Below are 72,089 nucleotides of genomic sequence, written 5' to 3' on the forward strand. Positions count from 1 at the left end.
ATCACTATGTCATTGGATTTAGGTTAAAAGTTGGGTGAAAAAAGACAAAATGCTGATGTTATTTTGATGACTGAGAATTCAATCAGTTTTCCACGTTGATTCAACGTCATCACATTGATTTTGTTGGTTGAAATGACGTGGAAACAACGTTGATTCAACCAGTTTTTGCCCAGTGAGATGTATTAATCATAATAATGAAATAAGATTGAAAACTAACAAATCGATTAAAGCCACTTTGGTTCCTTGAAAAGTATTATCTTTTTACCTTTATTTAACTAGGGAAGTCAGTTAACAACAAATTCTTATTTCCAATGACAGTGGGCTAACTGCCTTATTCAAGAGCAGAATGACAGATTTTTACCTTGTCAACGCGGAGATTCGATCCAACAACCTTTCAGTTACTGGCCCAACGCTCAAACCACTAGGCTACCTGCCGCCCCTAAATCTAAATACCATGTAATCCTAAGACTTATTTAAGATTGAAAAGAAAACAATCTCTCTCTGAAGATGGCATAAGACAAATTTATTATTTTGAATGTGCTTTCTCACCTTCTGAACATTACACTGGTGTTGCACCAAGCACGTTAGTCCTTTCCACACCTGGATTATCACTATCATCCCTAGAGGGCGCCCCATGCTGTGGCTTCAAACATATTGTAATAAGAGACTGACGCACTGCCACAACACATTTATTTGTTATGGAAAACAGAATGGTTCCCACAATGAGACTTATTTTAACCACAGTGACAAAATTATCAATTATCAGGTGAGAGAGAACAGCTCTACACAGAAGCAGCAAAACATTTATTTTATCATGGTAAGGATGCCAGCTGCTATTCACAATCATATGAATACGTTCAGGTGATAGTTTAACACTGGTGCTGGACACATTTTCTGAAATACTTTGCTTATGACATACAGTGGCAAGAAAAGTATGTGAACTCTTTGGAATTACCTGGATTTCTGCATAAATTAGTTATGAAATTTGATCTGATCTTCATCTTAGTCACAACAATAGACAAACACAGTGTGTTTAAACTAATAACACACAAATTGTTGTATTTTTCTTGTCTATATTGAATACATAATTTAAACATTCACAGTGTAGGTTGGAAAAAGTATGTGAACCCCTAGGCTAATGACTTTTCCAAAAGCTAGTTGGAGTCAAAGGTCAGTTAACCTTGAGTCCAATCAGTGAGACGAGATTGGAGATGTTGATTAGAGCTGCTCTGCCCTATAAAAAATGCTCACAAAATGTGAGTTTGCTATTCACAAGAAGCATTGCCTGATGTGAACCACGCCTCGAACAAAAGAGATCTCAGAAGACTTAAGATTAAGAATCGTTGACTTGCACAGCGCAGAATACTCAATGTTAAGAAGAATCATAGAGTGTCAGCTAAAGACTTACAGAAATCTCTGGAACATGCTAACATCTCTGTTGATGAGTCTACGATACGTAAAACACTAAACAAGAATGGTGACCATGGGAGGACACCATGGAAGAAGCCACTGCTGTCCAAAAAAACATTGCTGTACGTCTGAAGTTTGCAAAAGTGCACCTGGATGTTCGCAAAATATTCTGTGGACAGATGAAACTACAGTTGAGTTGTTTGGAAGGAACACACATTACTATGTGAGGAGAAAAAAAAGGCACAGCACACCAACATCAAAACTTCATCCCAACTGTAAAATATGGTGGAGGGAGCATCGTGGTTTGGGGCTGCTTTGATGCCTCAGGGCCTGGACAGCTTGCTATCATCGACAGAAAAATTAATTCCCAAGTTTATCAAGACATTTTGCAGTAGAATGTTAGGCTATCTGTCTGCCAATTGAAGCTCAACAGAAGTTGGGTGATGCATCAGGACAACAACTCAAAACACAGAAGTAAATCAACAACAGAAGAAAATACACCTTCTGGAGTGTCCCAGTCAGTCCTGACCTCATCCCGATTTAAAATGCTGTGGCAAGACCTCGAGAGCGGTTCACACCAGACATCCTAAGAATATTGCTGAACTGAAACAGTTTTGTTAAGATGAATGGTTCAAAATGCCTCTTGACCGTTGTGCAGGTCTGATCCCCAACTACAGAAAACGTTTGGTTGAGATTATTGCTGCCAAAGGAGGGTCAACCAGTTATTAAATCCAAGGGTTCACATACTTTCCCCACCCTACTCTGTGAATGTTTACACGGTGTGTTCAATAAAGACATGAAAACATATAATTGTTTGTGTGTTATTAGTTTAAGCCGACTGTGTTTGTTTATTGTTGTGACTTAGATGGGGCCAGTAATCGAAAGGTTGCTGGATCGAAACCCTGAGCTGACAAGGTAAAAATCTGTCGTTCTGCCCCTGAACAAGGCAGTTAACCCACTGTTCCCGGTAGGCCGTCACTGTAAATAAGAATTTGTTCTTAACTGACTTGCATAGTTAAATAAAGGTTACATTTGTATTTTTTAAAGATCAGATAAAATTTTATGACCAATTTATGCAGAAATCCTGGTAAGGAAAGGATTCACATTTTCTTGCCACTGTAATTGATAACAAACCAATATTTAACTTTGCCATGCGATCATACAGTAACATGCAAACATTTTAACAAATAAATTAGATACAATTTCAGTTTTTTCTAAATAAAGTGTCCATGAAAAGTTAATTAGCATTTTGCAACATGAGATTGGAGATCCAGTTTAATCCAGATTACTAAACCTCATAAACAGCTCCTAGTCCAGTTCAGGTTCCCAAATCAAATTCTCCACATGATATAGACCACTGGGCACAGACGTCAAGTCAACGTCTATTCCATGATGGTTCAACGTAATTTCATTGAAATGATGTGGAACAACGTTGATTCAACCAATGCCCCACCTCTGCCAGTCTACCAGAGGCCTGGGCCTCATGTCCCACCTACTAGCCTTCTCACTATCCCCTAAAGAGATCAAGTGTTTGGGAACTGGATCTCATTGTTTCTCTGTCTTACAGTCCAGCATCCAAGGTAAGGTTTTCCTCAAAGTCGGTCCACCATCCATCTCCCCTGCCTCTGTCTGTGAGAGTATTTGTTTTCTGGTGAGGACTCCTGAGGCCTCCCCAAGCCATGTCTCTGTTGATCAGCTCCTCATCCCTACACAGGCGCTGTGGTTGTGGTCCAGGCTGGTACTGTTGTCTCTCTCCTTGCTCTGGGGGAAGGGGGCTTTGTTGGAGGATCTCCCTGAGGGCAAGGCTCTCTCCTGTCATCCGATCCCAAAATATGTCCCCTAGCGTTGGCCTGTTCAGTAGATGCAGTGTCTGTATCCCTTTGCTGCTTGGTGCTCCAACTATAGAGGCCAAGAGAGAAAGACAATAATACAAGTACACCATTTATCTATGGACTGTATGCGTCAGTTAGAACATGTTCAAGTTGGTGGGGGTGGTACAAAATGTCTCCAGTCTCACAATTATCTGTATAGATGATCCTCTCGTGTTCCCGCTGTTCTCTGACTTGTCTCTGGTGGGCATGTTGACTGAGGACCATCTGTGCCTCCAGGAGACCTCCCTATCCAGCACAACCCAACCCACACAACCAGAAAGACCACACCATTCATGGGTCACCAACAAATGGTCGTTTGAAATATAATATAGTCACATTCCACGGTATACACATAATGCACCAACGATATGTTACAGAAAATTCACCCAAAATATGCTATAGAAAATAATTGGATCTCTAGATCATGCCCTAAGCAATGAAACATGAACATTTACAAAATATGTTCTGTCTGTCAGTTTGCGAGGGAGTGTATGTCCGCATACATGCTTGTGTGTGTTTGCCTGGTCATGGGGATTTTCCTGTTCCCCGTACCCTGAAAGAGCATCCCATTGAGGGCCAGTCATGGCTGTGGCCCACCCCACTTTCCATTCCATCAGCACTGTAGTCAGGCCCACCGGAACAGGAGGGGCCCGGGCTGGCAGTTCCATATCTCTCTCGCTCTCTCTCTCTCTCTCTCTCTCTCTCTCTCTCTCTCTCTCTCTCTCTCTCTCTCTCTCTCTCTCTCTCTCTCTCTCTCTCTCTCTCTCTCTCTCTCTCTCTCTCTCTCTCTCTCTCTCTCTCTCTCTCTCTCTCTCTCTCTCTCTCTCTCTCTCTCTCTCTCTCTCTCTCTCTCTCTCTCTCTCTCTCTCTCTCTCTCTCTCTCTCTCTCTCTCTCTCTCTCTCTCTCTCTCTCTCTCTCTCTCTCTCTCTCTCTCTCTCTCTCTCTCTCTCTCTCTCTCTCTCTCTCTCTCTCTCTCTCTCTCTCTCTCTCTGACCCACTCACAGACCAAGCACAACGCTATCTTGCTGAGGACGCTACGCACCTTCCCACGTACATTTCCTCTTATAACAACTGAGTAACTTAAGCATGTCAATCCATTACAGTATCTATCTGCACCTGCGGCTGGCGGCCGGTGCCACCGTGTGCCCCCTGGCTGGGTGTAGAAAAGTGGAGGACACCCCCATCTCTCCAGTCCCTGCCCTGTGACAATAGGGAACAAATCAAACTGAAGCATTAAGGCCATTTAAACAGATTCAAAATTGACACTATACTGAAATACAATTTATCTCACATAGAGATAGGAAAATAACAAAGTAGGAATTTAGTAACAGTTGAACAAGAATGCTAGTAATAGTTTGTCGTACAATTTTAGTGAAAGCTATACTGTTCTGACCTGTAGTCTCCGTGGTGGCTGAGAATGAATGATGCTTGGATGCCAAATGTTGATTTGACTTTGTGGGAGGCTGCATGATACTTATGATGATACTTACACACACGCACATGCACACATAGACACACAATACAGTTCATCCTTCATGAGGATGACAACAACATTTTGAATAATGTTCTGCTTGTATACCAACCTGTAGATAGTGGTGGGAAGGTTGCAGGGTTTTCCAGTTTCAGTGGGGGCAGCTGGGTAGTCCTCCTATGTCCCAGCGGCTCATGTTGTTGCTCCAGTGGGGTTGGTGTGGCAGGGATGGTCCAATGTGAAGTGGGATGACTGGCCTGCTGGTCCAGGTCTCCCTCTGTCTGACTGTGACACGGGGCCACCTGACTGAGCCTGGACCTGGAGCCTGTAGAGCCCATACTCCACTACTAGACCTCTGCTATGTCCGTCAGGCTGCTATGCTATGCTAGGCTTTTGCTTTTAGCGAAAGTCTATTGGTCAGCCAAGCAGGAATTGGTTAATAAATTACCTTTAGTATTGAAATCAGAGGAACTTGTCTCATCTCACTTGTTTTGGAGTCCTCCGCTCAGGTTCTCTCATTCGCTTGGCTGTATGTGGTGTGGCATGCTCCGCCACGGCTGCTACGGCTCTTGATATACTGTAGTTGACTTTTCTTTCTTGATAAATTAGCATAGCCCTTTAGTATGATACCATGAATTACATCATAACTTTATTTGTTAGTTGAGGTGGCATACCTCTCAGCTATCCATTTGTCATCTATAGCTATCAATCAAAGCGGGCTTCAAATCCTCCCACTGGCAACATGAGCATTTCCCCTCTGAAACCATCTCTCTGTATGTTGCAACTGTACAAGTGCAGTAACCAGTTTTAGTTGTGGTTAACATGGAAGGTGTGTGCAACCTCCCTGTCTTTATACTTTTTCATTATAATGAGCTGTTTCTATGGAAACTCTCCCTACAGGTTACTTTGTAACTCCAAGTTAATGCTTGAAAGACCCTGTTCTTTTTTCGAGCCCCATATCTCCTCCCCTCCCCGTTCCAAACTGCCCAGGCATGGGTAGAGAATCAGAGACAGAGCTGCCTCAACAACATACACTCTACTTTCCCAGGATTCCGTTTTCAACAAGGAAGTCATTCACAGCAGGAAATAAGGGTAAATGTTGGAGCATGACTTTTCCAAAATGAGGAAGTTCAGACTACCTGCATAACATGGAGATGTTTCCTTCTCTCCTGTCTCAGTGTGTGGATATGTAAATATATCAGTGATGAGGGTTTAAAGGCCTCCCTACGTTCCTCCTACTCCTCTTTTCTCGCTCGTTTGGTTTAATGAGGCAGCAGCCACAACAGTCTGTGTCTGTGAATCTGTCGCTTCAGCAAATGCTTCATTAGAGGGCATGTCTCACTGACAGTCCACCAGCCATCACAGCACTGACTGGGGACTGAGCTCTGTGTCTCAGCCTCAGAGGAGAACAGCTCCAACAAACACACTCCACTTCGTCTCCAGGAATAAAGCAATGCAAGTGCCCTGAAATGAATTTAACATTAAGTTGTTCCGTCTTTCATATTGGTTTCATTGTATTTCTATCACACTGAAAGGCTGCTGTTTTTCCTGCTACCTTCACATGAAGCAGTGCTAGGTTGCTGCTTGGCTATATAAGCCTTTATCCCATAATTACCAGAGATATCTATGAAAGTGAGCAGGGGGAGCAGAGAGAGGAAAGATGGAGTGACACAGAGCATGCAGGAGAGTCTGTCATCTCCTCACAATTCATTAAATACATTATTACTAAGAATGGATGAATCCCACTCGCCATATGGCTGGATATGTTTGAAACTAAGAAGAATCAGGGCAGAAGACAAGGTAGTGACATGCCCTTCCTGGTTGTGACAGAGAGCATTACGTGTGGTTCACAGCCTTCTAAAGCTCATAATAAAAAGTACTGGTATAGTTGATCTAAAGAAGGCAGTATATTCTCAGGCCTGTGTGAGCAGATCTACTGAGCAGTTAGTTATACATATAAACATGAACCTGCTGTCTGTGTGCCACGTGCAGAAGGGGTGTAATAGGAGCATCTGAAGGCCCTGCCTGTATGGAGAGAGAGACTTCAGAAGCTCTGCCTGTATGGAGAGAGAGACTTCAGAAGCTCTGCCTGTATGGAGAGAGAGACTTCAGAAGCTCTGCCTGTATGGAGAGAGAGACTTCAGAAGCTCTGCCTGTATGGAGAGAGAGACTTCAGAAGCTCTGCCAGGAGCCCCTGTCCAATGTGAACCTGATCGACTTCTCTGGCTATTGATAACTGAAATATCAATTTATAGCCATCTCAATCATTTTCATGTTTTGAACATAGCATGTGTTTGTGTTTATAAGGCAATCTGATCTGATAGGCACCAATAACAAGAAGCTATTGGTCTTTTTATGTATTTTATTAAAAAAGAAAAAGAGCCTGTACGTTAAGCGGATACAGTGCCTTCAGAAAGTATTCATACCCCTTGACTTGTTTGTTCCACATTTTTTTGTGTTTCAGCCTGAATTCAAAATGGATTAAATATATGTTTTCTCACACATCTACACCCAATACCCCATAATGACAAAGTGAAAACCTATTTTTAGAAATGTTTGAAAATGTATTGAAAATGAAATACAGAAATATCTAATTTACAGAAGTATTTACAGCCCTGAGTCAATACTTTGTAGAAGCACATTTGGAAGCGATTACAGCTGTGAGTCTTTCTGGGTAAGTCTCTAAGAGCTTTCTACACCCATTATTATTTTCAAAATTCTTCAAGTTCTGTCAAATTGGTTATTGATCATTGCATGACAACCATTTTCATGTCTTGTCATAGATTTTCAAGTAGATTTTAGTGAAAACTGTAACTCGACCACTCAGGAACTGTCTTCTTGGTAATCAACTGCAGTGTAGATTTGGCCTTGTGTTTTAGGTCATTGTCCTGCTGAAAGGTGAATTCATCTCCCAGTGTCTGGTGAAAAGCAGACTGATCCAGGTTTTCCTCTAGGATTCTCCTGTGCTTAGCTCAATTCCATTAATTTTTTATCCTGGAAAACTCCCCAGTCCTTAACGATTGCAAGCATACCCATAACATGATGCAGCCACCACTTGAAAATATGGAGCGTGGTACTCAGTTGTGTGTTGCATTGGATTTGCCCCAAACATAACACTTTGTATTCAGGACAAAAAGTGAATTGCGTTGACACATTTTTTTGCAGTATTACTTTAGTGCCTTGTTGCAAACAGGATGCATGTTTTGGAATATTTGTATTATTTTAACTCTGTCAATTAGATTACTATTGTGGAGTAACTATAATGTTGTTGATCCTTCCTCAGTTTTCTCCTATCACGGCCATTAAACTTTGTAACTGTTTTAAAGTCACCATTGGCCTCATGATGAAATCCCTAAGCTGTTTCCTTCCTCTCTGACAACTGAGTTAGGAAGGACATCTGTATCTTTATAGTGGCTGGGTGTATTGATACACCATCCAAAGTGTAATTAATAACTTCATCATTATCAAAGGGATATTCACCCATCTACCTTCTTTGCGAGCCATTGGAAAGCCTCCCTGGTCTTTGTGGTTGAATCTGTGTTTGAAATTCAGTGCTCGACAGAGGGAACTTACAGATAATTGTATGTGTGAGGTACAGAGATTAGGTAGTCTTTAAAAAATCATGTTAAACACTATAATTGCACAAAGAGTGAGACCATGCTTATTTTGTGACTTGTTAACACATTTTTACTCCTGAACTTATTTAGGCTTGCCATAACAAAGAGGTTGAATACTTATTGACTCAAGACATTTCAGCTTTTCATTTTCAATTAACTTGTAAAAATGTTTAAAAAAAAACATGATTCCACTTTGACATTATGGGGTATTGTGTGTAGGCTAGTGACAGAAAATCTAAATGTAACACAAAATGTGAAAAAAAAAACTTTCTAAAGGAACTGTATTTCCCAACCCATTCCTGTACATAATACTATATAAGAAGTCAAATGTAAATACTATACTGATACACCACTGAGTAAATTCAATAAATACATATAAGATTGAGCCAAACTGGCCCATTCAATATTTATATTCACAGAATACAGGCCGTGTAGCAGGTTCAAGGTTGAGCTTACGTGGTCTAGGCTAGTGTTTCCCAACTCCGGTCCTTCAGTGCCCCCAACAGTACACATTTTTGTTGTAGACTCGGACAAAAACAACTGATTCAATTTGGCATGTGCTAGATGATTAGATGTACTTGTCCGGGGCCACAACAAAAATATGTACTGTGGGGGTATTGGAGGACCGAAGTTGAGAAACACTGTTCTAGGGGCATGTGACGGGCAAGACTGGGCGTGGCAAGGAGTTCAAGAAAGTAAATAACACTTTCCAACTTTCTGCTCACCAAACTCAGCAGTAAATGTTATATTTTCACTCCCCAGTAGTTCCTGGGGAAAGTGACAGAACTGTGATAGTTTCTCTCAGTCCTAGTTACACTTCCTGTTCTCCTGATTTTGGACTTCCTGGTCTGTAAGTCAGCACCAGAGTCATCTCGCCACGCTTCCCAGATGGGACATGTAGAAACGTGCGAGAATGGGGGTTGGTGATGGGACGGGGCAGTGGAGGATCATGGGATCATGCCATAGGGATTGAGACGGTGCCATTGGCTCGGCTGCGGCTGCGCGTGTGGATGCTGGACTCGGTCAGCTCCTCGCCATGCTCCTCAGACTTCTTGTCTGCAAAGGCGGCGAGGAAGCGCAGAGTGACGGAGTCCCACTCCTCAGGAAGCAGCAGCAGCAGGAAGCCCAGGCAGATGATGCAGGTGGCAGCCAGACGTACCACACTGAAGATAACCTCATGTTTCAACACATCTACCGCTACGGATGGGAGGGAAAGGGGGGGAGAGAGGGAGGAAAGGAGGGGGAGGTGGGGGGGACAGACGGAGATGTTTTGATTAATTAAGTAGAAGTGAGGTATAAGAAGAGAGAGCGAGAGAAAGATGTTCTGATTAATTACATAAAGTTACAGAAACCACAGGACAAGGGACAAACTGAACTGCAGGGGGAGATAAAAGTAGCTAACAATGCGGCTTACAATCAGCACAAGATTGCAAACGTTTTCTCTCTGCTCTATTGGCCTACAGTCTTAGAAAAAAAGGTGCTATCTAGAACCAAAAAGGGTTCTTCAGCTGTCCCCGTAGGATCAGTTCTAGATAAAACTATTTTGGGTTCCATGTAGAACCCTTTCCACAGAGGGTTCTAAATGGAACCCAAAAGAGTTCTACCTGAAACCAAAAAGGGTTCTACCTGAAACCAAAAAGGGTTCTCCTATGGGGACAGCCACAGAACCCTTTTGGAACCCTTTTTTTCTAAGAGTGTAGACACCTGCACCGCTCCAAGCTGTCGTAACCCACTGACCTTCATACAGGCCTCTGTGGTTGAGAAAAATAACTAGTCTGCAGGCATTTATTGTTGCCTTAGAAACCTAATCCATCTTAGTGAGGGATAGTTGCTGCGTCTGTGTGAAGGCACATTGATGATTGGGTTTCCGAGGTGAGAGAGTCAGACTTGCTGTGTAATCTGTTTGCTGTGGGGGCCTAAAGTGCTGACCTCTGGATACAATACCTCTGCATGCACTAGAATAAAGAGGCCTTAACACATATTTCAGAGATGATACAGACATTCAACATTTGCACATTATAAAGATGAAGAAAAGAGCCAGTCTGTTTATTAACAAAAGTCAATGTCAGTATAAACTTTACTTCACCCACACACGGATACACGCACACGCACACGCACACACACACACACACACACACACACACACACACACACACACACACACACACACACACACACACACACACACACACACACACACACACACACACACATACCTGCATTGCCGGGCACACTGAGCAGTGTTCCTATAGAGATGAGGATGGGGTAGGTAAGCACCACACCAACATTAACCAGGATATTGAACACTGGAAGAGAAATGATAATGTTAACCAAAATATCTTTCCTGTGCGCGTGTGTGTGTCCCATAGTTGTGTCCACTCACCCAGCCAGAGCCCAGCCAGGCCACACAGGTATCCCCAGGGCAGCGAGGACAGAGAGCCCCAGTGTTCCACTTTGGTGAAGTAGAGGATGAGGGGGATGAAGGAGATGAAAATGAGATTGAAGACACCCATGGTGGAGAGGAAGTGAGCCACCTCACCCAGGCTGGCACTGCCCAGGAACATCTTAAACAGCACCTGCAGCAGAGGAAACAATGTCGAGGTATGTTATACTGATGGCACTTTTTGTAAAACGAATTGAGAATACTAATTATTTCAGTAAACAGACACATGCTTAGTAAACAAACCTTGTAGAGAGCCGATGTGGAGGCAGAGCCCACAGCCAAGGCCACACCTATGATGGAGTCCCCATGGAAACCATCTGCATATGCCATCATGACAATGCCTGTGATGGCCATTATGGCTGCCACAATCTGCAGGTAGGGATGAGGGAAGTAAACCAATCAACCTTAATACTTGTGCCTACTGTCCCACTTCCCTGTATGATTCGTTAGATAGCTGTGTGACCAAGCCCAAGGAAGTAATAGTAGTGGTAGAGTACTGACCCGTACACCCATGAAGCGGTCCTTCAGGACAATCCAGGACAGCAGGAAGACGAAGGCCTTGTGGCAGCAGTAGAGGGCTGAGACGTCAGTGGCGGTCAGCTTCCTCAGGGCCAGCAGGTACAGGTAGTTAGTCAGGGTCCACAGGATGGAGAAGGGGGCTGTCCTCTTCAGGAACAGCTTGAGGGTCATCCCATCTTCCCCGAAAAGCTTGCTGCACTCTCTGACGAATAGAATTACAGAAAGGAAATGGGGAATAAAGGAATGGGAGAGGCTATTTACTTCTCAAAATTGTTGTTGTTGGTGAGAGCACTTATCAAAGGATTAGTTCTAGGTCTATTCCCATGAGGAAATGTAAGAGTGGGACTCCAAAAACTTTGAATGGAAGTCAAAACTGTTTGGGAAAATGTGATAATTTTTGTTTGTTTTTCCGGCTGAGGCAACGCTTCATTGATATATGCAGACATCACCATTACTACAATGGCCATTTCTCCTGGTTGCGGTCAATATCCCCATTCACACGCCTGAGTGCCAATGGTAATTAGAGGAGGGATGTGTCATATAAACAACGTCTCACTGAGCACTGGAGGAGATCAAACCCCTGAATACTGAACAAACAGCATCTTACAAATCTGATAACTACTGTAGCTCCCGTAAACACTTCCGGGTGTCACCACTGATTCAATACCCTCCATATAGTCTATGGAGTCTATGGCTTCTCAAAGAGAAATACATGTATTATCCCTTCCCCGCTGTCATAATAAATCACCTGAATTTCTGTATAGGCGTCTGCTTGTCCCGGGTGGTGACCACATGGCCTCCGTAGTAGAGAGGGAAGAGGAGGATGTTCCAGTTGGTGCTGAACCAGGAGATGAAGAAGGGGCAGGAGAAGGACTTGAAGGTGAGCTGGACCAGCTGAGTGGTGCCCACCCAGGAGGAGGAGACACATAGGACCAATAGGAGGCCACCCAGCACCTTCAGCACTGTGTTAGCACACGTCTGGTACGATGTCCCCTCTACACTGGCCTCGCTGCCTGGTGTGTCTGCACGAGACTCAGAACCCTCCTCTCCTGTGGGGGGAAAGCACATGCTGTTGAACTATGTAGGGAATAGGGTTACACCTATGGGCGTAGGTGTGGCTGAAGAGTAAACACTTCAGTACAACGGACAGTGGAACTGGCTTCAGTACAACGGACAGTGGAACCCGCTTCAGTACAACGGACAGTGGAACCCGCTTCAGTACAACGGACAGTGGAACTGGCTTCAGTGCAACGGACAGTGGAACTGGCTTCAGTACAACGGACAGTGGAACTGGCTTCAGTACAACGGACAGTGGAACTGGCTTCAGTACAACGGACAGTGGAACTGGCTTCAGCACCAAAAACAGTTGAATGGCTTTAGAACCATGGGCAGTTTGTGGTTGTTGATGACAGTACACAACTAGTACATGTGTACCACTTGAGTAGCCATTGGCATGAGAGATTAATGACATGCAATTGTGTAATTCAGCTGTGGTTGACCCTCTTTCCATCAACAGACAATCAATTAGAATGTTCAGTTTTCCCAATAAAACACTTAGCACTTCAGAATACAGCTGATGTGGGATAGTTTTCACAAATACATTTACAGTGGATTGTTCCATTGTTCTCAATGGGTTCCATGCTCCATTCTTTGACACTATCCTGGCTGCCTCGCTGAGGTAAGTAAGCAAGAATTGATCATTTATCCTTAGTGAGCAGTAAATCCCCCAGATTGAATAACCTTAGCATGGTGGTTGCTGTTTGCCGATGTCAGAAATAGCACCATAAAGTCATTATATAGCAAAGTGGATACAGTCCTAACATAGTCATGTAGTCATATGCATACAGAAACCTGATGCCCCAAAACAACTATCCACAATATGTATGTCAGCCCAATCACGTGACATCCATCCACCTCTCTAAAGAAACTACAGAATTGATAAAGAGGTCTGACTATTGAGGAATGAGACTTTTCAAAAACACCTTTACAGCACTGAGCAAGATGTTCCACTAGGACTTTCCCTTGTGGACATAGCAGGGCAACTACGGCAGACTGTTGACATCTTTACAACCGCAAGAAAACATTGTTAAAAGGTTAGCAGATCTGCCTTTTTGTTTTTGCTTGCGACTGTAAAGAGAATAGATTAGCAAAGCTCTGAGTGTGCATTTATGTGTCCAGTGGCTTCAGTGCAGACTGAGTGGTTTTTGGACTGGTGCAGTGTGCGCAGGGAGACTGGGAGCAAGGAGAACCCTAAAACTAACTGTGAGCACACACATCACACCCACTACAACAGACAACCAGGAATTGAGAACAGAAATGTAAGGAATTATATTAAATATTATTTCTTGCAGCAGTCATTTTGCAGTCAAAACAGAATAATGTTGGGGGGGGGGGGGGGGGGGGGGGTGCAATGCCTTCATGGATTGTGGGACTGAATGCCTTCTGGGTCATTGCTTACTTGCTGTAGTGTGTGTGTGTGTGTGTGTGTGTGTGTGTGTGTGTGTGTGTGTGTGTCACTGAGATGATGTGAGGGTGTTTCCGGAGAGAGCTAGGATCCGTTATATAACCCTCCAGAGCATGATCAATTTACACCAGGGCAGGAATAAAATATAACATGTGCTGGGTGTTTGCTGCTCACTTCCAGCTTGCTGGTTCAGCACTATGGGCTCAGCCCAGCCATTTCCACCATGGCTATAGACATTACATTACAATAGAGCAGGAAGCAGCAGCCTCTCTCGCTCTCTGAAGAGGAGCATTATCAGTGCTCAAAGCAATATGAGTACAATCAGTGACTCAAAGTTATCCAATAAACCCCCTGACATGCACCACTAGGTATCGACCCCCTGCTCCCAGAGAGAAAACTAACTGTTGGTTCAGAGCAGTCTCCCCCCCCCCAAAAAAAAATCTAATCAAAACTATAAAAGTGCCACTAAGATTTATACCTTGACTCTTCCCCTTAGGTTCGCTAAAACAGAAAGCAGAGTGTAATGGAATATGTATGAGATGGAACTCTTTCAAATGCATTTGATTGAAAGAGAACAAGGGTAACATTAATTGCTGGCTTAAAATGTCATAGATGCTTAAGAGTGTGTGTGCTGGGTTCTGTAAAACTTGAACGCCTTAGAAGTAAGAGAAAAGACTTCAGCAGCACATCCAGAATGATAATATCCTTGATACCCAAGACACTTCATGCTCTCTGACCCAAACTTAGAAAAATGCTGCTATTCAGTACCCACGCTAAGGTGTTGGCAGAAACTTCATGATGACAAACCTAACAGTAACAGCATTGAAAAGCATTCATACACCTACAGTTCCTACATAATATTAGGTGAGCATTGCATCTCTCCGAAAAGTGCCTTTCCATAGGATGGAAAAGATAATGCTGGCCAAACACACATTATGAAGACAGACAGTGCATGAGAATCAGTTCCACACATTATGAAGACAGACAGACTGGAACTGATTCTCATGCACTATGTTGTTTGACTTCTTTCTTCAAAAGGATTTTGATAAGGAAACTGTATCTCTGTCACACTGAGGTTACTGTGACAACTTTCACTGGCATTTGGAACTCTGGCAATTTGGCTTGGGATCCAGGCGTACAGTGCAGAGTTTTATATTGGATGCAAATGTCATCTCCAATACATCCATGGAATGCAACACTTGGCCCTTACATCTTTTATCAATTTGTATGCCTTAAAACTAAAGATTGATGACGCGTTTTATCGCACTTTGTCCCAGATGGGGACAGACAGATAGACCTTAAGTGGAGAAAGGGAGACAATCAAGAATTGCATGGTTTAAAAGCAGAAGTAACATCATCGGATGTAGATGTTGTACGCCAAGCAATTTTTTTTGTCCTCTTCCCATTGACCATTCAAAGACCATGCCCATACTGAGAGGACATAATTCACTGTACAGTACTGTAGTGGGTGCTGGGTGCAGAGAGTGACAAATTGTAGGCTTGTTAGTATCCTGTTTCCCCAGGCAAACGCACCACACTCTGATCCATTGCCAGGATGTGGATATTAAAACAAAACTATCATTCCACATTCCACCTCATTAATGCTGAATTATTCGCTACATTTGAGCTCCTGTAACAGACTGCAATATTTCCTGCTGATGGTGCTATAAAACGGTAGACTACAATACAGTATGGCACAGCAAATAATAGCATAACAAAAAGTAAGGTATCTCACACACTGTAGTTCGGACACCTGAGAGCATCATATGGCTGAGGTCTCGCAAAGGACAGGAATATCTCTACGCACTGCTGCTTAGTAGGCCTTTACCTAGTAGCTACCTATATACAGCTGGTTACCTGTACTGTATTAAGCCCCAAGCTATGATTTGAGTTGACTCATAAGAAAAGGTGTGAAATACAAACTCCCATTAAGAGAACATATACAGGATATGCTGACAACGTGACGCAGTGCCCCTGCATGGACCTCACATTCCAATCCATGACAGAGGAAGGGTGGTGGAGACAGTGATGGATAAACCAGTGCTGAATATAATAGATGACTAGTAGTTCACATTAATGTTCCTACATGGCCTGCAGGGGTATACAGAGGTCAGGCAATGCATCTAGTCCATACCAGGTGAGAATAAAATACATGGTTTAATTGAGGATTAATATTAAGTGTATATTTTGTTAATCTATGCAAAATAGATACAAAGACAATGGATATGGAACTTAAAGCCTTAGAGACGGGACGGTGTATGGCTGTGGAGAGAACTGTACCATTTAAAGGACTTGGTACCCATGTCCCTCTCAAAATGAATCACATGCAAGACAAGTAAGTAAGAAGGAACAGATGTGAGAACAGCCAAACCATCAGCCTGTTTGGGTATGGAAACATCAGCAGTAAGGCACAAAGTACAACTTGAACACAACTAAACATATGCTGTGATACCAGAGTCCCTGTCGATAAGTTCTGTATCCCCTCTCAAAGAGCGGTGAAGTGCAAAGGCATGAATGTTTCTTATAGTTATGTAATACAGTCATTCAAGTGAAAGTATTTAAATAATCATAACAGTTAATTTGTAATATAAGCATTAATCTGATTGTGTATGATTTTGAATAATCACAAGATAATGAAGAACAGTTTAGTCTACTTGATAACTATATTTTCAAGCCCTTGTGACATTTCATAGACTTTTTGAGGAGCCCAGTATACACTATTCTGTAGAGGGCACATAATGTGCTCTTTACATAATCATAGAAAGCCCAGAGCATAAAATTATACTAAGACTGGACACATCCAAATTTGTTTTAGCTACCTTAACTATCTCCCCCTCCCTTTCTCTACCTCATATTCTGCCCTTTGGGGTTGATTTTAATGAACAATGTAATGACCACATTACACTAAGGCCTATACACACATATTAATATGGGAAAACAGCAAACCTGCCATAGCTGTTTAGCCATAGGCATTAACAATGCACAAAGATATGGTAATCTCTCCACACATATCCCTGCTCTTATAGAAGGATTTAATGAGTTTCCAATGCTGCCCATCTTAGACACACAGATACGCACACATACGCAAAACACACAAATGTACACACACGACCCAGACATGGCGCCTAGGGCCAGACTCCATCCCTACTCCCCCGTCCTCTACCCCCAGTCTGGAGTCTTTACCTTCGGAGATGGGGCAGGTGAGGACCTGGGAGCTGTAGGAGCTGAGAGGAGCCACTCTGGCCGAGTGCTTCTTCATCCTCCACTAGAGGCAGAGCCAACAGTCCCTCCCTGGGATGTGTGTGTGTTGTCTGTCTGCCTGCCTGGACTGCTGCTACACTCAGCAGCTCCTCCTGCAATCCCTCTGCATTCCCAGGCTCCTGGCTCCTCCACAGGCGGCTTGCTATAGCTCTCTATCAGTCTCTTCTATCTAAATGTCTATTGATGTTTATATCTCCTTCTTTATTTCTTTCTCCCTCTTTCTCAATCAGTTGAGCTAACTCCCTCACTGTCTCTTACTCAGATGCTGTCTCTCTTTCTCTCTGGACAGTGCTGGAGCTCAGTAGAAGTGCTGTGGAGTGGAGACTACTGTTGCACTGTCATGCACTGTCTCCAAGGGAGACTGAGATTCAAGTGTGTGGCACCGCGCAATCACTCCCTACATCTCTTTCCTTTCGTTCTCCCTCCTCCTCCCTTGCATTCCCCTCCTCTTCGTTTGATCCGCAAATCAGCTGCTTTGTTTGGAAGGTAACCAAGCAGCCCCAGCTAATTATGCTGTGTTAGCTGCTGCCCCCTCGCTCTCTGTCCCTCTCTCTCTCTCTCTCTCCTCTGCTGGCACTTCTCCCCTACTTCACTACTCATTCAGTCTTAGATTATTTATAGGGGTCCTGTCCTGTTGTCTATGCCATTGCAACATAAATGAATTGAACTGAGACAGGGAAGGGACTTACCTAAGTCCCACACCACCCCTAACTCCCCATTACACCTCACGACATGGAGATCTGCTGCAGTAGGAGCTCACAGAGTCTGGATGAGAAAGAAAAGCAAGCCTGGCTGCACATGCTCTCTCCAACACCCACACATCCAGCCCACTTCATGGTGCTCTGTCATGCCAGCAGAAAGGGGTCTGGAGAGAGCATGGACCAGACACATCAAATGTAGAGTTGAAGTCGGAAGTTTACATACACCTTAGCCAAATACATTTAAACTCAGTTTTTCACAATTCCTGACATTTAATCCTAGTAAAAATTCCCTGTCTTATAGGTCAGTTAGGATCACCACCTTATTTTAAGAATGTGAAATGTCAGAATAATACTAGAGAGAATGATTTATTTCAGCTTTTATTTCTTTCATCACATTCGCAGTGGGTCAGAAGTTTACATACACTCAATTAGTATTTAGTAGCATTGCCTTTAAATTGTTTAACTTGGGTCAAACATTTTGGGTAGCATTCCACAAGCTTCCCACAATAAGTTGGGTGAAATTTGGCCCATTCCTCCTGACAGAGCTGGTGTAACTGAGTCAGGTTTGTAGACCTCCTTGCTCGCACACGCCTTTTCAGTTCTGCCCACATATTTTCTATAGGATTAAGGTCAGGGCTTTGTGATGACCACTCCAATAGCTTGACTTTGTTGTCCTTAAGCCATTTTGTCACAGCTTTGGAAGTATGATTGGGGTCATTGTCCATTTGGAAGACCCATTTGAGACCAAGCCTTAACTTCCTGACTGATGTCTTGAGATGTTGCGTCAATATATCCACATCATTTTCCTTCCTCATGAAGCCATCTATCAAAGCACCCCCACAATATGATGCTGCCACCCCCCGTGCTTCACGGTTGTGATGGTGTTCTTCGGCTTGCAAGCCTCTCCCTTTTTCCTCCAAACATAACGATGGTCATTATGGCCAAACAGTTCTATTTTTGTTTTATCAGACCAGTGGACATTTCTCCAAAAGGTACGATCTTTGTCCCCATGTGCAGTTGCAAACCGTAGTCTGGCTTTTTTATGGCGGTTTTGGAGCAGTGCCTTCCCCCTTCCTGAGCGGCCTTTCAGGTTATGTCGATATAGGACTCGTTTTACTGTGGATATAGATACTTTTGTACCTGTTTTCTCTATCATCTTCACAAGGTCCTTTGCTGTTATTCTAGGATTGATTTGCACTTTTCGCACCAAAGTACATTCATCTCTAGGAGACAGAACGCGTCTCCTTCCTGAGCGGTATGGCGGCTGCATGGTCCAATGCTGTTTATACTTGCGTACTATTGTTTGTACAGATGAACGTGCTACCTTCAGGCGTTTGGAAATTGCTCCCAAGGATGATCCAGACTTGTGGAGGTCTACAATTGGTTTTCTGAACGCTCTAGGAACAATTTGAGAACATTACTTTAAATAGAATCATGAGGAAACCTGTAGGAAACTTTATCCTGAAGTACTGAAATTCCCACAGAAGAACGCTGTTTCTTAACATTCTCTGAACTATTTGAGAACATTCCCAATGTCAAACCAGTTAGGTAATGTTCCTAGAACATTACTAAAATTGAAATTGAAAGCAAATGTAACCATCTGTTATGCGTAATACAAAGAAAATAACGTTTTTTTGGTCAAGTTCCTTAAATGTGCTGAAAATGCTCCAAAGCCAAGCAACTATCCTGCACCATTCTCAGAAAGTTGTGGGAAGGTCGTATGTAAAATAACCATAGGACAACCACGCTCTCACCAAGCTCTAAGAAACATATGGTTCTCAGAACATTATGTGCTAGCTGGCCCATGGGAGTGTGGTCAAGAGTTCTCATCACACAGTGCCCTCGCTCCCGGTCATCCTGCTCCTGTCTGCGGTTTTCACAATCAAAGGTTCTAATGGGCCTCGGCATCCTGTCAGCCGATACATCAATAGCATACAACAGCATCAGTGCGGTGAGACACAGAGCAGAGGTTCGACTCCCTGTAATATAATCTTAGTATATCCCCCACATTGCTTACTCTCACACCAGAAAAATTAATCTCAGGCAAGCCGGCCAGGGACCATAGCCGTGGGAAGTAGGGGTGCTGAGGGAGATGCAGCACCCCTTGATAAATATATATATTTTAATATTTTTTTTCTCTCACAAAAGAAGCGCACTGGGCCTTTTTTACTCCTGTATGAGTGGACCTAAATATAACAAATTCTATCAGCACCCCCCGCAAGGGAGTGACAGCAGTATTTCACCAGAGATATGAACAACAGTACAGTGAACCTGTGCTGCAGCACCTTCCTATTGGGTACCCCTGATTACAGTTAACAGGAAACCAGCTGTCACTGCCTTTTTGCAATCATGTGTACTCCAACCTCTCTCTGTCACTATATCGATGTCACTCAGACCCCCCCTTCCCACTCTCCTGTCTCTCCTCTCCAATTCTCAGTCAGAATCCTGGCAAGGCTACAGAGCATGGCAGATCACAGTGCTTCACTGTTCCTCAAATTCTGAGAGTGAGTGAGGCAGGGCAGGGCAGTGGAGACTGTCTGGAGAGCTGGCTCTGGCTGCACCTTGTGCTTGTATGGTTCCCTCCCGAGGCAGGGGCTAGGAGGGGGGAGGGGGGACTAAACTTAAAAATAGCCCTGCCTAACCACAGTGGAGACAGTAGCTAGACAGGGAGGAAGAAGAAAGGCAGCTAGTCAGCACATTTGGCCCAAGGATGCTAATCACTGAGAGCTTAGGGGATTGAAATAGGGCACGGATATTGACATAGAGCACGGATATTGACATAGAGCACGGATATTGACAGAGCATGGATAATGACATAGGGCACAGATATTGACATAGGGCATGGATAATGACATCAAGCATGGATATGGTATGGAGAACAAACTCAGGTACATGTAGATCATGAAAGGCTGAAAAGGTTATTATCCCCCCACTCCTGATTCCTAGTGCTGGGATGGGATGCCCATAAGGACCGGGACAAGCCCTCTCACTCTATGTCCCAATGACACACTTCTCCACCTCATTGCCGACCAACCATATCCCTCTAGCCTCTCATCACAACCCCAGAGACCCCTGACCAGAATTTATCCATAGACAACACAATGCTTGTGTCGCATCTTGGACCAGGGCACAGATTCTAAAATAAACCATGCACTCGTCCATAGCAACGGTGGTGCTCCGGTGTGCTCTGGCCTGAAACACTGACGCAGTCGCCTCATTCAGGCCCTTTGTCATTTAGATTAGCCCGTGTTCCTCTGCCACCGTACAGCCCTTTGCCTTTATGCATCTCTCTGTTAATCAGTACGTCTCAGAGACGAGCAGGAACAGGACAAAAGGACAGAGAGGTGAGAGAGGAAAGACAGGAGAGGGAGGAGAGAGAGGACAGAGACACTGAAATAATGTATTAGAGTAGGCGGTAGTGAAATAGTATTCTGACTAACCCATATGATTATTACAACGGATACATTTTGCATCTATATTTTTCTTAAGCATATTGAATTATTCCAGGGCTATACAAAATGGTGTGAAGTTATGAAGTTAAGATTGATGATTAAAACCATTGCCCATGGTTTTAATCAAAGATGACTCTAGTTTTAAGAGGGAGACATCTAGTGGGCATTAGGTAGAGTGGCAGAGTAGGAGCATCAGTTGAGAACATTACCAACATTTTTGTGTATGACGTTAGCGTCTACTGTGTATAAATATAACTCTGGTCATCTAGAGCACCATATGTCATACATATACCCATGTTATGTGCATTCAGTGATTACTCTAGGGTCACTAAGGCTGTGCAAGTCACTCTGCATGAGAACCATTGACATAGAACCATTTACCTAATTTCTACCAGCATGTTAAATGTGCAACCAGAGGGGGAAAAAAACTCTAGACCAGCTTTACTCCACACACAGAGACACATACAGCCCTTTGCCTTTATGCATCTCTCTGTTAATCAGTACGTCTCAGACACGAGCAGGAACAGGACAAAAGGACAGAGAGGTGAGAGAGGAAAGACAGGAGAGGGAGGAGAGAGAGGACAAAGAGACACTGAAATAATGTATTAGAGTAGGCGGTAGTGAAATAGTATTCTGACTAACCCATATGATTACTACAACGGATACATTTTGCATCTATATTTTTCTTAAGCATATTGAATTATTCCAGGGCTATACAAAATGGTGTGAAGTTGTGAAGTTAAGATTGATGATTAAAACCATTGCCCATGGTTTTAATCAAAGATGACTCTAGTTTTAAGAGGGAGACAAAGCTCTCCCTCGCCCTCCATTTGGAAAATCTGATCATAATTCTATCCTCCTGATTCCTGCTTACAATCAAAAATTAAAGCAGGAAGCACCAGTGACTCGGTCTATAAAAAAGTGGTCAGATGAAGCAGATGCTAAACTACAGGACTGTTTTGCTATCACAGACTGGAACATGTTCTGGGATTCTTCCGATGGCATTGAGGAGTACACCACATAAGTCACTGGCTTCATTAATAAGTGCATCGATGACGTCGTCCCCACAGTGACAGTATGTACAGACCCCAACCAGAAGCCATGGATTACAGGCAACATCCACACTTAGCTAAAGGGTAGAGCTGCCACATTCCCGGAAGCTTATAAGAAATCCCGCTATGCCCTCTGATAAACCATCAAACAGGCAAAGCGTCAATACAGGACTAAGATTGAATCGTACTATACCGGCTCCGACTCTCGTCTTGTGGCAGGGCTTGCGAACTATGACAGACTGCAAAGGGAGGCACAGCTGTGAGCTGCCCAGTGACACGAGCCTACCAGACAAGCTAAATTACTTGTATTCTCGCTTCGAAGCAAGTAACATTGAAACATGCGCATGAGAGCATCAGCTGTTCCGGACGACTGTGTGATCACGCTCTCCGCAGCCGATGTGAGTAAGACCTTTAAACAGGTCAACATTCACAAGGCCGCAGGGCCAGACGGATTATCAGGACGTGTACTGCGAGCATGCGCTGACCAACTGGCAAGTGTATTCACTGACATTTTCAACCTCTCCCTGTCTGAGTCTGTACTACCAACATGTTTCAAGCAGACCACCATAGTCCCTGTGCCCAAGAACACTTAAGGTAACCTGCCTAAATGACTACCGACCCGTAGCACTCAAGTCTGTAGCCATTAAGTACTTGTGATCAAGAGCAAGGAGATGATTGTGGACTACAGGAAAAGAAGGACCGAGCACGCCCCCATTCTCATCGACGGGGCTGCTGTGGAGCAGGTTGAGAGCTTCAAGTTCCTTGGTGTCCACATCACCAACAAACTGTCATGGTCCAAGCACACAAAGACAGTCGTGAAGAGGGCACAACAAAACCTATTCCCCCTCAGGAGAATGAAAAGATTTGGCATGGGTCCTCAGATCCCCAAAAAGTTCTACAGCTGTACCATCGAGAGCATTCTGACTGGTTGCATCACTGCCTGGTATGGCAACTGCTCGGCCCCCGACTGCAAGGCACTACAGAGGGTAGTGCGTACGGCCCAGTACATCACTGGGGCCAAGCTTCCTGCCATCCAAGACCTCTATACCAGGTGGTGTCAGAGGAAGGCCCTAAAAATTGTCAAAAAGACTCCAGCCACCCTAGTCATAGACTGTTGTCTCTGCTACCGCACGGCAAGCGGTATTGGAGAGCAGTCTAGGTCCAAAAGGCTTCTAAACAGCTTCTACCCCCAAGCCATAAGACTTCTGAACAGCTAATCAAATGGCTACCCAGACTATTTGCAATGCCCCCCCATTGTACGCTGCTGCTATTCTCTGTTTATTATCTATGCATAGTCACTTTAACTGTACCTACATGTACATATTACCTCAATGACCTCGACTAACCAGTGCCCGCGCACATTGACTCTGTACTGGTATGTAGCCTCGCTACTGTTATTTTACTGCTGCTCTTTAATTATTTGTTACTTTTATTTCTTACTTATCTATTTTTTACATAACACGTATATTTCTTGAACTGCATTGTTGGTTAAGGGCTTGTAAGTAAGCATTTCACTGTAAGGTCTACACCTGTTGTATTCGGTGGATGTTACAAATAAAATGCGATTTGACTAGATTTTTTATATAATGGATTTCAGCATGGGTGTGATTTAAGGAGCTCTCCATGTTGACTTATACATGCTGGTAGTAATTAGGCTTAGTAGACCTCCAGTCACAGCTCCCCTTTTACCTGTTATCATTTCTTTGGAGGACAGAAGGAGACTTCATACTGAGGTTTAGATAGCCTAATAGACCACAAGAGGGCACTAGGACACCAATGATGTATATAAACCCTGGATCGCTATGTATTGGCCAATGAGTGGCTTTGAAGCCACCGGTCAGCCATATTTTCACTCCTCAGAAGAAGCAGTCCTCCATAGGAATTCATGTAAGGCTACACATACACAATCCATTTCTCAATTGTCTCAAGGCTTAAAATGATTCTTTAACCTGTCTCCTCCCCTTCATTTACATTGGTTGAAGTGGATTTAACAAGGGACATCAATAAGGGATCATAGCTGTCACCTGGATTCACCTGGTCAGTCTACTTCATGGAAAGAGCAGTGTTTATAATGTGTTGTACACTCAGTGTATATAAATCTCTCTCTGCTGGAGGGACTGGCTGTACTGAACAGGTACTATGCTGCTGTTTGGAGTGAGCTAAGGAACAGGCTGACCAGCGGTGATAGGGGGCAACACATGGTGACCACCTCTAACAGTCAATCCATTAGTGGAGTAGAGATCTAGTCTTAACAGATGGTTGCAGGTGCACATTCAAGGTGGTAAATAGCTGTGCATTTCTACCATCAGTTGAATATTCTGTGCCATACTGTGGCTAAAGTCTCAATAACACTGAGAATATGAGATCAAACTCACTTTCAAGAATATGCAGTGTATGCCGAGTTACCTTTAATTACCTACCCTAAGCACCTAGATTCTTGTGTGATGTTAATTTGCCTCTCGTGTTTGTGTGTTTGCTACTTTGGCAAACACACAGGAGTCCTTAACCTATTTTGAATAAATATTTCCCCCATTACTTTGTACAAGTTTTTACCCATTCTCAAGAGAGCTAAGGGCTAACAGTGCTCTCTATGGTGGTTCAAGAGAAAGCCCACATCCAATTAGACACTAGTTAAAAATAGCACGCCGAAAGAGTGAGGCTTCAGTGGGAAAGTGATTGTAGACATAGGCCTACATGAGGAATGTCTGAGGGAAATCTTAAATGATTCAATTAAAACATGAATGTCTGGGGAAACTATTAGAGCCATAGGTATCATAGTGTGCCTTGTCATACTCCAGTTTCTGGAGTTTCCAAGGATAGTTCTTATTCTAATGTCAATGTTAATGTGAGCTGCCTGCCTGGCTCGGTGCTGAGTGGCGTTGCCAGGGCCTGTGATTTCACTTCCTCTCACCTCTGCCAGTCTGCACAGTGGTGTGCCAGCCCAGCCAGTTCCTCTGGACCACTGAACAGGACATCTCAGCACTTCACAGGCACGATACTATACACCACGAATTATAATAAATTAAACTAATGTTTGTTCAAGGGACACTGATCTGCAACTTGGCTGAGCAGGGCCTGTGAGGAGTTCCCAGAATTGATCCGAGGACTGGTGCTGGGGTAAGAGACAGGGAGATATATTTTGTACAATTTCAAAGCAACACTTCAACTTAAGTCAGTTTCGCAATTTCAAAGTTATTTTATCACTTAATGTGAGCAAAATATTTAAATTTTTTGTCACATCACTACCTAACAAGTTATCACAAACACTGTGTGAACTTTAGCCAAGACCCTCTCTGAAAATGTAGTCCATGATCCTCCTTGGAGGCATATTTTAACTCACTGCAGATGGCAAAAATAGCAAAACGCCAACAGAAAATGGCAAAAAATAGAATTACCCAATGGCGTTGGCAAGATCAAACTAATGTTCTATATCTGTGCTATTTTTGCTTCAACCCAACAGCAGTCTTCTTTTAAATGATATGCAACATTTCAAGAGACATTTAATTCTAATTTCAAAATCTAAACAAAAACCAACTAACAAATAAGTGTCAGGCAATCCTCATACATCAACTTCATAGTGTGGAAATATATATAAAACATGGGAAAATCTATTTTTTTGACCGCATTGAGCCTTTAACACTATGAAAGAAAATAATATAAATTCAAACATTCTCTTGCTATGCTGAAAGTGATTTCCCCTTTTGCCTGGAAACCTGATTCATGATGCACTAGAACATTTCTCTATAATCACTTTGTGACATCTGCTGATGTAAAAATGGCTTTATAGATACATTTGATTGAATTTGGTTGATGCACCAAAGCCTGGTGAAGACTTGTTATTCACCCAGAGTGATAAGGTGTGTGACTGACTTCCATTGTTCTTTAGGTCTGAGTAACTTTGCAAGTAATTCATTTAGATGAGCTTTTATATAACAGCTTGGAAATGCTACGAAGCTTGTCTGTGACAAGTCAAATTCAATTCAGTAAGGATATTTCAGTTCAGCTAGGGTATTTCTGAGTATGAATCACAACAGGCTCATGGACACTGAATCAGTGCTATTTTTCTCTGACGTCTTCAACAACAGTATAAGTTCTTCCTTACATTTACCCCCACATACTGTATACTAAAATGAAAGGCACAATTTTAGCCTACAGGATTTCTGACCAGTATAGCATCTTAGCCTTGAACTCATTAGATTTAGTTTTGTATATGCCATACATAATTTTCACTATAAACCAGTCAAATGCTCTGCTATGTTTCTTCTATACAGTACATTTTGATTTGATTTTGATTTGATAGTTATTGCTTAAATAGAGTTCCCCGTGAACAACCCGTATAATCAATCTCATTTCATCTCAACCCATGATTTCACCACAGCAATCATACATTTATTGCAAATCAAAATAAATCCAATTAATGGTAGCCCAGGCAGATCACATTGCAGCTTCTTCTGGCACTGAGGTGGCAAGCAGCCCAATGATTATTATATCCAATGTGTGCTGCAATGCATGTACAATGCACAGTGGTGGGATTTATTATTGATCATTGTGTTTCTGTCATTTCACAGGCAGAAAACATATAAAGTCCTGCAGAATCAGAGTAATAGAAGCATGGGAGAGTTGCATGTGAGGAAGGTATTTGTCTACTGGAAAATATAGATTATTTTGATAACTGCAAAACTATTAACATGACCAGCAACAAACAATTCAATATGCATCTAACATCTAATTGAGTGTATGTTGTCTCCTCCTCATTAGGATATTTCAATGATCATAAAAACACTACAGTTCAAATGATTTACAGTCATGGTAACAGGAACAATGGTTTGCATATATGTCATTTGCATAGATGTCATGTCACATTATGGTATTGCATCTGTCTGTCTGACTGCCTGCCTGTCTATCTGTGCCTGTCTGTCTGTGCCTGTCTGTCTGTGCCTGTCTGGATGTCTACTGCTGTTCATTGTTTGTGTCTCAGACCAAAAGTCAATAAGGATGTGAGGAGGAACATATTACTTAGTCTCCATAGCGGCAGCTGTGTCAGGCACATGTCACTTTAGAATGTGGTTCCATTACGGCTCATTCCACAAACAAATTGAATTGTAGGCTATACAGCACCAATTCCCCTAGCTCTCAGGAAGAGAATAGAAGAATGAAAAAAAATGCCCTCTTCTGACATTACACAATAATCAGTGATTGACAGAATTGGTTGAAAAAACCCAGTAGATATCAGTCGAATAAACAATAGAAAATCACATGCCCCAACGATCACTATATTTTGTGAGTGAATATAATGTTTTAGCCTATTCCTGCAACACAGTATAAATGGTTAACATTAATTTCATATGGGAAAGCAAAGCTCCACCCCCCCCCCCCTCTGTAATATGCTGGTCACATACAATATAGGCTACTACCCGTGCCATTGTCTCTACCTGGATGAAGAGGAGCAATAGTGTGAAATTGACAAAGGCCTTCAGTTTTACGCTTACGTTTAGTTGACTTCTACTTTATTAGTTGACTTATACTGTTTTCTATTTTCATGACTTACTTCTGTGACTGGAGTAGCCCGGATAATAGCCGTAATAACCAGTGATCCGCAAAATTCTATCCTCAATGTCTTGCACACCGTTGGCGGTCACTTTAGAGGTGGCGTCCGTGTCCCCATAGAGAAGGTGGGTTTCACCCGCTTTGCCTGATAGGTGCGCGTTCAAAGGTTCCAGCCGAAAGCAGGGCTGGTCTCCTCCACCTTCAGCACCCTCGGTACTGATCATCGTAAATCCAAACGCGCAGTTAGAAGGGAATGTTTCGTGTGTTCCTGCGCTCACCATGCGAAATATAGTATCAAAGGCATCAACTAACAGCTATGGAAGGGCATTCACATTGCACCACACTGTGCGCAAGGCGCGGTGGTTATTGAATTTGGGGAGCGTGACAGCCATCGTATACCAGGGGGCGTGTCACTATCGCATCTAAATTCAGTTGTAGTAGTCTCGGGCCCAATTCCTAATGGACCTAAACCTTAAACTTGGGGCCTATGCACTTGTGGAGATCTGAGAGGGTATGACAGGTGCAATCAGGGGTGTCATGCACCTATTATTTCAGAGGGGGCACGAAGTACATGAGGATGGAGGGGAAACAGCTTTTTCCTGCAATCAAGAGCCATTTAATTATAATGCCTAATTCTATGTAAAAAATAATAATATTTTTTTCTTCATCTTAGCACTGTTCAATTGTCATTTTAATTAATGATGCACAATTATTCTTTAAAGGGCAGTGCAGTCAAAAACATGATTTTCTTTTATATATACTTCCACACTATGAGGTTGGAATAATATTGTGAAATTGTGAAAATGATAATAATGCACCATTACTTCTCAGTATTTGGTATTCAGACTTACCTTATTCAGTTGCTTAATGCACTCTGCAGGTGTGGCTACCTTTCCCGCTCTGAATACATTTCATTCAACTGCTGAAAACCCTCCCACTTGCTGGCCAACAGATTTTCTCGTGGAGTTTTCAATTCATTTATTTTTCAGTACATTTATCTTTATTAAGCCATCCCTTTAAATGTACTTAATTGGAATTATTTGATATTGAGATGGAAATGGCTGCATTGGACCTTTAAGAACTTTTACTTTTAGACGTTTAGTACAACTGCCACACTGGTATATATCATAACCCAATTTTTGTATTTTCTAAAGCCTAGCAACCTTGCCAGCATGCCAGCTAGGATAGTTAGACAAACTTGATAGCCTGAAATGGCTTGGTAGCTAGTTATGAGGTTGGGAGATTGGGAACCTATCTAGCTGGCTAGCTAAAGCCAACTTAATAAAATGTCTAGGTGGCTAGTATTATAGAGAAACAACAAAACATTTTTATTTAATTTATTCATCAAGAAGGAATCAATAGGCTACATAGATTGTTCAAATTAATTTAAAAACAAGGCCTGCCCATCATCAGCAGCTAAAATAAAATAAAACGCTGTGTGTGTCACTCGACACTCTCTCCTACACTCACGATACTGTTTTCACACACCAGAGTATCTAATGTCCTGCCTAGCATATCTTTGCTCCATGGTGCACCTTGGAAGGAACCACTAGTAGGGAGAATAGAGCAGGGGGGTACTCTTTGCCTGGTCCAGTCATTGTGCCCCTTCCGCAAAATACCTCTGGCAGATTTTTTATAAATAATTATAATAAAACGTGGGCTTAGAAAATAAGTTAAGTAATAAATTTAACATCTGAAAATGTCATTTAAAAAAAGTATATATTTAATATACAGTATAAATATATATTTTTTAATTACCCCCCAAAATATGAGGGGGCACGTACCCCCTATGGTATGAAACCTCTGGGTCCAATCGATATGGTAATAGCGCCACTTTGCCCTTTGATAGGCTTTGTGTAAGTTTCACCATATTGGTTATACCAATCAAATCCTTTCAGATCTCCGCAAGTGCATAGGGCCGGACTCAGAACGGGGTCAATACGGACCACAGGTCTTTTTTGTTTTTAATTGGGGGGCTAGGTCGGGCTTCGACCCCTGGTATCATATTAACACAAATAATACATGGGAACGTGTCGAATTGCAGGAAATGTATAGAATTGCAGGAAATTAGTTTTAAAACAGAAACATTTTATCTCAACTAAAAAGAGGGGTGTGTAAAGTTTGGGATCGCATGGATTGAGAGCTGGGCGTTTATTACTGCTTCTCAAATAATACTTAAGTACCCCTGGCATAGGGTATAGTGGTTGATTTGGGATTGGCCCTCAGTATCTCTTTTACAATCGAAAGACAGTAGCCGGAAGTTTATTATTGTCACACCCCTGACCATAGAGAGCTGTTTATTCTCTATGTTGGTTGGGGCGTGATAATGACTAGGGTGGGTCATCTAGGTGATTAATGGTTTATGTTGGCCTGGTATGCTTCCCAATCAGAGACAGCTGTTTATCGTTGTCTCTGATTGGGGATCATATTTAGGCAGCCATTTCCCCTTTGTGTTTTGTGGGATCTTGTCTACAGATAGTTGCCTGTGTGCACACTAGTAGCTTCACGTTTCGTTCAGTATTTTGTTGTATTTGTTCGGTGTTCATTTAAATAAAATAAAATGTACGCCTACCACGCTGCACCTTGATCCAATCCTTATGACGAACGTGACAATTATAGCCTAGTTTGATCAAGGACCTCAGCCACCCGAGCCACGGCCTGTTCACCCCGCTATCATCCTGAAGGCGAGGTCAGTACAGGTATATTAAAGCTAGGACCGAGAGACTGAAAAAGAGCTTCTATCTCAAGGCCATCAGACTGTTAAATAGCCATCACTAGCCGGCATCCACCCAGTACCCTGCCCTGAACTTTAGTCACTTTCACTAGCCGGCTACCACCCGGTTTCTCATCCCTGCACCTAAGAAGCTGCTGCCCTATATACATAGACATTGAACACTTGTCACTTTAATAATGGAACACTGGTCACTTTAATAATGTTTACATATTTTTTTACCTATTTTATATACTGTATTCTGGTCAAGTACTAAAAAATTCAACTATTGCTGTACATATACTATTCTATCCCACGTATTCTTCAGATTTACTACATATTCTATCCACATACTGTCCATAATGTCTATACGTCAACAGTGAAGAGGCGAATCCGGGATGCTGGCCTTCTATGCAGAGTTGCAAAGAAAAAGCCATATCTCAGACTGGCCAATAAAAAGAAAAGATTAAGATGGGCAAAAGAACACGGACACTGGACAGAGGAACTCTGCCTTGAAGGCCAGCATCCCGGAGTCGCCTCTTCACTGTTGACGTTGAGACTGGTGTTTTGCGGGTACTATTTAATGAAGCTGCCAGTTGAGAACTTGTGAGGCGTCTGTTTCTCAAACTAGACAATCTTATGTACTTGTCCTTTTGCTCAGTTGTGCACCGGGGCCTCCCACTCCTCTTTCTATTCTGGTTATAGCCAGTTTACGCTGTTCTGTGAAGGGAAAAGTACACAGCGTTTTACCAGATCTTCAGTTTCTTTGCAATTTCTGGCATGGAATAGCCTTCATTTCTCAGAAGATGAATAGACTGACAAGTTTCAGAAGAACGAGCTTTGTTTCTGGCCATTCTGAGCCTTTAATCGAACCCACAGATGCTGATGCTCCAGATACTCAACTAGTCTAAAGAAGGCCAGTTTTATTGATTCTTTAATCAGAACAGTTTTCAGCTGTGCTAACATAATTGTAAAAGGTTTTCTAATGATAAATTAGCCTTTTAAAATGATAAACTTGGATTAGCTAACACAACGTGCCATTGGAACACAGGAGTGATGGTTGCTGATAATGGGCCTCTGTCGCCTATGCACAGTTGAAGTCGTAAGTTTACATACACCTTAGCCAAATACATTTAAACTCCGTTTTTCACAATTCCTGACATTTAATCCTAGTAAAAATTCCCTGTCTTATAGGTCAGTTAGGATCACCACTTTATTTTAAGAATGTAAAATGTCAGAATAATAGTAGAGAGAACGATTTATTTCAGCTTTTATTTCCTTCACCACATTCCCAGTGGGTCAGAAGTTTACATACACTCAATTAGTATTTGGTTCCATTGCCTTTGCATTGTTTAACTTGGGTCAAACATTTCAGGTAGCCTTCCACAACCTTCCCACAATAAGTTGGGTGAATTTTGGCCCATTCTTCCTGACAGAGCTGGTGTAACTGAGTCAGGTTTGTAGGCCTCCTTGCTCGCACATGCTTTTTCAGTTCTGCCCACCAATTTTCTATAGGATGGAGGTCAGGGCTTTGTGATGGCCACTCCAATACCTTGACTTTGTTGTCCTCAAGCCATTTTGCCACAACTTTGGAAGTATGCTTGGGTGTCATTGTCCATTTTGAAGACCCATTTGCGACCAAGCTTTAACTTCCTGACTGATGTCTTGAGATGTTGCTTCAATATGTCCACATCATTTTCCTTCCTCTATTTTGTGAAGTGCACCAGTCACTCCTGCAGCAAAGCACCCCCACAACATGATGCTGCCACCCCCATGCTTCACGGTTGGGATGGTGTTCTTCGGCTTGCAAGCCTCCCCCTTTTTCCTCCAAACAAAACAATGGTCATTATGGCCAAACAGTTCTATTTTTGTTTCATCAGACCAGAGGACATTTCTCCAAAAAGTACGATCTTTGTCCCCATGTGCAGTTGCAAACCGTAGTCTGGCTTTTTTATGGCGGTTTTGGAGCAGTGGCTTCTTCCTTGCTGAGCGGCCTTTCAGGCTTCAGGTTATGATACTTTTGTGCCTGTTTCCTCCAGCATCTTCACAAGGTCCTTTGCTGTTGTTCTGGGATTCTGGGATTTGCACTTTTCGCACCAAAGTACGTTCATCTCTAGTAGACAAAACGTGTCTCCTTCCTGAGCGGTATGACGGCTGCATGGTCCCATGGTGTTTATACTTGCATACTATTGTTTGTACAGATGAACGTGGTACCTTCAGGTATTTGGAAATTGCTCCCAAGGATGATCCAGACTTGTGGAGGTCTACAATTGTTTTTCTGAGGTCTTGGCGGATTTCTTTTGATTTTCCCATCATGCCAAGCAAAGAGGCACTGAGTTTGAAGGTAGGCCTTGAAATACATCCACAGGCACCTCCTCCAATTGACCCAAATTATGTCAATTAGCCTATCAGAAGCTTCTAAAGCCATGACATAATTTTCTGGAATCTTCCAAGCTGTTTAAAGGCACAGTAACTTAGTGTATGTAAACTTCTGACCCACTGGAATTGTTATACAGTGAATTAAGTGAAATAATCTGTCTGTAAACAATTGTTTGAAAAATTACTTGTGTCATGCACAAAGTAGATGTCCTAACTGACTTGCCAAAACTATAGTTTGTTAACAAGACATTTGTGGAGTGGTTGAAAAACTAGTTTTAATGGCTCCAACCTAAGTGTATGTATACTTCCGACTTCAACTGTGATATATATATATGTATATATTTATTTATATGTATACTCCGGACTCCGACATTGCTTGTCGTAATATTTCTATATTTTTTTATTCCATTATTTTACTTTTAGATTTGAGTATTGTTGTGTATTGTTAGATGTTACTGCACTATTGGAGATAGGAACACAAGCATTTTCGCTACACCCACAATAACATCCGCTAAATATGTGTATATGACCAATAACGTTTGAGTTGATTTGATGTGATAATGGTCATCACTAGTTACCACAGTCACAGTCATAATTATGTCTAAACCCCGCCTATTTCTACAATTTCTCTTCTTGAAATCTGATTTTAAACCTAACCCTAACCTCGTCAGCTTTTCTAAAATATACGATTGCCACACCAATACATTAAGTCACTCGGCAACATACCGTGTTTGATAAAGATGAGTCTTTATGGGAAGAAGGAATTAAGATTTATGTTAAATCTCTGTAGGTTCATTTAAAATACATTCTCATAATGTAGGCCTAATACCTTGACTACAACCTTCATCCTGTCACAAATCAACAATAATGCCCCTTTCCCTCCAAGGCACTGCATTTGCAGAATCCATTCAGTGCTCCCTGTAGGCTCACTAGTTTTCCACGTTATGCTGTACTTCAATACTTAAGTACCCTTGGGTGATGTTTCTATTTATTGTTTTCAATGAAATATGCATGAAGCTTGGAGAGAGTGAGTGAGAGTGTAACAGGTCTGTGTCCATACATATTGGTTCACAGCTTTGGGAAATGTTTTTACTGCAGGCAGTTTACAGCAGAGTAGAAACGGAGATAGTTGTCATACTCTCCAGTATGGGTACTATAAGCAGTCCAAAAAGTTTGTATCCAAATTGGAGGACAGAACTTTAAATCTCAAGTAAATCCCATAACAATCTATTTTCCCCTGCTGGCAGAGGGAGAGCCAGAGGTTCCAGGGCTGGCGAGGGAAGGAAGGGAAGCTACTCTTGACTGGATCCCCACAGTTTGTGCATATTGCCCAAAGGGCTGACTATTGGGCTCCAAATCCAATAACACAAGCTGCAGTATTTCAATGTGTTTCCGATACACCTCTGTCCAAGTCCTGAGCACTTTGTGTGAAATTGATTTCTAGAGTATGGAGAATTTGCACCCGTTGGCATTGTTGTGCAGACACCCGCTGAGTTGTGGCGATGCCCCTGGATGCCAGCAGTGTTTCCTCTCCCTCTCTTACTTAGTAAACCAATCTCCACCTCATGTTCTATTGTCTCTGGTTGTTTTTTCTCCAGAACAGTTATCTCTCCCCTACCCAGCAGGGATATGATAGCTTTATAGTTGCAGCGACATAGAAATGCCAGAGCCCAGAAGTGTTTTCCCCCAAAGGCTTTGTGAGATTTGTTTCTGTGATTTTATTATTGGCCACATGAGTCTGGTCTCCACAAACTACAGTGCCAAAAATTTTAGTGTCTCTAAGTTGTAGGCATGTGGTGAGTGTGGGCCTTATGTGAGGAGCACGCAGAATGTAGAAACCTGGAATGTCAAAATCCTGAAGAGATCATATTTTTGTGATCTGAACACTTTTGGTTTACATCTATGACTCCATTTTATGTAGTGTCCTTCTGGTTGTCCTTAGCCTGTTTATTTATTTCTACCCATCAATATTTAATGTCCCCCCGTCTGTTGCTTTTGAAGCTCAGGGCATAGTGGTTTCCCACTGGGCACACACTGGTTGAATCAACGTTGTTTCCATGTCTTTTCAATGAAATGATGTTGAGCCAACGCGGAATAGACGTTGAATTGACATCTGTGCCCGGTATGTTTCTACAGATTATTTGCCATTTTACCCAGCACTTTAGTGATGTATGTCTCTGGCACATGAGTAGCCTGGGAGGCCTTTCTCATTGATATTCCCTGAGTCACCTGCTGTATAGTACAGAGGAGGATTCAATTTAGAGGGATGGCTGATTGTTTTCTAATAGCTTTTTGGAAAGGAAGCTAGCAAGTATGATATACATTTTAGTCTCCAATGAAGCCTTCCAAGCACGCGTCGTCAGCAATGAGCAATCAGTCGACTTAGTACGCATGATCGCCGACAGCCTGTGTCTGTCTGGCGGATCGGATGTTTATCTATTCATTTATTAGAATCCAGAAGTCACATTACAGTAAACTGGTTTGGAATCATCAAAGAGAAAATACATTTAACCTCTAAATATTTTCTTGCCTCAGTCATCCATAATATCGACATAGAGAATATTATGCTGTCATTTATTTCCTCTGTGATGTGACATCCCCACAGTAATAAGGAGAACATGAGTACGTAGGGATGAAGATTCATTCTGCTCCAATGACACTTCTACATCCTCCTGCTCAGTATACAAACCATTCTCAGCCTCACGTCTGGTCTCTGTAAAGATGACTGTGATTAACAATTTGGTTCACCGGCACAGCTAACCCACTTGGGGTCTGGTCTTATTAGTTTGTCCTCTTCTTTTTTCCTCTCCTCTCCTCCCCTTCTCTTCTCCTCCAGTCTCCGTCAGATATAAGAAGCTGAATTCTGTGAGTATTTTAGCCCTACGATCAATGGAAGTCATTAGCATTCTGACCCTATATCCTCCACTCTTTTCTAATGAGGTGTCATGTGGCCACATTAGTCTGGAGGAGATTACATGCCAGCAGTGTTTGTTGATGCTTATTATCAGTAATGTGTTTTTCAGGCAGTTGGACAGCAAATGCCTATATATAGACCAATTAGGCTGTTAAGCTTCTGATTTTAGTTTCGGTACTAGGCTGGATTTGATGGGGCAGTCAGACCTGTTGTATAATTGCATTTTACTTATTTAACAGACACTCTTATGCAGAGCGACTTACAGGAGCAATTAGGGTTAAGTGCCTTGCTCAGGGCCACATCGTCAGATTTTTCACCTAGCTGGCTCAGGGATTTGAACCCTCGACGTTTTGGTTACTGGCCCAATGCTCTTAATCGCTAGGCTATTGCTAATAGGTACAGCTATTAAGAATGAAACATAATCCTTCCCCTAAAAAGAATAAAGGTAACTTTTATGAGACATCATGTACCCTGTGACTTGGTTGGCACTGCACCAGCACCCACTGCAAAGACACCACAAGTCACCTTACAGATCAGTGACGGTGCTCCCAGCCTCTTTCCCTTATAAATATTCAATGTGCACTAAAGATAACATTGATGTGCCGTGGTGGTGGAGAAAGAGGTCTGTTGTAGAAGAGGGTTTCTCATTAGAATATAGCAAGGCCGGCGGTGGCTGCCTACCGTGTTGGCCTGCTAAAAGGTCAGGTTTAAAAGGCTGCTAAATATTTGATGTCTTTGATCAGCATGCCACTGTAGCAATGTATAGCTTTAATTAGACTGAGTGGAGGAGGGGCAGGAATCATATAGCATAGAGTCAGTACATACTGGGCTGGATGGTAGGCAGCTATAGAAGACTTATTGACCCAATTAGTTATGTGTGATAAAAAATCTAATACAGAAGCAATGGTGCATGCAGTCTGAGGCTTAAAATGTTTTGCTCACTGAATTGTTCCCCAGTATACAGAGTAATCTTTGAGGCCCTAATATTTTTCCACTTAGGGCCATTCTTACACACGTCATAAAACAATGATGCATTGTATGGCATATAACATGGCCTCTACATCCATGGACAATGGCCTTTAAACCTGATTCTACTGCTTGTATCAGTTTTTATTTGTTTATTTAACCTTTATTTAACAAGGCAAGTCAGTTAAGAATAAATTCTTATTTACAATGACGGCCTACCAGGGAACAGTAGGTTAACTGCCTTGTTCAGGGGCAGAACGACAGATTTTTACATTGTCAGCTCAGGGATTCGATCCAGCCACCTTTCGGTTACTGGCCCAACACTCCAACCACTAGGCTACCTGCCACCCCCAGTTACCTGATGTGGAATAGAGTTCCATGTAGTCATGGCTCAAGATGTCCTTTGATGAAGACCTTTCTTTGTTGTTTTGATCTGCAAACACAAACATACAGTGCAGTCAGCTGTTTAGGTAACGTGGTCTTGTTGTGGACTGGTCGGCCCATGACATTTCTTCTTCCTTTCCATTGACTTTTAAAGGTTCGTTTTGCCTCTAGAAAAGACCATTGCCGACTAAGTCTTCTACTCACTCTGCTGTAAGTAGTCCTAAGCCAGTCTCTATATGAATAAAACATAGTAACCAGACCGCATTTTAAAATAGAGGATGTGCAGCGCTGAGCTTCTCTAACATGCTAAGTTCCGCCCTGTTTGGTTTCATACGTTTGATCACACTTTTAGTGAAAGACAGTTAGATCACTACAGAGACAAGTACTCCAGTAAGTCTGTGGTGTTGATGATGTTGTTGTCTCTCATTCCACCACGTTGCCACCACATGTTAATATGGAACCCACGTGGCATCAGCCTTGGTGCCACGCTCAACTACCATCTAAACTGGTCTTCTGCCTCGTTCATAGAAAGAGCCAATTGCTCACTTTCCCATGAAATTCCTATGGTGGTCAAGGTCTCCAGAGTGGCTAAATGTGGTCATCCATGTTAACATGATTGCAGCAGAGTAGCCTGACAAGCAACACTGCATAACCATGTCAATAACAGTGAGGAAAATAAGGAATGTTTTATTTACAGTGTATGATGGGATGGGAATGCACTTTCCTCCAGGTGTTACAGATGGATAATGACATTTTAATTACAGCAATTAGTGTCTTAATTAATTCATTTACATACAGTTAATGCATTATAGTATAGAGCAATCATGATCTAGTTTCCTTATCTGGATGTTATGTGCCATTCTCAGATACATGCAGTTCAGCCTGGATGCTACTGCGGTGCCTGGCTGTCTCCTCATGCTCATCTTATCTCTCCAAACCAGTTTTAGGGGATACAGACCAGGGTAACTTGCCATCTCACACAAATAAACAAGTGAATAATTTGCTATTTCAGGAAATCAGACAGGTTGTCCATTTGCTGTGCTGAAAACAACATCGAAATGGGATGATGAGTGTGTTCGAAGGGTAGAGACAAATGTAAAGAATGGTGGTTACAGAGGTTACTAACTCCTCAAAGATGGAGGGGCATGCCCCATCTGAGAATAGGTTGAAGGCTGGTTCTCCACTATCTAATGCACTCTGCTTCTTCGAGAATAGTTACATTGTCTGAGATGGCAACAGAACTAAAAGTTCAGATAACGGCTTTTATGGGTATGGGGAATTGTCCCATTCTATTTTGTTGACTCCCCCATGGCCTGTCATGATAACATGTTCTTTCTTCCGTGTTCCCCAGCTTTTAATAAATCACCATGATGTCTATGGCAATGCACTGATATTGCTTGGTAACAATAAAGACAATGAAGATAATGCTACGCTATGCTCAATACCTACCTGCCTAATGTGCCCAATGTTATGGATGGTTTGGATCAGGAAATTGATTTGGTTGCAGATCACGCTGCTCAGTGGTTAAGCAGTATGTCTAATGCATTGATTTTATTAGTGGATGCTCTTTGATGCTCTGTATTAGTCTGGATATAGGGTACACTCAGCCTGGTACACTGCAGTGACTGACTCGGCTGGATTGGACATTGAAAGGCAATTCCTCACCTCGCAGTTTAACTCAATCGTACCTGGAGGACCAGAGAGATTTACTAACTCTCTATAGAGACCTAACAAAGTCAGAGCCTCCTGCAGCCCCTCTAGCTACTCCTGCTTCTCCTGCCCCAGTCACTGTGATGGATAGGGTCGCCTGTAGAGGATATATTGTTGAGGAGGATGGACTGAACAATAAGGAGGACTGATAACTGTGTATTAATGTTGATAGGCTTGTGGGCAAGGCAATACAGGACTGCAGAGCCGGATCCAAGCATAAGCGACATAAGCAGTCGCTTAGGGCACCCTGTCGCTAGGGAACTCAGTCGGGGTGTCAACTTACTGTTGATAGTTTGAATAGTAGAATACACAAGGTGCAAGTTGGAACTTGAGTTGTGCATCAGCAGTTTTTCTCTTGTTTTGTCAGTCACTGTCAGTCACTCAATTAGCCATGTCCGCTAACAATTATTAGATTGGTAAGTTAGTCTAGCCAGTTATCTAAACTTGTAGGACCCCCATTGATTTTGTTAGTCACTATCACTCAGATATGATTAATTTGGAATAAGTCATAGTAAAATGTGTAGAATTACAGGAAATTCGCTTTAAATCTGCAACAATGTATCTCCACCCATAGCAAAATGGGTAGAATTGCATGAAATGTGTTGTAAAATTGCAAAAATGGCCACATGGCAAAATGTGTAGAACTATAGAAAATTTGCTTTAAAACTGCAAAAAACGTCTCTCTGCCCAATAGCAAAATGTGTAGAACAGCAGGAAACTTGCTTTAAAAACGGCAACATTTTCTCTATTACCCATGGCAAAATGCGTAGAACTGCAGGAAATGTACTTTAAAACGTACATTTTACTCTCCACCGTCAAGAGGGAGGCCACTTTCCCCCCCCCCCACTTGGTGGGGGGCTTTATTCTAAAGACAAATTCTCAAGTCTGCAGTCTTCTGCAGAAAGTAGACATTAAGACACAGTTCCATTTTGTCACTTGCCTCTGTATGCTACAATTTCCATTAAAAAACCTGCATAGATAGTGATCAAGTTGGTAAGAGACTGTTGGCTGCAGTTCCCCCTCCGAAGATACGACAAAAATTTAAATAAATACAGTTTACAGCTAACTGTAAAGCTGCCTCAATACTCATTTTAAAAGCAACATATCGTAAAAAGGTCAATAACCAGTGCCACTCAGTTACTACTTTATGTCTGCTGCTGCTGATTCTGATCCCATTCTTCTAATACAATCTAAAACAGTCACATTTGGCACAACAAAAAAATATCCAAAGTAGCTGTGAGAGATAAGCCTGCATTGATTTACATAACTCTCCCACCTTAAATGAAGACAAGGATAAGGTGGGGAAATAAGAGGAGTGATACAATAAAAGGAGAAAATTCTTTGAACTGTCCTCTTTGAAGAAAGCAGGAGTAGAGGGCAAAGGTAGGCAAAGGGCCAAAAAGAAAAACACAGAATGATCGAGCAATTCTTCACTGACCACATCCACCATTAATCTTCACTGTAAAAACTGAGACCTACATGTACAAGATGAAATTCATAGAACCACCTTTTCTCATTCACCTCTCTCAGCTCCCAGATAACAATGTAATTCAAGAGATGCTGTAAATAGAGGTGGATGGATAGGCTACATGTTAAAGCTATAGAATTCTTTCAGGCATCTTCTCTCAACACACATTTTATGAGCAGGTCCCATGGGAGTTCTGCCACTTAATCAAACCCACCTTACTACTGCAGCGCTGAGAAAACTCAATCTACTATGCAGTGTCCACAGACAACCCACCAGTTCTATTATCTGTGTACAGTCATTTTGGAGGTTTCTGGTTAGACTGCAGTTTTCTCCCAGAAAAACACCAGCATTATGATATAGGCCTACACTACTGTGGAGTCAGTATAGTGGCAGGTGTCTCTACTCTACTCCCTCGCAAGATTTCTGAGCCCAACATTGACCCCGCAGCCTACAGCCACTCTCCCCACGGGTCATTAAAGAGGATCTATGGAAGGGAAATCAACAGAGTTCATTCCTCAAACCAAAATCTACTGAACCCTGATGGTAGGAAAGGCAACACTCACTCTGGCGATTCAAGGTCGAAGTCACCAGAGAGTGAGAGATCAGGGGAGGGATTTGGGAAGCCTCAAAGGAGCCCTCTGTAAAAGCCTCTGTCATTTGTTCGTAATGAGAATAATGATTTGGGAGATTGGCAATCTTAGAGCTAGGATTTCTCCCCTAGCTGGTGCCCAGAGCTGTATGGAGATGGTTGGCCGAGCACGTTGCCCTCCCAGGTCAGGACTAATGTCGCTTTAAATCAGCCTCTCACAGTCCTCCTCTACTGGCTCGACATTCTCATTAAACTCTGGGTATTTATGGTTGGCCCATTTCCTCACTGCATGTAGAATGCCTGACCAAGTGAATAAGTGTTGTCATGAGTATCTCCTACTTGATCACTCATTAAATGGTGTCTACATAACATGCCAATAGCAGCCATTTGTTATCATGCAATTAGAGGGAGAACAGTTAACGTCACATGGTAGATAAAACACATAGAGGGAAGGTTTCTACATTGGCTTTGATGACTCTCCTCTGGCCTGCTGTTCAAAGTGACCATAATGAAGCCACGGTCATGTGTCACTGAGAAAGTAATGTCTGTGTTGTGTAATAAAAAGGTCATAGTGTGGTATGGCCTCATGTCTTTATAATGGAACAGAGCACTGAGCCCTCGACTCCTCAAAGACTGTCCAGGTCCATGAGTCCTCATCTTTAAGATTGCCATAATGGCCCCTGTTAAACTACACCCCTGTTGGGATTCCCTAACACCTGTGGAGATTTCCATGGGTTATAATTCCCCAAGCTTATATCTTACTTGTGTAATCATTAACAGCCCATGATCAGAGACCAAAGCTTTCTTGTGCTTGGTATTTATCCACTAACACGGAGGGTAACTGCTAAACACTCCATTGAAGAAACCTGTCAGCCATCTCCCTACCCTTGGTTGCAGCACCACGCTGACCCTCCACCTCAGTCTGACAGTTCCCCTGTTTCACATATTGATCCGACTTACCACAAAAGACACAACTTATGCTTGTATATAACCCACAATGCCCCTCTATCCTCCAAAGAGGGCAAGCCTAATTAAACCAATTTGTCCAGGCTGACGCTTAAGGCAAAAGGCTGAGCTCTCTCTCCCATGATCACTGTCTACCCAGGGACAACTTAACAGGGAATCAATACCTTCTGATAAATGCCTCCCGACCCCAAGGGTGTTACCTAGGGTGGAAATGACCCAGAGAATTTCCTCTGTGGCCAACAACTGACCAGTCCTGCCTGGTATTGGCAGCTAGATAGGTTTATTGATGGATCATTCATAATATCTCTTCTGGGCCGCAGTATGAGTTAGTGGACATTGATCGAGCTGTAACTCAACACAGTATGCACTGCTTTCCAGACCTTAACACATGACACAACTTGTCCATGGCATCAGCCTCTTTGTGTGATTAATTTATTTGCTAAGGAATCTGTATTATGGTGTATTAGGATGGATTACCTCTGTGGACTTAAAGTAAATAAAAGCTGAAAGGCTCTGCTGCTGTTGAGGTCTGGATGGAGTTGGGCTGTTCTCTGTCTACTCCAGTACAGTCAGAGATAGACAAGGTACTCCCCAGGGAGCCTCAGACTGACTCTGGGCTATTTATGGGAGGAACATGAGTTTCATGACCTGGAGGTGGCTTCTTCTATAACAGAACCACTCGCAACAATGCTGCTGCCTCCGACAACAAGATCTGACTATTTTTGTTGGTCTGAGTGAGCTGAACTGTTACTGTGCCCTCATCAGCCTCCTGTATCTAACAGAAATGCATTCTGTCTCAGGCTATAGTATATTTCACATTTTAAGTCTTAATTGTAGTATAGTATATATATAGAGAGAGTATACAGTAGTATATATTTTGCATTCTTTTCATTGCCTATTGAAATCGATTTTAGGGATATGACTAGACTGCCACCCTGTGGACAACCAGTATACAACACAATGTGGACAATTACAACAGTTTGTTCTCACAGAGGAAATAATTAAATTAAGATGATTTCCTCCACAAGCAAATGATGTACAAATAGATATTAACTTTGGGATTGTTTGATAAACACTGAACGTTTACATTGTATGTTGTGCACTTGTCCCAGAAATGAGCAGTTCATCAGGATGCATACTCTGTTGGGAATGGTGCTTAGTGGTTCATAAGGATCATCAAAGGATATTGATGCTTCTTGCTAGTGTGTTGTTCCTCTTAATCGCATTCATTTGCACCAATAATATAATGCACTAACATCACTTAACTGAAACAGTACCTTACACAAGAAAACATTACATTTTTTTACAGAGAAATCCCACCAAAGTGGCATCACTATTGCACAAATTGTGAAAAGGATCTTATATTCTGACATATATAATAGGGTGCCTGATATGGTTTGCTGACTGCAGAGGGACAAAAAATGTTTTCCCTTGTGAGACCTTTTGAATTGAGTTTTCTTTATTCCATATAACAGGTTATGCTGTCTCCAGATCATACAAAATGAATGGATAAACCACAGTTTCCACCACGCCCCTAACTTGGGCTGACAGAACATGACATGCTTGAAGATGTATCTTGATGTGTTCTCTATTGGGAGGTGTGTTTCTTGTGAATGTCCTCCTGGAAAGAAACAGTTCACAGAATCCAGTGGAATGATAATTCCATATGGTCTCCAGAACACTGAATCACTCTCAGGATGTAGGGAGTTAGATTAGTCTGATTATCTTCCCGGAACAAATGTAACCTCACTGCATTTAACAAGGATAATTCCATTCATCATCTCAGTATTTGTGCAGTACAAACTGCCGTTAGATTAGGTCTTTGCATTTATCCATATGATCTACAGTATTTTATTATTTACAGGTGCAGATATTTCTTTACTTCATCAAATATTTCAACTAACAAGTTAGACCTATTTAATAAACGCATGAACAAGACAGTAGAGGACAGAGATATGTGTTTATTGAGGTAATACACAGTAAATGCACTAGGGGACACAATTGTGTCTACGGAGATGGGCATGTCAAACTCAGCAATACACGGGCCTTGTCGCTTATTTTCTTAAGCTGGTGTTAGTGAGACAGCAATTTCTTACAAGGCCTTGTGTTAATACCTTAGTCTGCAATCATCATACTACCACTCTTTTAAGAACTGTGTAGACAGTTAAACAATTATAGTAAATTGCAATGTAGACAGAGCTGCAAAACACAAATAGATTGATGGACTTGAGGAGTTAAGGGATGAGCTGCAATATTCGTAGAGAGTGTTCCAGTAGGATTAAGTTCTGAGGTTAGCTTTAAGTCTGTGTATGCTCTCAATAATCCCCAAAAGCCTCTTCTTTCCCACAAAGACCTTTCCTCAAGAGCCATGGAAGCATTAACCAAACACTCTTGGGGTGTGTGTAAGGCACCCAAGTCAATGGGCAAGCCCAGCTGCCTCACCAGGCCAGATTGCAGAACGGTTATCCCCCTATTTCCACAGGGTTGCCATGGAGTTGGGAAGTGCAAACAACTCTGGTCCTGTTGAATTCAGGCAGTGTTCAGACTATATTCAGGTTGGACAGGCATCCCAGGCCTGGAGTCGTTCTGGCCCTGCCGCTACAAATGGGCACAGGAGGCAGAAAGGGTAAATCCCTTGGAAAACGTGTGAAATCAATAATGGTGTTCCTTTGCAACCACATAATAATCATGTTGAAACCAGTTCCAAGCAAGGATAGTAAATCACAGCTTTATTATACAGCTGATTACATCAAGTGATACAATTTCATACTGTGCATTGAAACATGTTATGGTTTCCACCTTGAACAATTGAAACAAGATGAACAATTGAAAAGGAAGCATGTCTAGACAGGAAATACTCTGTATAAGGCTTCGCACTCTACATTGCCTAGTTAGTTCCTATGTCTAAGCAGGTGGTTGTGTGTTGGGTATGTATGACGTCAAGGCGGAGCACAGTGGCTGGGGCTCAGAAGGACTCCCACCAGCCTTCTGAGGTTACACAAGTTTAAAGCTTCCAGTCCGCTTCCACCCAATGATTTATACAGTGCATTTCGGAAAGTATTCAGAACCCTTGACTTTTTCCACATTTTGTTACGTTACAGCCTTATTCTAAAATTAACACAAAAAATGTCCCTCAATCTACACACAATACCTCATAATAACAAAACAAAGATCCTCTCAAGCTCTGTCAGGTTGGATGGGGAGCGTCGCTGCACAGCTATTTTCAGGTCTCTCGAGATGTTTGATCGGGTTCAAGTCCGGGCTCTGGCTGGGCCAGCCACTCCTGCGTTGTCTTGACTGTGTGCTTAGGATTGTTGTACTGTTCGAAAGGGGAACCTTGGTCCCGGTCTGAGGTCCTGAGCGCTCTGGAGGAGGTTTTCATCAAGGATCTCTCTGTACTTTGCTCCGTTCATCTATCCCTCAATCCTGATTAGTCTCCCAGTCCCTGCTGCTGAAAAATATCCCCACACCCTGATGCTGCCACCACCATGCTTCACTGTAGTGATGGCGCCAGGTTTCCTCCAGACGTGACTCTTGGCATTCAGGCCAAAGAGTTCAATCTTGGTTTCATGAGACCAGAGAATCTTGTTTCTCATGGTCTGACAGTCCTTTAAGTGCCTTTTGGCAAACTCCAAGCGGGCTGTCATGTGCCTTTTACTGAGGAGTGGCTTCTGTCTGGCCACTCTACCATAAAGGCCTGATTGGTGGAGTTCTGCAGAGACGGTTGTCCTTCTGTAAGGTTCTCCCATCTCCACAGAGGAACTCTGGAGCTCTGTCAGAGTGAACATCGGGTTTCTTGGTAACCTCCCTGACCAAGGCCCTTCTTCCCCGATTGCTCAGTTTGGCTGGGCGGCCAGCTCTAGCAAGAGTCTTGGTGGTTCCAAACTTCTTCAATTTAAGAATGATGGAGGCCACTGTGTTCTTGGGGACCTTCAATGCTGCATAAATATTTTGGCACCCTTCCCCAGATCTGTGCCTCGACACAATCCTATCTCGGAGCTCTACGAACAATTCCTTCGACCTTATGGCTTGGTTTTTGCTCTGACATGCACTGTCAATTGTGGGACCTTTTTACATAGACAGGTGTGTGCTTTTCCAAATCATGTTCAATCTGTAACGGCTGTCTAATTCCTCCTCCTCGGATGAGGAGAAGGAGTAAGGGTCGGACCAAAACGCAGAGTTGTTAGTGCTCATATTGATTTAATCAAAACGAAACTGAACACTTACAAATACAAAAAAACAACAAACGTGACAAAACCGAAAACAGTCCCGTGTGGCACGAATACTGACACGAGATACAAACACCCACAAACACACACGTGAACCCCGGCTGCCTTAGTATGATTCTCAATCAGGGACAACGATTGACAGCTGCCTCTGATTGAGAATCATACCAGGCCGAACACAAAATCCCAACATAGAAAATCACACATAGACAAACCCACCCAACTCACGCCCTGACCAACTAAATAAATACAAGACAAAAGAAAACAGGTCAGGAACGTGACACAATCAATTGAATTTACCACAGGTGGACTCCAATCAAATTGTAGAAACAAAGGATGATCAATGGAAACAGGATACACCGGAGCTCAATTTTGAGTCTCATAGCAAAGGTTCTGAATACTTATGTAAATAAGTTATTTCTGTATTTTTTATTTTTATGAATATGCACAAATGTGTACAGTGCATTTGGAATGTATTCAGACCCCTTGACTTTTTCCACATTTTGTTATATTACAGCCTTATTCTAAAATCGATTAAATAAAACATTTTGTCTCATCAATCTACACACAATACCCTATAAGGACCCTGTTTTCTTTTTTTTGTTGCAAATGTGACCCGATTCAGGAAACTAGGCGTATGTCGCAAGTCACGACTTCACAAGAGAGCCTTTTGAATGTAAAAATAATATATTTTTTATCAAAATGTGTTTTTGGCAGAAATGCCTTCTCGATCATGTGAACTTTCATGTGTCTTAATATCAAACGTGTATGTCATCTGTAAATACCAATACAATTATTAAATTACGAGCCTAGTTGGTTTAGCCACAGAAAAAGTCGGCAACCTTCCCGCTAGCCATGATTGGCTGAGATATTGAGTGGGCTGGACATGCCGAGAGATGAGTTTGGATTGGTCTGTGGTGTTGCATCTTTTGTCTTTAAAATGAGCTGCTCGTAATGCGTTAATAATCCTTTCTACTGCAGTTTTTTTAGAAAGATATTATGTTAGCCATGGAGAACTGCAAATATGTTGTTACTGCTCTCAATAACATTGCTGCCCTGAATTTATCAGGCGTTATCGACAAAGGTCAGTGGGAAAAAGTTATGATTGACTACTTTCTGGACGACTATCGTGCCATGCAAAATGCTTACTCTCTCATTTCATAACACGTTTTGAAATCAGTGGAACACAACGGGCCAAACAAGCTGTGTAAACTAAACAGAAACAACACAGGATGTCTTATAAAAGGGGTTGCAGTCTGCCATTAAGCTTTCATTAATGTATACAGGTACAAATCTAGCTACAGATTCAGATATTATACGTTTCTAATTCTGTCCGAAAATTGTTTTCATTGCAAGCTAAAGCTTGCGGTTAGCCATCCAGCCATTGAACAATGAACCTAACGTTATTTGGTTAACTTTAGCTTGCCATGACAATCGGTTTGTATTGCTAGTAACGTTATTCTATGGATTGGGATTATAGTTACTTTTTTAGCTAGCTAGCTAGCTAACGTTAACGTGACATGTCTAAACAAAAGATCCAAAGTTAAAGCGTGTTGTTAGCTAGCTAATGTTAGCTGAGGTTAGGTAGGTGGCTGGCTTGCTTGCTAGCTGTAACGGCAGTCTAGCTCTTCCTCCTCCTCAGACGAGGAGAGGCGAGAAGGATCGGAGGACCAATGTGCAGCGTGGTAAGTTTCCATGATTTAATAAGCACGAAAACTATACACAATACAAAATAACAAAAATAACTAACCGTAACAGTCCCGTGTGGCACAAACACTAACACAGAAAACAACCACCCACAAATCCCCAACACAAAACAAGCCACCTATATATGATTCTCAATCAGGGACAACGATTGACAGCTGCCTCTGATTGAGAACCATATTAGGCTGAACACAGAAACAGACAAACTAGACACACAACATAGAATGCCCACCCAGCTCACGTCCTGACCAACACTAAAACAAGCACAACACATAAGAACTCTGGTCAGGACGTTACAGTACCCCCCTCCTGAGGTGCGGACTCCGAACACACCCCTAAAACTCAAGAGGAGGGTCTGGGTGGGCATCTGTCCGCGGTGGCGGCTCCGGCGCAGGACGAGGACACCACTCCACCATTGTCTTTGTCCCCCTCCTTAGCGTCCTTTGAGTGGCGACCCTCGCCCCCGACCCTGGTCTAGGAACCTTCACAAAGGTCCCCCCTAGATAGAGGAGACAGCTCAGGACAGAGAGGTAGCTCAGGACAGAGAGGTAGCTCAGGACAGAGAGGTAGCTCAGGACAGAGAGGTAGCTCAGGACAGAGAGGTAGCTCAGGACTGAAGGGCAACTCCGGACTGAGTGGCAGCTCCGGACTGAGTGGCAGCTCCGGACTGAGTGGCAGCTCCGGACTGAGTGGCAGCTCATGACTGAGTGGCAGCTCATGACTGAAGGGCAGCTCATGACTGAAGGGCAGCTCATGACTGAAGGGCAGCTTATGACTGGAGGGCAGCTCATGACTGGCTGGCGGCTCTGGCGGCTCCTGACTGGCTGGCGGCTCTGGCGGCTCCTGACTGGCTGGCGGCTCTGGCGGCTCCTGACTGGCTGGCGGCTCTGGCGGCTCCTGACTGGCTGGCGGCTCTGGCGGCTCCTGACTGGCTGGCGGCTCTGGCGGCTCCTGACTGACTGACGGCTCTGGCGGCTCCGGGCAGACGGACGGCTCTGGCGGCTCCGGGCAGACGGACGGCTCAGACGGCGCTGGGCAGACGGACGGCTCAGACGGCGCTGGGCAGACGGATGGCTCAGACGGCGCTGGGCAGACGGATGGCTCAGACGGAGCTGGGCAGACGGATGGCTCAGGCGGCGTTGGGCAGACGGCCGACTCTGACCTGCTGAGGCGCACAGTAGGCCTGGTGCGTGGTGCCGGAACTGGTGGTACCGGACTGGAGACATGCACCTCAAGGCTAGTGCGGGGAGCAGGAACAGGGCACACTGGACTCTCGAGGTGCACTATAGGCCTGGTGCGTGGTACCGGAACTGGAGGTACTGGGCTGGAGACACGCACCACAGGGAGAGTGCGTGGAGGAGGAACAGGGCTCTGGAAACGCACTGGAAACCTGGTGCGTGGTGTAGGCACTGGTGGTACTGGGCTGGGGCGGGAAGGTGGCGCCGGATATACCGGACCGTGCAGGCGTACTGGCTCCCTTGAGCACCGAGCCTGCCCAACCTTACCTGGTTGAATGCTCCCCGTAGCCCGACCAGTGCGGGGAGGTGGAATAACCCGCACTGGGCTGTGTTGGAGAACCGGGGACACCATGCGTAAGGCTGGTGCCATGTACACCGGCCCGAGGAGACGTACTGGAGGCCAGATATGTTGAGCCGGCTTCATGGCACTTGGCTCAATGCTCAATCTAGCCCGGCCAGTGCGGGGAGGTGGAATAACCCGCACCGGGCTATGCACACGTACAGGAGACACCGTGCGCTCTTCCGCATAACACGGTGTCTGCCCGTACTCCCGCTCTCCACGGTAAGCATGGGAAGTGGGCGCAGGTTTCCTACCTGCCTTCGCCACACTACCCTTTAGCCCCCCCCCCCCAATAATTTTTGGGGATTTCTTCTCGGGTTTCCGTGCTAGCCGCGTACCTTCATAACGCCGGTTCCTCTCTCCAGTTGCCTCTGCTCTCCTAGCTGCCTCCAGCTGTTCCCATGGGAGGCGATCCTTTCCAACCTTAGCCCAGTGTCCTTTACCGTTCATAATTTCCTCCCATGTCCAGGAGTCCTGTGTAGTGGGCCGCTGCTGCTGCCCGTAGCCACGCTGCTTGGTCCGAGTTAGGTGGGTGGTTCTGTAACGGCAGTCTAGCTCTTCCTCCTCCTCAGACGAGGAGAGGCGAGAAGGATCGGAGGACCAATGTGCAGCGTGGTAAGTTTCCATGATTTAATAAGCACGAAAACTATACACAATACAAAATAACAAAAAGAACTAACCGTAACAGTCCCGTGTGGCACAAACACTGACACAGAAAACAACCACCCACAAATCCCCAACACAAAACAAGCCACCTATATATGATTCTCAATCAGGGACAACGATTGACAGCTGCCTCTGATTGAGAACCATATTAGGCTGAACACAGAAACAGACAAACTAGACACACGACATAGAATGCCCACCCAGCTCACGTCCTGACCAACACTAAAACAAGCACAACACATAAGAACTCTGGTCAGGACGTTACACTAGCTAACATTAACTTATATGTGTGTAACGTTAGTGATGTTTTCTCAGAATGCCATTTCGCATTGCTAGTTATAGCCTAATGTCGGCTGACAATCGGTTTGTATTGCTAGTTAAAGCTTGCTGTTGGCTAGCCAGCTGACATTAGATGGCTGGCTAGCTACAGTAGCTAGTATTACCTTTATGTGTGTAGTGATGTTATCAGAATGCCATTTCGCATCTATTGTAAAATAATGCTAAAATATTTGTATCTGGAATTTGTCTTTCAGCATTAAATCAATAGAACACGCCTGACTAATCCACCAGTCATACAGTCATCAAAAGAGAGCTGGCCCAAGCAAAAAAAAGGCAGCAGCGCAGCCATCAACTACATGCACCGTTTCTTCACCAACTATGGATTTGGGAAAACACTGTGGACCTGAATTGAGATAACTGCAGTGGCCAAAACAAGAACAAGTTTGTGCTCTGGTATTTTGCCTGATGGCCCATGCACAAGCTCCACCACAATCTGGACCTTCACTTCCTGATCACAGGCCACACTAAGTTTACCCCTGACTTGTGCTTCGGACTCATCAAGCAGCGCTTCAGAAAGACCAGAGTGAACACTTTGTCTGAGATTGCTGGGGTTGTGAAGGAAAGCACTGTGACAGGGGTCAACATCCCACAGCTGGTTGGACTGGAGGATGGTACGGTGCTGGTGGAAAGCCATGGAAAGCCATGGCTGGCAACATCACCTGACTCCCTACTTCAGGCCGCTGCCACAGATCAAGCAGTGCCAGCACTTCAGGTAAAAAAAGGTATTTGTATGAGGTTACTCTTATCTAAACTTGGGAGGTGAATTGATGTTGTGCAGGGTTGTAATGTCTTCAGATTTTTTTGTCATTCCCTGTTTTACAGCTTCGATGCTCTGGAGCCTGGTGTTGTTGCCAAGGAGCGTTTGGACTGTCGGGACCAGGTTTCAGCTGCTGCGCAACGCTGACATCCTTCCTCTCATAGATGGTCTGCCTGTACAAGCACCACCTGGACTTTACACAGCTAGACAATATATTTTTGACAAGATCAAGGAGTTTTGCGACGAAGAGGCTATGGACATCACATGCTCTGCACCAAAGTCAAGGGCAGGACAGAAACAGGTTCTCCGCATGTAGATTCCCTTGTTCATGCATGGTTTGGACGGACCAGTCATCAGCACTATCTGCAGTGCCTCTATTCACATGACTCTCTCCTAACACACACGCCATATGTTGCAGGTTTTTTTTTCTTCCTGTTGCTCAGCCACTTTACCCCTGATTGAATGCATATAACTACCTCGTCTATCACTATCGTTATTGATGTTGTTCTTGTACATACTGTATATTTTATTTATATTGACACTATCTATTTCTGATTTTACTACTATGCAAGTAACCATTTGGGTGTACCATTTACACCTTCTGTAGAGACCATCCACTCAGCAAGACTTAGCAAAATATTGATATATATAATGAATATTGATGTGTGGTCATAACATGATTTTGTGACATAACACAACAATATCATGTGTTCGTATCACGTGTCCACCACTTAAATATATGGCGCATGCATCTGTTTATATACTGTACATGTGCACCTCACTCAGGTTTCAACTCAGTTTGCATGGCCTTAACTTATGTATGGTATACTATGTGATAAGTGCATGTGTAACAGTATATAAAGTATGCTAATGTACTGGTGTGAAGGCATTTGGGCAGTGGTGTAAAGTACTTAAGTAAAAATACCCTAAAGTAGTTTTTTGTGGTATCTGTACATTACTATTTATATTTTGGCAACTTTTACTTTACTACATTTTGTAAAGAAAAGAATGTACTTTTTACCCTATACATTTTCCTTTACATCCAAAAGTACTTGTTACATTTTGACAGGAAAATTGTCCAATTCACACACTTATCCAGAGAACATCCCTGGTCATCCCTACTGCCTCTGATCTGGCAGACTCACTAAACACACATGCTTCGTTTGTAAATTATGTCTGAGTGTTGGAGTGTGCCCCTGGCTATCCTTCAATAAAAAAATAATACAATTGTGCTGTCTGGTTTGCTTAATATATAGAGGTTGAAATGGTTTATATTTTTACTTTTGATACTTAAATACATTGTGCCCCTGGCTATCTGTCAATACTATATATATATATTTTTTTTAATACAATTGTGCCGTCTGGTTCAATATAAGGAATTTGAAATTACTTATACTTTTATTCAAGTATGACAATTTAGTGCTTTTTTCCACCACTGGATGTGGCTGGGGGTTCTAGCATTTCTTTCACATGACCCATACATTTAGACAAGTGTATCAGGGTAAGCGTCATTTAATATTTATATCTGGACACTTTCTGTTTACCTGGAATTTTTCCTTATTGTAGGCTACTACCACTTTTAGTCTTTAGCACATGACCTCATGTGAATCCTTAAAGAGATGGGTGGGGCTGGGGAGGGTGTGAACAATGCTGAATGGGTGTAGGGCCAGGCTCTGATCAGGCCCTACACCCAAACAAGGGCACTGCGTTCATCCACCTCTGGCCTGCTCGCCTCCCTACCTCTGAGGAAGTACAGTTCCCGCTCAGCCCAGTCAAAACTGTTCGCTGCCCTGGCACCCCAATGGTGGAACAAACTCCCTCACGACGCCAGGTCAGCGGAGTCAATCACCACCTTCCGGAGACACCTGAAACCCCACCTCTTTAAGGAATACCTAGGATAGGATAAAGTAAGCCTTCTAACCCCCCCCCCCCCTTAAAAGAGTTAGATGCACTATTGTAAAGTGGTTGTTCCACTGGATATCATAAGGTGAATGCACCAATTTGTAAGTCGCTCTGGATAAGAGCGTCTGCTAAATGACTTAAATGTAAATGTAAATGAATGGATGTATACAAAGGAGTAGGTACCAAAACATTCAAAGGCCCTTTTCTCAAAAGTGAGTTTACAAATACTGTATATCAACTTTCAAAGTAGAATTACTTTCCCATTGTTCCTCAAAAATGCTGTGTATGATATAACATTTTGTAGCTCTGAGTCTCTACTTTTATCCAATGTAAAAAACAGAGATTCAAATTTTGCTACATAAGACCAAATTCAGGTGGTAAGTCACACATGTATTAAAATGTTTTTTAAAAACTGCAGAGAAGAAACTCCCCAAATGCAGAGAGAAAACTCCCCAAATACAGGTGTGTTAAACTAGATGATAGGAACACTGTGGACAATTTTCAGCAAGTTGCAACCATGAAATACAGATATAAACAGTTTTCCATAAACAAGGTCTAAATCATGTTTGATGCACACTGTAAGTAATATTTTTTGCAGTACTGTTTAAACTTGTAGCGTAAAACCCAAGAAGACTAGAGACTGTAATCGCTGCCAAAGGTGCTTCAACAAAGTACTGAGTAAAGGGTCTGAATACTTATGTAAATGTTATATTCAGTTTTCTGCTGTTCAGAAATGAGCAAAAAATAAATAAATACACTTTTTGCTTTGTTATTATGGGGTATTGTGTGTAGATTGATGAGGGGGGGGAACGATTTAATACATTTTAGAATAAGGCTGTAATGTAACAAAATGTGCAAAAAGTAATGGTGTCTGAATATTTTCCGAATACACTGTTTATACAGTTGAAGTCGGAAGTTTACATACACCTTAGCCAAATACATTTAAACACAGTTTTTTCACAATTCCTGACATTTAATTCTAGTAAAAAATTCCATGTCTTAGGTCAGTTAGGATCACCACTTTATTTTAAGAATGTGAAATGTCAGAATAATAGTAGAGAGAATGATTTATTTCAGCTTTTAATTTCATTCATCATATTCCCAGTGGGTCAGAAGTTTACATACACTCAATTACTATTTGGTAGCATTGCGTTTAAATTGTTTAACTTGGGTCAAACGTTGTGTGCAGCCTTCCACAAGCTTTTGGTCCATTCCTCCCGACAGAGCTGGTGTAACTGAGTCAGGTGTGTAGGCCTCCTTGCTCGCACACGCTTTTTCAGTTCTGCCCACATATTTTCTATAGGATTGAGGTCAGGGCTTTGTGATGGCCACTCCAATACCTTGACTTTGTTGTCCTTAAGCCATTTTGCCACAACTTTGGAAGTATGCTTGGGGTCATTGTACATTTGGAAGACCGATTTGTGACCAAGCTTTAACTTCCTGACTGATGTCTTGAGATGTTGCTTCAATATATCCACATATTTTCCCTCCCTAATTGATGCTATCTATTTTGTGAAGTGCACCAGTCCCTCCTGCAGCAAAGCACCCCCACAACATGATGCTGCCACCCCTGTGCTTCACGGTTGGGATGGTGTTCTTCGGCTTGCAAGCCTCCCCCTTTTTCCTCCAAACATAATGATGGTCATTATGGCCAAACAGTTCTATTTTTATTTCATCAGACCAGAGGACATTTCTCCAAAAAGTACGATCTTTGTCCCCATGTGCAGTTGGCTTTTTTATGCCGGTTTTGGAGCAGTGGCTTCTTCCTTGCTGAGCGGCCTTCAGGTTATGTCGATATAGGACTCGTTTTTCTGTGGATATAAATACTTTTGTACCCGTTTCCTCCAGCATCTTCATAAGGTCTTTTGCTGTTGTTCTGGGATTGATTTGTACTTTTCGCACCAAAGTACGTTCATCTCTAGGAGACAGAACGTGTCTCCTTCCTGAGCGGTATGATGGCTGCGTGGTCCCATGGTGTTTATACTTGCGTGCTATTGTTTGTACAGATGAACGTGGTACCTTCAGGCGTTTGGAAATTGCTCCCAAGGATGATCCAGACTTGTGGAGGTCTCCAATTTTTTATCTGAGGTCTTGGCTGATTTCTTTTGATTTTCCCATGATGTCAAGCAAAGAGGCACTGAGTTTGAAGGTAGGCCTTGAAATACATCCACAAGTACACCTCCAAATGACTCAAATTATGTCAATTAGCCTATCAGAAGCTTCTAAAGCCATGACATAATTTTCTAGAAATTTCCAAGCTGTTAAAGGCACAGTCAATTTCTGACCCACTGGAATTGTGATACAGTGAATTATAAGTGAAATAATCTGTCTGTAAACAATTGTTGTAAAATGACTTGTGTCATGCACAAAGTAGATGTCCTAACCGACTTGCCAAAACTATAGTTTGTTTGCAAGAAATTTGTGGAGTGGTTGAAAAACGAGTTTTAATGGCTCCAACCTAAGTGTATGTAAACTTCTGACTTCAACTGTACACTAGATGACTGATAGGGTGCGCTACAGCGGAAGCTGGTGGGAGGAGCTATAGAAGGACAGGCTCATTGTAATGACTGGAATGGAATCATTGGAACTCGTATCAAACACATGGAAACCATTTGTTTGACTTCTTTCCATTGATTATATTTCCAGCCATTTCAATGAACCCATCCTCCTATACTGTAGCTCCTCCCACCAGCCTCAACTGGAGCGCTGTGTTGAAGCCTCCGCCCCTCCCTTTTGGCAATCCAGACGAATCCTAGAATATGTTCCGGGATTCATCCAATGCCATTGAGGAGTATACCGCCTCAGTCAACGGCTTCATCAATAAGTGCATCGACGACGTCATCCTGTTCCACTGTTCCGACCAACAAAATAAAGTTCTGAACCGGTTTAAACCCCAAAAAGTAATGTTAGTTTATGTTCCTTTTTAAACTTCTAAAATATATATATTTTTACATTTAGCTCGACATTAAATTACTTGAAAAATCAGTGCGGCTAGAGCAGCTTGCTATGGAGTGAGCAAACTATAGTTGTTTACATACATTTCGTGTCCGACACTTGTCTGTCTAATGTAACAGACATTTTGAAGGGTGGGAAGAGAGAGAGTGAGAGAGAGTGGAGGAGGAGGAGGCTTGGCTTGAAGTGCTGGGCATCTTGTTATGAAATGCATTATCTGAATTAGGCCCACATAAATATACCTATGGAGGAGCAGCCTCTTTGATGGAACTTTGAATATCTTTCAACTTCTGAGAGTTGGCTTAACGTTGGTCCAGAGCAAGCTAGCTAGCAAACAAGCTTGTGTGTGCAGAGTGGCACCAGAATTGAAATAAAAACACTTACCTTTTTGTAGTAACTATAGTATCCTTAACTAACATTGAAAAAGCTAATCCATTCTTCTCTAATAAAAAATCTCTCTTCCTAATTTCTGAACCTTAGAAACAGAGCTGCCATGTCTATCGGCACCATCTTGTGTATGCTTAGATTTTTTAATCACGCTTGAAACATCAGTAGGCTACAGGAGCACACACTGTCAAAGATGGGTGACAGAGGGAGGGCTTTGCATAGACGCCTTGTTACTTTTTTTGTGGGGACTGAAAAAAAATGCTTGGAAAGAATAATAACGTTATTAACCGGTTCCCATGATTTTAAAATATTGGTTCTGTTCAGGAACGGTACAGATCACTTTCGTTCACAGTTCAGTTTCTGTTCCTCTAAATATGTTTGCTATATTACGTTTTTTGGTTCTGTTCCCTGAACCAGTTCCAGCCCCTCAAACTTTTAAATTATATTAAATGCAGTGCTGTGAAAAAGTTTTTTCCCCCTCCCTAATTTTTTATTTTTTTTTGCACATGTCACACTTAAATGTTTCAGATAATCAAACAAATTTAAATATTACACAAAGATAATCCAAGTAAACACAAAATGCAGTTTTTAAGTTATTATTTGATTTATTACGGGAAAAAAGCTACCCGAACCTTCGTGGCCCTATGTGAAAAAGTAATTGCCCCCTAAACCTAATAACTGGTTGTGCCACCCTCAGCAGCAACAACTGCAATTAAGCATTTGCGATAACTCAAGCATGAACCGGGGGCAAATACTTTTTCACAGCACTGTATATATATAGAGAGAGAATTAACAGGGGTGCCTTGTTAAATGTTAATTTGTGGAAATTCTTTCCTTCTTAATGCGTTTGAGCCAATCAGTTGTGTTGTGACAAGGTAGGGGTGGTATAGAGAAGATAGCCCTATTTGGTTAAAGACCAAGTTCATATTATGGCAAGAACAGCTCAAATAAGCAAAAAGAAATGACAGTCCATCATTACTTTAAGACTTGACGGTCAGTCAATTCGGAAAATTTAAATTACTTTGAAAGTTTCAAGTGCAGTCGCAAAAACCATCATGCACTTATGACACTGTAGCTAAAGATGGCCAGTTTGACCTAAATGTCCGTAGATTTTCCTCATACTTCTTTGGAAGTTATTTAAATTGTGCAATTCGATCTTTCCCATTTGGTCTCAAGATGCAACAAGAAATTAATACCATGACTAACTCAATCCATGCCTGATGATTACAATCATACTGTTAACCTTATGTTTATTATTGGCTTCTCCACAAAAGCATCTGAGTATCCTCCAGTATTCCATGACCTGCTGGTATATGATCAATGTCAGTGCAGACGCACATGTTGAACTCTCTGTGCTGTCAGAACAGGCCAAGCTAGACCTTGCCAAATGTTATCGCATTGGCATCTTATGAAAAACAAACTTCATTATGTGAAAGAATTACCCAATGATGACTGACTGGGAACTCAACTGTGAGTCTGATACAATTCTAATATTGCCCAATCGTTTTCTGGAAATTGCTAGTAGTTTGCAGAACACAACCCCTTTGTCAGCTTTCTCAAAGCTCACATCTGTCATAGATAGAGTCACTTCAACGGCCATTACTTGGCCTTACTGGAGAGACTAATCTGTACTGAATGATCAATATCAGTTCTAATGGTATGAACATACAAACAGTACAAGTTGGGAAAAAAATATGAATGGACTGTTAGTTTATGAATTGTTAAAATTTGGGGATAGATTGTACTAAGCATAACTACAGGTTTAATTTACCTCTGTTTAGCTCCCATTAGGAGATTTCAGTAATATATAGAAATGGGTCGTGGTCTGGAGATGGCCAACTCCGATATCATCTACACGTACTGTAGTATGACATTCAACATGTCAAAAAGTGTAAATGGCCATTTCAATGCTGGCACTGAGAAGTGCTGACCCTGCACTCTCTACTCTAAACGCTTGCTCACAGCTTGTTAGATGGATTCTAAAAAACAATTCTATGACTGGATACAATGGCTTGGAAGTATCTTAGGATGGTGGAAACTGCAAACAGCATGGTGGAAACAGTAGCAACTTGATGCACTACTAGCCTTGAACTGGCTTCAACAGTGGGAACAAATGATTGTACTTTGGGTCTTACTCCCATTGAACTCCATAAAAAAATTTTGGGCTTTGCCCGAAACAGGTTTGCATACTGCAGTAGTCTGCCAAATTAAACACAACGTTTGTTGTACAGGCCAGCCGCGGTTTATGTGCTTGAAAGTTATGCTTGACTTTAATGTTTTTGAAATATGATGAAGAAGTGGATAATATTAGGAACTCCTCTTGTCTCTCTATTTAAAACATACAACTTAACATTAAGATTACAATCAGTAGAGTCTGTTGAAACATATTTTGGTGTTCACTTAAGGGATGGTGAACTTAAGAAATGTATTTTTAAATGGTTTACATTGTATGGATGGAAATTCTCGGGTACTCAATGTGACTGTCTGTCATCACAGGGCCTTTTAGAGTGTGGCTTTCAGCATTAGACCTCTTCTAACCTGATCAGTTATCTGAATAGAAAGTGTTAGGGGTCATATAGGAGCTGAGGTGGACACTAGTTGTCAATGACCCCTCTAATCTTCACCTCAGGCCTGTCCACCTGCAGCAACTGCTGTTCTCCTTACTCTTTTGGATATGTATCAGTCATGCAACAAACAATATGATTTTAACAAATCTCAATCCAATAGGTAATAGTGACTGTGACCAAGATTCTTAGACACCTTTCTTTTTAGATTTGTCAGAGTTAAAACAAACCTCTGTGAATCTACAGAATCGGTCCAATAGTATTGTATTGTAGAGCCAGCTAAACAAGTATTTATTAACTGGCCACAGGCAGAGCCATTAGACTATAACATTGGAAGCCAAAACAAATAAAAACAGATTCAGATTGTCTCTGAGGCTCATAGCGTGCACTAACAGCGTCCAGGAACCCAGTCAGACTCCAATGACCATGAGAACCCCTGGTCCAGGTCAGCAGACATGATAGCAGGTGCTAATCTCAGAGGGTTTTTGCTTTAATGTTGTTGTTTCCTGTTATCGGCCATGAAAGGTATTTTGATTCATGTTAAGAATGAAAGTTGTGTGAGATGCACAACTTAGCACTGTTAATGCATTTCACAGTATATGAAGTATAGTTTATCAAAGCTTTGATCTATACCGTAGGATATGACAACAAGTTTTGATTGAGACAGATTAATGAACATTTTACAAGTAATTTTCATCCAATAAAGTTTCCCTTTACTGACATGCTCTCCTTATAGGATCCAGCAGAGTTTGTAGATGCCAGGAGTCTCTTTAAATGTATTTGCATTAATGGAGATAGCTTGTTGCTGTGAGTGACGGCTAGTGCCAAGAACTGCCAGGAAAATCCGGGAATTGCATAACATCATATCTCTACAGTCTGTCCATGGGAATGTCCATCTTTATTTGAGCTTTTTCACTATTTTCTCTTTCCTTAGGGGACTTCCCTTTGGCTTGCATTCATATTATTTCTGATACCATCTACTTTGGGCAGGACAATGAATGTAGTATGCCAATTACTATCTCTCTGCATCTGTGTAATTATGTAGTGCTCTCATCTCTTCCTCTTCTCCACTTTCCCCAGCTTTCGTCTAATTTTCACTAAGACAGATTCAAATGGACTCTGAGTTACATTGCACAAACTTTTTTTCAGCATTGCTCAAATTAGCATATTATTAGACCAAAAGGCCCTATTCAATCAAACTCCTATTCAGATTAATTCAAATTCAATTAATAAAACAATTACCAAGTGGGTAAACTAAAAGAAAATCACTATTGTATACTAGATCTATATTTATTTGTATCTGTTTAATGTATTAGTCCACTTCATTAAATTATTAATCTCCATGACTAAAGTATATGAAATAGTGGATATAGTAGAGTACTGTATATAGACAGACAGTATAGTGTATTTTATAATGTAGTTCCCATGGCATAGTTTGTGATATGTCCCAGCTGTTGAACATCTGCAGATGTGTGTTTCCTGCCCTGAGTAAAAAGCCTGTCAATCCCATGATCATGTGCTTAGGAGGATCCTGTTGCTACGATGTTATGTACCCTTAGCAAGATCCTGTTGCTTCCATGTTATGTACCCTTAGCAGGATCCTGTTGCTTCCCAGAGCTCTGTAATCTGTAATCGGACTCCACTATGCAGATCCTTGAGGGGAGGGCCACCAGGCACACTGCCTAATAGTTCCCGAGACATCATCTACCCCCCCAATCATCTTCTGTCACTGTGGACTGAGAGGGAGCACGACAACACAAACAGCAGTGTGCAGGCTCCTCCAGTTAAGGAGGCATTTCCTCTTGTGCCTTCTCCCACATTGATAAGAGGCACCAGTGGGATGGGGAGGCTGGGGACGCACCAGCGTAATTGGTGATTCCCTGAGAATGTGTCACGTGAGTGTGCAAATGCACTTGCCAGAATTCATTTGTCACGTCTTATCTATTAGATTGCGGTGTTCAGAAGGGAGGCGAGGAGCGGGACAGGGGGTCCGCTGGGACAGCCTTCCCCCTCAGCCGTTACAGTGTCATAAACCCATTGGGTTATCTCTGGGTTGGAAGTGGACATAGTCACGACAGAGAGGGCCAAGAGCATCAGACTCACTGTGGGAATACAGTACTGTACACCCCCTCTGCCATTCAGACACACTGGAGGAGGAGGAAGAGGAGGAGGGATGGTTGTTTTTCTTACTGTACTGTACGCTGAAAGGGACAGATGTGGGACCACTTAAATCCCTCGTCCTGCCGCCCCTCCACATAAAGGAGGAACTTCTTAGTTGGGGTCCTTGGAGTTGAATTCCAAATCATGGCCCAATAAGTCCTCCCCATGACCATCCCACATGTATGTGTCAGTGTGTTATGACCATGCTGTCACTGTTTCCCATAAATCCCCCATTCATCCCCTCAATGACTAATCCTTCCATCTAGAGCTGTCCTGACTCTACAGGTACCAGTAGACTAGGGCTCCTTTACAGCCAGGTGTAGAGGAGTGAGCCTGGGACCGGGAAGACCCAGAGTGTTGGCCAGCTGAACATTAGATTAGAGTGGCATTTGTCTTGTTCTAAAACATGTCCCGATGATGGATGAGTTCTGTGTAATGTCCCTCTTTTGTTCCCTGGAGATATAGCATCACATGTAAGGAACTAAGGACATGAGAGAAGTGCCTTTCCTATGATCCCACCTGATGTCTCTGTATGGACATAAAAACAGATAACACCACGTTTCCCCAGCAAGAATGGCACTAATAGTAAAATCTGTCCTGCTACCCTGTTTAAATGTAAATATTTTTTTACAGTACTACTACACAGACAATAGATACAGTATATACTGTACAGTAGTAGATTCTCCCAGAGCTGTGCTGTGCCACCATTTGTGCTGAGCCCACAGGCTGGAGAGTGGAGCTAGCCCAGAGGAAGTCCCTCTATGACCCATCTGTAAAGGTGATTAAGGCCCCATTAACATGGTCCTCATGTACACTGCAGCCTGGCCCTGACATTCTCCAGCTGCTGCATGTTCCTGGTGTGGAGGCTACTACACTACACGGAATTATACTTAACTACTGTACCCAGCAATCAGTGGTGGGGGAGATGGAGATTGTTACCATGGGAAGCTTTGGTAAAGATGTACAGTGTACACTGCCTATAAGTATCTGACGTGGTTTGACGTAAGCAAAGCTAATTGAGATTATGAGATGTGGTAATAGTCATTAGGTGTAGGTTTCAGATTACTTAAATGCACTTTCTAGCAGCAAGCAGCAGGGTCAATTAACCTTCATCATTTTGGAACACTGGATGTATTGTTATTTTTCTGCTATTACAGTGAATTAAATTATTATCCTTGTTTTGCAGCTTGTTCTTTCACGGTTGGTTTAATTGCTAATTACCTTGCTTAAACGTGATGATGTTTGTACACAAAGTTATCTTGTTCTCTATTAGCTCCCCAGACCTGTTCCTAAGCACTGCTATGTGATTTTCGCAACCTGCTCCTAAATGTTTCATATGATCCAGTGTAATCTAGGCCTCTTTGCTGCTAAAGGGCCATAATCCATACATGCAGGTCAGGAGCTTTGATGAAGTGGACGTAGTGAAGGTTCTGTCAGGCCCCTATTTAATCACAGCTCTGCAACGGATTGTGCCATTTAGACTGGGCCAGTTACGTTGACATGAAAGCACTTGAGCACTTCCTGCAGGCTGGCCTAACTGGGCTTGTGCCTTCAAACTCTCGTCTCATCGGCACCACTATAAAATCAAATTGGAGGAGGAGGGGGGCGGGGGGGAGCATCTAACAAGACTGTCAAAACACCACCAGCCTCTCCTTAATCCCAACCATTCAACTCTGCCTAAACACAGAGCGACTCAGTGTCAACACAGTCTTATTAACACACTGCAAGGCTTTGGATGGGAATCCTCAGTAACTCATCAACCATGACGTGGGGTTTATGCCCACTCCACCCGTCCTGTTTGGAGCTACTGCTCTATGGGGAAGGTGTAGCACTCCGGCAATTCCACGGTAAAGTAATTAGGCTTTGACATCACTTTTAAATGTATGCCAAACAAACAACATTGATTTCAAAGTTTAACGAACCATACAAATCTATGCACAAGGACTACATTTTAAAAATGTCACAGAACTGTGCAGATGCAAACTTTGGTAATGGAATTACGGTAAAACGTCCTTCAGGTTTTTATGCGTCCACATTTCCAAAAACTCTGTTGAATATCTGCTCCAAATTAAGATTCAAAGATGTCTGCAGAAAGACTGGGGTGTCAGCTATGACATGGCACCTATTTTGGTTATTAAACTACAGTAAGTGAAATGGATTTACACCCCGTTACGGTAACATAATTATATCTTTGGTCCTTGATCTGTACTACACAGAAATGCATAATTATGGATATGAATCTCATTCTCCTCATGTTTCACAAGTTTGGACATCACAGCACAGAACAGCAGAGCACAGTAGAGTACAATGCAGTACAATACAGCACAGCAGAGCAGAGTAGGGTAGAGTTTAGTACAGTAGAGTGGAGTACAGTAGAGTACAGTACAGTGCAGTGCAGTGCAGTACAGCACAATATACAGTACTGTACTGTCCTTTCTGAGGATCGCCACCTTGTAGTGGTGGAGAAGCTTACACAGTTCTAATGATCCCGAAAGCGATGCCGTCTGGAGCTGAGCTAGCTCCTGGTAGGGTCATCCACGGTGTTAAGGTCAATGGGGAGGTTCCAGACAAAGTGGAATCCAACCAAGACCTCAACAGTAGAGCAGGCGGAAGATGACGTCAAGCCACAATGGATGTGAAGGCAGAGGAAGGCTGCATGCCACTGGACCCGACCCCTATTGGTCAAGGACTGTGTGGTGGCTGCCCATGCATCAGTCTCTCCACGTTAAACTATGTCACGCACAGGCGTCCTTTAAAAAGGAATCCGCCCTATACATCCCAGACTAAAGTCCTATGGTGTTCAGCAGTGGGCGTAGGGGACAGGATTGTGAGATCTGGCTGTCGCTGGGCTCTTGGACTGAGGCAGATAGAGCTTTCAGCAGCTACACCCATGACTGAGCAGCCCCCTTTATAATCCACTCTGCTTTCCCCAGTAGAGGAAGGGGCAAGAAAATGGTCCCTAAAAATAGCTTGCCTCGAAAACTCCTGACTGGTTCACCAGAGGGGTCACCTACATGCGGTCAAAAACAAAGAAAAATTACATTTGGAACCTTGAATGTTCGCACCCTAATGGATAGCGCAACCAGTGATCAACCCGAGAGGAGAACTGCGATCAAAAAGTGAAAGTGATCATAGTCAGAGAACTGAGGAGATGCCAGATTGACATAGCTGCCCTCTCTGAAACCCGTCTGACAGATGAAGGGCAACTGAAAGAGGAGAAGGGTGGGTACACCTTGTTCTGTAATGGGAAAGCAGCTGATGAGCCCAGGATCCATGGCGTTGGATTCACAATCAAGAGCCAGCTCATCAGCCACCTCTCTGAACTTCCCATTGAGATCATGACCATCTGTCTGGTGCTTGCTAACACCAGATGGCAAGAGTTGTGAGTGCCGATGCCCCAATTCTGGACTCACAGGAGGAAGTAAAGGAGACCTTCTATGCCAGCTTAGACGCAACACTGGCAAGCATCCCAAAGGAAGATAAGATCATTATTCTTGGGAACTTCAATGCCAGGGTTGAGGACCACAACCTTTGGAGAGGCCCAATAGGAAAGGAAGGCATTGGCAACATAAACTCCAATGGAGTTTTTCTCCTCATCAAATGTGCTGAGTACAACTTTACCATCACTAACACTCTTTTCCGTCAGACAAAAACAAACTCAAAGCTCTTGAAGGCACCCCCACTCCAAACGGTGGCATCTAATTGTTTATGTCACTGTTCGAGCTAGGGATTTTCCATGCACCGGCAGAACAGAGATGCTACGTCTGGTAAGACGAGGGGTGGGGGTGTGTGTCTTTTTGTCAATAACAGCTGGTGCGCGATGTCTAATATTAAAGATGTAACGATCGTCTGTGGTGGTAGAAGGATCGGACCAAAGCGCAGCGTGGTAAGTGTTCATGATGATTTTTAATTAAAACTCAGAACACTAAACAAAACAATAAACGATGAACAAACGAAACAGTACCGTGTGGCGACAAACACTGACACGGAAACAAACACCCACAAACCAAAAGTGAAACCCAGGCTACCTAAGTGATACCTGATGATTCTCAATCAGGGACAACGATTGACAGCTGCCTCTGATTGAGAATCATACCAGGCCGAACACAAACCCCAACATAGAAAACACACATAGACTGCCCACCCCAACTCACGCCCTGACCATACTAAATAAAGACAAAACAAAGGAAATAAAGGTCAGAACGTGACAAAAGATGTCTCGAGGTATTGCTCGCCTGAGGTAGAGTACCTTATGATAAGCTGTAGACCACACTATCTACCAAGAGAGTTCTCATTTATATTATTCGTAGCCGTCTATTTACCACCACAGACCGATGCTGGCACTAAGACCACAATCAAACAACTCTACAAGGCCATAAAGCAAACAAGAAAATGCTCATCCAGAAGTGGCGCTCCTAGTGGACTTTAATGCAGGCAAACTTAAATCAGTTTTACCAAATTTTTACCAGCATGTCACATGTGCAACCAGAGGGGAAAAAACTCAAGACCACCTTTACTCCACACACAGAAATGCATACAAAGCTCTCTCAAGACATCCATTTGGCAAATCTGACCATAATTCTATCCTCCTGATTCCTGCTTACAAGCCAAAACTAAAGCAGGAAATACCAGTGACTCACTCAATATGGAAGTGGTCAGATGACGTGGATGCTACGCTACAGGACTGTTCTGCTAGCACAGACTGGAATATGTTCCGGGAGTAAACCACCTCAGTCATCAGCTTCATCAATAAGTGCATCGATGTCCCCCCCCACAGTACGTACATATCCCAACCAGAAGTCATGAATAACAGGCAAAATCCACATCAAGCTAAAGGCTAGAGCTGCCGCTTTCAAGGAGCGGGACACTAATCCAGACGCTTATAAGAAACCCGCTATGCCCTCAGACGAACCATCAAAGAAGCAAAGCGTCAATACAGAATTAAGATTGAATCCTACTACATCGGCTCTGACGCTCTTCAGATGTGGCAGGGCTTGACAACTATTACGGACTACAAAGGAAAACCCAGACGTGAGCTGCCCAGTGACGCAAGCCTACCAGACGAGCTAAATGCCTTTTATGCTCACTACGAGGCAAGCAACACTGAAGCATGCACTAGAGCACTAGCTGTTCTGGATGACTATGTGATAACGCTCTCAGAAGCCAATGTGAGCAAGACCTTTAACTTCTTATGGCTGCAGGGGCAGTATTGAGTAGCTTGGAGGAAAGGTGCACAGAGGTGCCCAGAGTAAACGGCCTGCTCCTCAGTCATAGTTGCTAATATTTGCATAGTATTATTAGTATTGGATAGAAAACACTCTGAAGTTTCTAAAACTGTTTGAATGATGTCTGTGAGTATAACAAAACTCATATGGCAGGCAAAAACCTGAGAAGTTCCACTTCCTGTTTGGATTTTTTCTGGAGGTGGCAGATTTTCAACCAAGCTCTCATTGAAAATACAGCGAGATATGGATGAGTTTTCACTTCCCACGGCTTCCACTAGATGTCAACAGTCAATAGAACTTTGTCTGATGACTCTAATGTGAAGGGTGGCCGAAGGAGACGGGAATTAGTCACCACTGCCACGAGCTGACCATGCTTTCACCATGCGCGTTCACATGAGGAGGACCTCCGTTCCACCGCTCATCTGAAGTCAATCTAATTCTCCGGTTGGAACGTTATTCAAGATGTATGTTAACATGTTAACAATGTTGTTAACAACATTCTAAAGATTGATTCAGTACATCGTTTGACATGTTTCTACTGACTGTTACGGAACTTTTGGACATTTCGTCACGTTATAGCTTGGTGACTTTGGAATTGTTTACCAAACGCGCTAACAAAAGTAGCTAATTGGACATAAATAACGGACATTATCGAACAAATCAAGCATTTATTGTGGACCTGGGATTCCTAGGACTGCATTGTGATGAAGTTCATCAAAGGTAAGGAAACATTTATCATGTATTTTCTGGTTTCTGTTGACTCCAAAATGGCGGCTAATTTTATTATATTTCTGAGCGCCGTCTCAGATTATTGCATGGGTTGCTTTTTCCGTAAAGATTTTTTGAAATCTGACACAGCGGTTGCATTAAGGAGAGGTATATCTATAATTCCATGTGTATAACTTGTATTATCATCTACATTTATAATGAGTATTTCTGTTGAAACGATGTGGCTATGCAAAATAACTTTTTGGAACTAGTGAATGTAACGCGCCAATGTAAACTCAGATTCTTTGATATAAATTATCAAACAAAACATGCATGTATTGTGTAACATGAAGTCCTATGAGTGTCATCTGATGAATATAATCAAAGGTTAGTGATTAATTTTATCTCTATTTCTGATTTTTGTGACTGCTATATTTAGCTGGAAAAATGGCTGTGCTTATTGTGGTTTGGTGGTGACCTAACATAATCGTTTGTAGTGCTTTCGCTGAACAGCATATTTGAAATCGGACACTTTGGTGGGATTAAAAACAAGATTACCTTTAAAATGATATAAGACACATGTATGTTTGAGGAATTCTAATTATGCGCCCTGCACTTTCACTGGCTGTTGTCATATCGATCCCGGTAGCGGGATGCAGCCATAAGAAGTTAAACAGGTCAACATTCACAAAGCCGCGGGGCCAGATGGATTACCAGGACGTGTACTCAAGGCATGCGCGGACCAACTGGCAAGTGTCTTCACTGACATTTTTAACCTCTGACTACCGCCCCGTAGCGCTCACGTCGGTAGCCATGAAGTGCTTTGAAAGGCTGGTCATGGTTCACATCAACAGCATCTTCCCGGATACCCTAGACTAGTGGTTCCCAAAATGTTTATAGTCCCGTACCCCTTCAAACATTCAACCTCCGGCTGCGTACCCCCTATGGCACTAGGGTCAGCGCACTCTCAAATGTTGTTTTTTGCCATCATTGTAAGCCTGCCACATACACTATACGATATGTTTAATAAATGTAAGAATGAGTTTGTAACTTCCCACAAGCCGGGTTGTGACAATGAGCTCTTATAGGACCAGGGCACAAATAATAAAATAATAATAATAAATAATTTTGCTCTGTATTTAGCCATCTTACATATAAAATGTACATTATTTGTTCATCCAAAATTGTGAATAACTCACCACAGGTTAATGGGAAGGGTGTGCTTGAAAGGATGCACATAAATCTGCAATGTTGGGTTGTATTGGAAAGAGTCTGCAATGAACACAATGGGAGATAGAGAGCTGGTTTCAAGTGTAGGGCCCAGCAGGTATTTATTGTAAAGGACCACAGGAGGAGGCAGGTAACTGGGTCCAGGGGCAGGCAGAAGGTCATACACAGGGGGTCCAAAAGGCAACAGTACAGGCAGGGATAAGGCTAGTAACGTAGTCCGGGAGATCAGGCAATAGGTAGAGAACAGGAAATCCGATAGGCTAAAGTACAGGCAGGGAATAAGCAAAAGGCGTCATTAGTGAGGCAGGCCAATCCTACACAGGAGGATTAAATTACGGGAAAAACAGAGCTCCGAATATAAGTGTGTCACAAAACAAACAATAACTCACAAAGAACTGAACTAAATAGTGTGTAATGATGACATGCAGGTGTGTGAACAGGTGATCAGAATTCAGGTGATTGGGATCTGGAGAGTGAGCTGCATTCATGGGATCTATGTGTTTGAGAGTGTTAGCTGGAAAGTGGGCTGGAAAGTGAGCTGCGTTCAGGGGATCTACGTGTTTGAGAGTGTGAGTTGGAAGCAGACGTTACAGAGTCTCAAATCATTTTGAGAACTGGCAGTGTGGTGCCAGGACAACAACCTCTCCCTCAATGTGAGCAAGTCAATGGAGCTGATCGTGGACCACAAGAAAAGGCGGACCGAACACTCCCCCATTAACATCAACAGGGCTGTAGTGGAGCGGATCGAGAGTTTTAAGTTCCTTGGTGTCCACATCACCAACGAACTATCATGGTCCAAACACACCAAGACAGTCGTGAAGAGGGCACAACAAAATCTTTCCTCCCACAGGAGACTGAAAAGATTTGACATGGGTCCTCAGATCCTCAAAAGGTTCTACAGCTGCACCATTGAGAGCATCTTGACCGGTTGAGAGGTCAACCGTCAGAGGAAAGCCTGTAAAATTGTCAGATACTCCAGTCACCCAAGTCATAGACTGTTTTCTCTGCTACCGCACGGCAAGTGGTACCGGAGCGCCAAGTCTAGGACCAAAAGACTCCTTAACAGCTTCCACCCCCAAGCCATGAGACTGCTGAACAATTAATCAAATGGCCACCGTACTGTTACATTGACCCCCCCATCCATTTGTTTTGTACACTGCTGCTACTCGCTGTTTATTATCTATGCATAGTCACTTTACCCCTACCTACATGTACAAATTACCCCAACTAACCAGTACTCCCGAACACTGACTCGGTACCGGTACCCCTTGTATATAGCCTCGTTATTGTTATGTTATTGTGTAACTTTTATTATTTCTTTATTACATTTTTTACTTTAGTTTATTTGGTAAATATTTTCTTAACTCTTCTTGAACTGCACTGTTGGTTAAGTTAGCATTTCACGGTAAGGTCTACACTTGTTGTATTTGGCGCATGTGACAAATAAAGTTTGATTTGATTTGATTAGTGACCTCCGTGACGCAGGGGTGTAAAGTACCAAAGTAAAAATATTTTAAAATACTACTTAAGTCATTTTTTGGGGTATCTGTACTTTACTTTACTATTTATATTTTTACTTTTACTCCGCAACATTCCTACATACATTACTACATTTTCACTGACACCCAAAAGTACTCGTTACATTTTGAATGCTTAGCAGGACAGGAAAATGGTATAATTCACGCACTTATGAAAAGAACATCCCTGGTCATCCAAATCAAATCAAATGTATTTATATAGCCCTTCGTACATCAGCTGATATCTCAAAGTGCTGTACAGAAACCCAGCCTAAAACCCCAAAAAGTAAGCAATCCAGGTGTAGAAGCACGGTGGCTAGGAAAAACTCCCTAGAAAGGCCAAAACCTAGGAAGAAACCTAGAGAGGAACCAGGCTATGAGGGGTGGCCAGTCCTCTTCTGGCTGTGCCGGGTGGAGATTATAACAGAACATGGCCAAGATGTTCAAATGTTCATAAATGACCAGCATGGTCAAATAATAATAATCACAGTAGTTGTCGAGGGTGCAGCACCTCAGGAGTAAATGTCAGTTTGCTTTTCATAGCCGATCATTAAGAGTATCTCTACCGCTCCTGCGGTCTCTAGAGAGTTGAAAACAGCAGGTCTGGGACAGGTAGCACGTCCGGTGAACAGGTCAGGGTTCCATAGCCGCAGGCAGAACAGTTGGCCAGGTGGACTGGGGACAGGTGGACTGGGGACAGCAAGGAGTCATCATGTCAGGTCGTCCTGAGGCATGGTCCTAGGGCTCAGGTCCTCCGAGAGAGAGAAAGAAAGAGAGAAAGAAAGAATTAGAGAGAGCATACTTAAATTCACACAGGACACAGGATAAGACAGGACAAGTATTCCAGATATAACAAACTGACCCTAGCCCCCCGACACATAAACTTATGCAGCATAAATACTGGAGGCTGAGACAGGAGGGGTCAGGAGACACTGTGGCCCCATCCGATGATACCCCCGGACAGGGCCAAACAGGAAGGATATAACCCCACCCACTTTGCCAAGGCACAGCCCCCACACCACTAGAGGGATATCTTCAACCACCAAATTACCATCCTGAGACAAGGCCGAGGATAGCCCACAAAGATCTCCGCCACGGCACAACCCAAGTGGGGCGCCAACCCAGACAGGAAGATCACGTCAGTGACTCAACCCACTCAAGTGACGCACCCCTCCTAGGGACGGCATGAAAGAGCACCAGTACGCCAGTGACTCAGCCCCTGTAATAGGGTTAGAGGCAGAGAATCCCAGTGGAGAGAGGGGAACCTTCACACTCCTGGGCCAGACTACACTCAATCATAGGACCTACTGACGAGATGAGTCTTCAATAAAGACTTAAAGGTTGAGACAGAGTCTGCGTCTCTCACATGGGTAGGCAGACCATTCCATAAAAATGGAGATCTATAGGAGAAAGCCCTGCCTCCAGCTGTTTAGAAATTCTAGGGACAATTAGGAGGCCTGCGTCTTGTGACCGTAGCGTACGTGTAGGGATGTACGGCAGGACCAACTCGGAAAGATAGGTAGGAGCAAGCCCATGTAACGCTTTGTAGGTTAACAGTAAAACCTTGAAATCAGGCCTTGCCTTAACAGGAAGCCAGTGTAGGGAGGCTAGCACTGGAGTAATATGATCAAATTTTTTGGTTCTAGTCAGGATTCTAGCAGCCGTATTTAGCACTAACTGAAGTTTATTTAGTGCTTTATCCGGGTAGCCGGAAAGTAGAGCATTGCAGTAGTCTAACCTAGAAGCAACAAAAGCATGGATTAATTTTTCTGCATCATTTTTGGACAGAAAATGTCTGATTTTTGCAATTTTACTGCCTCTCATCTGGCAGACTCACTAAACACAAATTCTTTGTTTGTTAATTATGGCAAATCCATAAATAATAAAAACAAGAAAATCGTGCTGTCTGGTTTGCTTAATATAAGGAGTGATTTAAATGATTTATAGTTTTAGTTTTGATACTTAAGTACATTTTAGCGATTACATTTACTATTGATACTTAAGTATAGTTAAAACCAAATACTTTTACTCAAGTAGTATTTTACTGGGTGACTTACTTGAGTCATTTTCTTTTACGGTATCTTTTCCTTTACTCAAGTATGACAATTGGGTACTTTTTCCATCACTGCCGTGACGTGACCGTAACAAGGGCCATGATCAGTGCAGATGACTACTGGACAGATCATCGCCTTATCCGCTCCCCAAAGTCCATCAGACTAATGCAGAAAGAAGAGGGTTCAGAAGAAGCAGACCTGGCCAAGACTGAACATTGAGAGCCT

The 72,089-nt window shown here is 42.9% G+C and overlaps 1 protein-coding gene and 2 long non-coding RNA genes across 5 annotated transcripts; 1 reads left to right on the plus strand and 2 right to left on the minus strand.

The window, feature by feature from the left end:
* Positions 1-673: 673 nt before the first annotated feature.
* On the minus strand, positions 674-3,958 carry LOC139553560 (uncharacterized). Its single transcript, XR_011670681.1, has 2 exons — positions 3,428-3,958; positions 674-3,309 (listed from the first exon to the last, which is right to left on the minus strand). It is a non-coding gene; the product is annotated as an uncharacterized lncRNA (long non-coding RNA).
* Positions 3,959-7,097: 3,139 nt separating this feature from the next.
* LOC139553561 (solute carrier family 35 member F4-like) lies at positions 7,098-28,171 on the minus strand. Of its 2 annotated transcripts, none has more exons than XM_071366029.1 (7): positions 27,811-28,171; positions 12,081-12,381; positions 11,315-11,534; positions 11,057-11,182; positions 10,754-10,946; positions 10,587-10,676; positions 7,098-9,567 (listed from the first exon to the last, which is right to left on the minus strand). In XM_071366029.1, exons 1-7 carry the CDS (start codon positions 28,088-28,090, stop codon positions 9,326-9,328), a joined length of 1,452 nt encoding a protein of 483 aa, XP_071222130.1. In that variant the 5' UTR covers positions 28,091-28,171; the 3' UTR covers positions 7,098-9,325. The 2 variants fall into 2 exon arrangements, with proteins under 2 accessions (XP_071222130.1, XP_071222131.1); XM_071366030.1 differs by lacking the exon at positions 27,811-28,171 and adding an exon at positions 16,980-17,441.
* Positions 28,172-49,755: 21,584 nt separating this feature from the next.
* Positions 49,756-52,392, plus strand: LOC139553079 (uncharacterized). Of its 2 annotated transcripts, none has more exons than XR_011670598.1 (3): positions 49,756-50,018; positions 50,603-51,130; positions 51,231-52,392. It is a non-coding gene; the product is annotated as an uncharacterized lncRNA (long non-coding RNA). The 2 variants fall into 2 exon arrangements; XR_011670597.1 differs by having other exon boundaries at positions 50,603-51,120.
* The last annotated feature ends 19,697 nt before the right edge of the window (positions 52,393-72,089 follow it).

This window comes from Salvelinus alpinus, chromosome 25, assembly GCF_045679555.1.
Source record: "Salvelinus alpinus chromosome 25, SLU_Salpinus.1, whole genome shotgun sequence".
Lineage (NCBI taxonomy): Eukaryota > Metazoa > Chordata > Actinopteri > Salmoniformes > Salmonidae > Salvelinus > Salvelinus alpinus.

Bases quoted from the DNA above. Each gene is read 5' to 3' on its own strand.
- LOC139553561 (XM_071366029.1), bottom strand. From the start codon at position 28,090: ATGGTGAGCGCAGGAACACACGAAACATTCCCTTCTAACTGCGCGTTT. The intron at 12,382-27,810 runs GTAAGTCATGAA...TTCCCCCCACAG, and splicing joins GGGCTACTCCAGTCACAGAA to GAGAGGAGGGTTCTGAGTCT. The intron at 10,947-11,056 runs GTTTGTTTACTA...CCTCTGCTGCAG, and splicing joins CCACATCGGCTCTCTACAAG to GTGCTGTTTAAGATGTTCCT.